Source organism: Leptodactylus fuscus, chromosome 3 (assembly GCF_031893055.1).
Source record: "Leptodactylus fuscus isolate aLepFus1 chromosome 3, aLepFus1.hap2, whole genome shotgun sequence".
Taxonomy (NCBI): domain Eukaryota; kingdom Metazoa; phylum Chordata; class Amphibia; order Anura; family Leptodactylidae; genus Leptodactylus; species Leptodactylus fuscus.
Window position 1 is genome coordinate 228714731 of NC_134267.1, and position 72089 is coordinate 228786819.

The window sequence follows — 72089 nt, forward strand, 5'->3', positions numbered from 1 at the left end:
TATGTAACCCTTGGTCTCCACCTTTATCTCAGTTACAGTGTAGCTACAGGAGGTTTATCAAACATTTGGAAAAGCCACGCTGAGGAAGTATGCCAGCGCCATGTAAACCTTCACACAGAGATACAGAGGACTCTAGAGACAGGTGAAAAGAACTTCAACTTTCAACTTTCAATAAATCTCTTAAATTTCAGATAAGACATGACACTATCAGGCTTACCTGTTGTTATGTCCGCACCTATTCGATCTTCTGCGCCATCTGCTTGCACACTATGGTGCAGGAGTTGTATGTAGTTTTGATGGTATTGCACTTACTGACCGTTGGCTTTTCTTGGAATTACTCTTACAGATTGCAATTTTGTACTGTTTTTCTCTCTGGTTTGACCTCGGCTTGCTGACTCTGTCCTTATTCAGAGAAGGGACTGTCACCCAGTTGCCCATTATCACCTAGGGTAGCCAAGGCAAATAGGCAGGGACAGGGGACGGGTCAAGTTTAGAACTCATTGTCTCTGTCATTCTATTCCTTCCTGGTTTCTGCTGCAACCACTAGGGAATTGCTCAACGGATAATTCCATAACACCTATTCAGGTTTACAAGAAATATTTAACTTACATTTACACAACAGAAGTACAAATCAAGAGGTGCCTATTTCCCTGGATGCCTTATATATTGCAGTGTATGGAGGGATCCATGAAAGCAAACAAAAATAGAGCATGACATATTGTTTGACAGTCCATGAAAACCATCAATCAAAACATCCCTTGTGTGAATAGTAAGTATTCTCAGACATTTAAAGTAATGTGGCCGTATAATGGGCGTTAAACAAAAAAACTTCTGTTGCATGGCCTTTTACGAAGTTTGCATGAATGCGTGACAATCAATGCATTCCTCAGCCAGAACATTGACTATTCCTAAGGTAAAGCATCCCCTTAACAACATTGGATGTACTATTACATCCTGATCGCTAGGTACTCCGCGCAACAGGGTGTAATAGTACACCCTGTCCATACGGAGCCTTTGTGTCTTGTGACACAGAGATTTTAAGAAGATCATGCTGTTTAAGACAGCAGACAATCTTCTTCCTCACAAACAGGGAGGTTTAACCAATTTCTTGCCACGTGGATAGCTGCAATTGGCCGATCGATTCAGATCAGACAATTGCAGCTTGCCAGCACATATCCAATGATCAAGTTTCTGGATAAGTGACAGTGATAGGTGCTACACATAGCACCAAACTCTGTCGAGTGTTTGGGGCGCATGCAGTGGTGCCACCTCCCCCTGGTAATGATGCTATTGGTCGGTCTGCACAGGTCTCTGCAGACCGACATATTGCAGATGCACATGGCAGCCTAAGCTAATGGTCACCACTCTGCTTGCTTCATTCCCTTGGGAATTGTGAGCAGAGAAATGTTTGTGTTGTCCTGTGTGCATTTTGGTTAGTTACCGCAGTGATTTTCTGTGGTCTTAATCTGTGTCTCTGTTAGGACTGTGCAGCAGGTGCTGCCAAGGGATCAGGGACGGAGCCTGTTCCACTGTTACTGCTCAGTCCAGCATGCATGGGGTTAATTCCATTGCAGCCGATTGGCGTGGTTGATCTTCTGACTGACAGTGGTGCTAACCTATGAGCACCTGGCGTGGGCACCTGGGCTTGGTGTTTAGACCCGCCTTCCCTCTATTTAAGGAGGCAGGTTTGTTTGCCCGGTTCCTTAGCCTTAACTCAGATTGGTGCACATCAGTGCAAACTTTAGTTAGCAGTAAGCTGCCTTAGCTAGGTAGGGTTTTAGTTTAGAATTGTTCCCCTAGATAGAATTATTCCCTTAGTGAGAATTGGGGGAATCTCCTACCATGTTATTCTGCTACCTGTAGTGCTGCAACAGCAGGTGGCTGTAGTAGGTGCGGCCCAGGAGGTTACTGGGAGCACATAGTCATAGTAGTTTGTTTGTCTAGCAGTGGAGTAACTGCTAAGACTTTAGAATTCATTTAGTGGCTGATTTGTACTGCAGTGGCAGCTTCTCTGTCAGGTAACAGGGAGCACACAGTTGGTGGTATAGCCCGGCAGTGAAGCTAACTGTCGGGCCTTGTTTACACCAGTGCACCCTGCAGTTCAGAGCCCAGTTGGGCTCTGCTGGCTTTGTTTGTTTTAGTTTTTTTAAGTAAGCCTGCCGACCATAACAGTCTCCTACAGTATTCTCCAGCACTTTCCAGCTTCTGCCAGCCTTCCACCCTCCTCTGATAGCTCTCCAACCTCCTCTGCCACCGTCTAAAATCTTCTGCCACCAAAGATTGGGACCTGTTTTTACATTAGTGTGAAATAGGCTTTCTTGAGAGGCAAAATCTTGTGGTAGATATAGGACAAAAGATAGGACTAATGGAGAACTTTGATGAATTTAATGGTCATATAGACTATCTGCATGTGCCATGTTTTACACACTCGCACACTTAATATTGAAAGGGGTACCCTAGAACCAAAAACTGAACAGAGACCACAGGGATTATAGCAACAACAATATCAAATTCTGGTTAAAAACTAAAAATAATAATCAGAAAAAACATACTTTGTCCAAGATCAAAAAGGGACCAAGATATTTGAGAAAAATGGCTATTCATCAAAGATCAAAAAAAAAAAATTGTAATAAACCCATGAGCGACATTGGCCCTGGTGCCCAGGGAAAAGGAAACACTGAGAACACTCCATCAAAATCACAATTAAATACAATTATAACTGTAATCTAATTAAAGACCAACCCCATTATTGACTTGAATCAAGACTCATCCACCAAAAACCAATTAGAATTATTGTTCCCCGGAGTTCACTCAACATCTTTCTTCCACCTACCTCCCACTAACTTTGGGAACTCCCCATGTGGAATCCTACCATCTGAAGCAGTTTGGCTCCTATAGACACGGTTCATGTATATTTACACAGACCTAAAAATAACAAGCAGAGAACATCTGAGCATCTACATCTGAACATCTGCCCTCTCTAACACAAATACAGAATCCCCTCACTACACCAGAATCTCACTCATACTTCAATAGTTCCATGTCTTAGGGCTCCCTCCCATATTAACCCCAGGCCACTCACTACATACCAAGGAGGCCACACTATATACAAAGACTTCAGACTTTTACAGTCCCCTAAGTCTATAGAGGCAAACCAGAGAAACACAACATCCAAACAGTCTCGAAAGGAAAGAGGGTGCAGAGGAGGGAAGAAATAAACATAAATACACAACAACCACAGAGCCCGAACTCCAAAAGAAACCGGATTTAGGGAAATGTATCTTTAATTTATCCCAATATGAACTATTACTGGCTGAGACTAACCTTCTGTCTAAGGGGCTCTCATTCTGGTCCAACCAGGACATGCAGTAGATGACCTACAGGTATATATTGACCTTAATCAGCTAACCCTGAAGCTAACCCTAAGTAGACATAATATAATAGTCAAAACTAAATCTGGGGAAGCTCTTCCTGACCATGGATTAAATACCACAGTAGAGATGAGCAAGTAGTGAAATATTCGATATTCGTTTTGAGTAGACCCTCAATATTCGACCGAATATCGAATCCCATTATAGTCTATGGTCTGCTCGTTTCAGGGGGAAACCTAAATTTGACTAAGGAGAGTCACCAAGTCCACAATGACACCCCAGGAAATTATGCCAACACCTCTGGAATGCAATTGGGACAGAAGGGGAAGCATGTCTGGGGGCATCTAACTGTTATGGTTGTGTGTGTATATATATATATATATATATATATATATATATATATATATATATATATATAATTTTTTTTTTTTTTTTTTTTTTTTTTTTTTTTGAACAACAGAACCTCTGGGTTGCAAGACACTGCAGCGAGGTCCACAGGCCCATATGGGAGGCTGTATGTCTGAACTAAATGTGTACAGGGTGCAACACACAATGGCCGAGGTGCGGCGCAGTACTCAGTGTGAAAAACTACAGTGACAGTGGTGTGGTGCGATACTCAATGTGAACAGGGTGCAACTAAACCCTGCCAGTTAAGCTCAAAGGCTAGGTACACCAATACTGCTGAAACAAACAAGGCTGCCAAGGGTTAAACATTCACCCCACGTCAGCAAACACACTTACCCCTGCACAGTTTGGGGTGCTCCTGCACACAGCTAGGAGTTACCAAGGGAGTTTGCATGCTTCTGCACACAGCTAGGAGTCATCAAACACACATGCCCCTGCAACAGCTAGGGGTGCTCGTTCACACAGCTACAAGCTCTTCTGCAACAGCTAGAAGCCACCACGGAAGTCTGAACATGCTCCTGCAAACAGCTAGGGGTTACCAATGAAGTTTGACAGTCTAAATAAGGCTATCTCAGAGACCAAACCTGATGCAACTCCTCAGGCTGGAACAGTCTCTACTGCTCCTAGCCCTGGTGAAGAGCTGACAGTTCAGGGCTTACAGGTCCTACCTAACAGCACCCAGATAGAAGCAGAGGAACCCCACACAGAGGCCTAGTCCGGCAACCTGCCTGAATACTGGAGCCTATCCCTGAGACTACTGTCATTAAACAAGCTACCATGGACTTTAGGAAAATTCAATGAAAGTGTGAGTCCCAGGAAGGCATCGACTCACACTATTTAAAGGGAGGTCCCCGCCCAATAGGGGCGGTGGTCATGACCTCACCGCTCATGCTCAATAGGGGAGAAAAGGCACTTAGCTTGTGAGCGGCTCCAAAAGTCTGAGCATGCTCAATAGGGCGAACTTAGGCTGGACTTAGCCTGACCCGCAGGTGGCGCTGTGCGCTGGGAGAGCAACCTGTGAGACCCAATCCTAACACTAACACGCCAAGTCCCAGTATTACCCTACTATCACAGACCATAAACTAGACACTTTCCAAACTCAATATAACCTCTATGAAAATAGGAAAAGTACCTGGAAACCTTCTTTTCTCTACATTAATATGGAGAGAAACACAAATTTAAAGCTAAAGAAACATTAGCATGCACTCATAAAAATCCCTGGCTTGATGGCAATGTTAAGTAGGTTGCAGGGTCCATTGCTGACGAGGACCGAGCACCAGGAACAGGTGTTACAATGGCTAGCGGATAATGCTTCCAGCTGCATTTCCACCAGCCATTCAGCCACTACCTCCAGTCTTGTTCATACCCAAGACTCTGCCCCTCCTTCCTCCCAACATGCCCAATCTTCCCAGCAGAGTCATCCCACCTTTGCCCCTTCCCAGGAGCTACCAGAATAATTTCTGTGTCCTGATGACCAAACACTGGAGCATCTGCCCAATATTCCTGTCCCATATGGGTGTGAAAAAAGGTGTATACTTTCCATCCGGTATATACTGTACTTCACATACGCTAAATAAATATACCGTCCATGTATCAGTGGGAGAGAGCAAATGCAGGACAATCATCATCCGGCATTGCCACCAATGACTCTTTAGCTGTGTCCCATAACCTCAGTCGGACCCTGAGTTCCCGCGCTTTGCTCTAAGATACACTTGACCAGCGCATGCGGTCAGGGACCTTGCATCTTTCTAACGACAGGCTGGGTGAATGTAGTGGAGGCTGCAACCAGGTCGCAAACTGGGTTAGCCTATCTCCTGTACCGGCCCAAGATTCCTGGCAGGGGTTGTCACAAACCCTCCTCCTCCGCCGTAACATCGACCCCAGCTGTGAGCTGGAAACGCTGCAACACTGACATGGGGAAAAATCAGCAGGTTGTGCTGAAGCTCATCAGCTTGTGCAACAGAAAACACACTGCCCCCGAGGTGAGGGATGCCATCCTAGAGGAGACGGCAATGTGGTTTTTGACGATGCACCTGAGCCCAGGCACGGTCATGTGTGATAATGGCTGGAACCTGGTAGCGGCTCTGGAACTTGCCAGACTCAAACACTTTCCATGCCTGGCCCAAGTTTATAACTTGGTGGTGCAAAGGTTTTTTAAAACTTACCCCAATGTGCCTGAGCTACTAATGAAAGTCTACAGTAGTCGCTGCTAGCCTGAAAACCTTCCAGCAATGCCTACATCTGCCTGAACACCGGGTGTTGTGTGACCAATACTGGATTTTTGCAATCCTCGACCCCCGGTCTAAATATAACATCTTGTCTTTTATTCCGGTAGAGGGAATTGAATGGGAATTGTTGAGTTTGGCGAGGAGGTGCCAGTACACCCACAAGTTAGCCTTTTTGGTGGGATAGAGTGTACACAAAGAACCACATCTGTCACTTGCTGAGCGACTCTTCTACTTGTAACATCATAATAGAACCTGCGCGTGTCCATGTTTTCTTTTCAGTTGTTTCTTATCTTGTCACAATTTTTGAAAAATGAAAACTGGTCAACGATTTCCTGTAGTTCTGTTTTCTCATAGGATGTTAGATTATCAATAGAATAGAAATAGATTAGTTAGAGTTAGAATATCAATAGATTTGTATTTGATTTATTGAGAGTTGCTGAAGAATGGCATGCCAAAAAAAAATTTTTACAGATAATTTTGGAATTTTTAAGGACTGGAGTTTTATAGTAAGTCTTCTCTTCTCAGAGCCCTTGACGTGAGTTGAGCCTTGCACCAGCAGAGTTTTAGTTTTTTTGCCCTTGGGGTGAGTTGAGCCTTGCACCAGCAGAGTTTTAGTTTTTGGCCCTTGGGGTAGTTGAGCCTTGCACCAGCAGAGTTTTAAAACCAAAATGAAAATTTAATCCAAACCCATCATAAAGGAAGTGCTGTGGAGACTTTTCACTTGTATCAGCAGACTTCAGGAGCCTCAAAAGTAGGAACCATACATCTGTCAAAAATCTTAGTAAAGAATATAGTAATATGTACCCGCAAAGGAGGAGGAATTGTGATCCAAGTTCGCACCTCCTACCTATAAGAAGCAATGAACATCTTGACTGACAAAAAATAATATTAATTACTACATAATGACCCCACACCTAAACACTTGTCATTTCAGTTGCTTTCACTTCAGGTATACTAACCAAAAAAGAAAGATAATTTCTTATGGTCCAACACCAGCATTGTTCTATAATCTTCCTATAAACCTCAAAAACCCTGCGGGCAGAACGAACATTTCTGGGATGAATGCCATAACTTGTAATCTTTCACAACACATAGATACACACCTTCAAAAATTTGTTGTACAATTGTCTTCTTATTCATGTGATTCCACCAACTTACTAATTGATCTGCTCCAACTGAAATGGGAACCTTCCTATATTTGGGATACCTTGGATGTCCCCTCTCTCTATACCAATATTCTGCATGACAAAGGCTTGTGGGCAATCTCCAAGAATGATTCGTGCGGGCAGTGCGCTGCATGCACATGAACACCATTATAGTCTATGGGGTCCATGCACTTTAACGGCGCAGCGCTTGCAGTTGTGCTGATATTCCATTCGGGGCGGTCTTCCTGCGGATTTCTTCCAGATGGGAGGCAAGCGCTAATGTGAACCGGCCCTTACTCGTCCTGCAGAACCAGCATTGATTGGCCGAATGCTATACACTGTATAGCATTTGGCCAATCAACACTGGTTCTGCAGCAGGCTTGTCTTTGCTAGTCAGGAGAGCTGGCAGCTTGCGGTTATGCAGGAGCTGACTTTTTCTCATAGGAATGCATTGACCAGCATTGATTGGCCGAATGCAATACAGTGTACAGCATTCGGCCAATCAACGCTGGTTCTGCTGGAGGCTCGTCTGTGATGAGGCGTAATCTAAGATCGGACCACAGCAGAATCGAATCTTTACTGCGAATAGCGAGTAGTATTTGTACGAGTACAAGTATTTCGAATACCGTAGTATTCTATCAAATACCTACTTGATCGAATACTACTTGCTCATCTCTAATATGTAACCAATGTAAGTTTGGACATCTTTTTACTATTTTTTACTCATTAGGGCTTCCAACTCCTCAGTATATGAATGCTATTGAAGTAAAAGGCTCCTTTCTTTTTTATCTCAGAGCAGTTTCTGTGCATGTGGCTCCAATTATATTGTATTTAATGGTCCACACGCCTTTGTTTGGCGTATGCCTTCTACTGCTCTGGGAGTGGGAATCTTTATACTGGACCTCCATAGTTTTTTAGGAGGTTGGGAGTATAAGCCCACCCAGTATAATTTGCAGATATCATTTGAAATATTTTTGCCTGGGCCTGGATTCACAATCTATTAAATCAGATATATATGTTGCATGAAAGGGTTGAATATCCCCTATTCCAATTTGATGGGGCTCCTAATCCGGTTCCTTGGTTTCCCCTAATAGTATAATTTTTTTATATTTTGGGTGGGGTTGAGCCGATCTTGAGATTTCAAGATCAATTTTAAAATCAGTTTTCTGATCATTTTCCAGCCAATCCCGATTGCTCAACCCTAATTTTATAATATATATACAGTAGGGTTGAGCCGATCTTACGATTTCAAAATCTGATTTTCGATCATTTTCCATACGATCCCTATCGTGAAATTTGCTCGATCACCGATCGGGATTCGATCTTTCCGGATTGCTGAACCCTAATTTTGGACCTGATGGTCCATGTTGGCTGCACGTCATCGTTTTTATTATTAGAGATGAGCGAACAGTAAAATGTTCGAGATTCGATATTCATTTCGAGTAGCCCCTCAATATTTGACTACTCGAATCGAATATCAAATCCTATTATAGTCTACGGGGGGGGGGGGGAATGCTCGTTTCAGGGGTAGGCAACATTCGATCAAATTATACTTACCAAGCCCACGAGTGAGGGTCGGGCTGGATCCTCCGTGCAGTATTCTCCGTGCAGCGTCCCCAGCGTCTGAATTCACTCTGCCAGGCATTGGGCCTGGGCAGAGCCGACTGCGCATGTCCGCACTACAAGCGATGCCTGGCAGAGAGAATTCAGAGCCAAAAGACGCCGCGGGGAAGCTGCAAGGAGAATACTTCTAATGGTAGGAGAACAACGAGCGTTGATTGGCCGACTGTATAGCATTCGGCCAATCAATGCTGGTTCTGCATCGAACTTTTCCATTTGCATAGCGAGTGGTACTCGATCGAATACTACTCGCACATCTCTAGTTATTATTAATAAAGTTTACGTTTTAGTTGTAGAGGTTTTTCAGTGATTTTTGTTTAAGTGTAATTCCTTCCCCCTTCTTTGATTTGTCCTGAAGTTCAGCCTACTCATGATGTGACCTGATGTTTTACTGTCAGCCACAGTTGGGAAAATGAATGACAATAGACTCCTGGAAAGGCAAAGTCCACTGCTAGTTGCTTCTTCGGGACAGTAACTTCAAAGCTGGCTAGAGAAGACATTTACCTACTTTATGTAAAGCCACTGCAAGGCTGATCTGATAGGGGTTGCAGTGGTCAATGTGGTGACCAGGCCCACAGATCACCCTCAAAATACTAGGGTGAATAAACTTCTGATTACCTTGGATGGCTGTTAGCCTGTGCATTGTAAATTTATCTCCCCTGCCCTCTGGTGTGCAGGAGGAATTTAATCCTTTAATGGTAAAAAAAACTAAAAAAAACCCCCTAAAACAAAACAGTTGATCAGCAGCATATTGTCAAGGAGAGATTCTATTGTGAATGCCATGACACACAAGGGGACACCAACAGGAGAAGGTAATGATGGGAAGCTTGTGTACTCGGACTTGCTGTGAATACATTTTCATGGAACCCTGGGTCCAGGTAGAGATGGAAAAGTAAATGGAGTGATTTTGGCTGATGGTCATGAGGATAAGTTGCACAAGCCGAGCTTTTGCACCATTAATAACACCGCTTCTCTAAGTAAAGTGTGATCAGTTTAACCACGACCTGTGAGTGTTGGTGCGGTTTCTTGACCTAACCATTGGAAGCTCTGTTGCAGTGGATAGGCTGCTGTAACTGGCTGCACAAAATGCATATAGGATAATTCTACTCATCTCGTGACACACATATGTGGACGAACCCAGGCAAGAGGAAATGTAAGTAAGGACACATCTGTATTACTGTATACCACATTTCATTGACCAATCCCTTACTGTATTTCTATACAGTAGCCCCTATAGACTTTGTGTCATACCCTCTATGAACTTTGTCTATGAATTCAGAATTACCAACTCTCCATTTAGGATATATAGTATGTATCATAACTCTGATAACTTGTGTAATACAAGGATATCAGACAAGTAGACAATTACAATAAAGTATATTAGGTTGTATAAATGTTACTGTAAGCTAAATATCGTGCAGTCATATATAAGATTCTTTATTCCAAACGTACAGTATATCATAAATACAGCGATACTGCAATATACTGCAGATTTATTTTAACAGCGGGGCACGGCACAAATCATCTGCGGCTTTGGTGCATTCGTTACTCCAAAAGCAGGGATCAGGTCCACATCAGTGACCCCCGGGGGTAAGGAAAAGGTGAATTTCTGCAGAAGGCTTGTGAAAAAGATGAAGAGCTCCATTCTAGCAAGTGTCTCTCCAGCACAGGCTCTACGACCTGGAAACGAAAAAACAGATGATTGCTGTAGTATAGAGAATAGAGATGAGCGAGTAGTATTCGATCGAGTAGGTATTCGATCGAATACTACAGTATTCGAAATACTCGTACTCGATCGAGTATCACTCGCTGTTCGAATGTAAAAGTTCGATGCAGAACCAGCATTGATTGGCCGAATGCTATACAGTCGGCCAATCAACGCTGGTTCTTCTCCTACCTTTAGAAGTCTTCTCCGTGCAGCTTCCCCGCATGCAAATCTGTCTTCCATGATGTAATTAGGAAGTCAGGTGCCTCAGTGTTGCAAACCCATAGAGGGCGCTCACTGGAATGTGCAAGCCTGTGTTCCCTGATGTAATTAGGAAGACAGAATCTCAGTGAAAACATTTGCATACGTAATGCTTGGAGGGAATATTTTCAATTTAACAAATCTTTGGTGTGGAGATGTTTGGTGTGGAGGGTCCTGTTATGCTTTGTGGTCAGTCATATTACCTAGTTTGAAGTCTGTGGACATCAATACCCTAGATCAGGGGTCTCAAACTCAATTTACCCGGGGGCCGCTGGAGGTAGAGTCTGGGTGAGGCTGGTCCGCATCAGGTTTTCCACAAGAAAAGCTCTTACAAAAACATTCCAACGTTATCAATATCAGTAGATGTGTTTTAAGATTAGCAACCCGGAGATACCAAATTTATATGGTTTTGTTTACATTTTAACCCCTTAACAAAAATCCAACACACTGCCAATTTTTTTTTTTTTTTTTTATAAAAGTTGCCATATTCTGACACCCGTAACTTTTTTATACTTCCATGTACAGGGACGTATAGGGCGTCTTTTTTTGGAGGGCCGGGTGTACTTTTTAGTTCTACCATTTTGGGGACTGTTTATTGCTTTGATCATTTTATATTCAAATTTTTATCAGAGGCAAAACAGTGTAAAAATGGCAGTTTGGCACTTTTGACTTTTTTTCCTGCTACGGCGTTTACCGTACAGGAAACATATTTTCATAGATTTGTAGAGCGGGCGATTTCAGACACAGGGATACCTAACATGTATATGTTTAACAGTATTTAACTACGTTTATATGTGTTCTAGGGAAAGGGGAGTGATTTGAATTTTTAATACTTTTTAATTTTTTAATTTAATTTAATTTTTTTAACTTTTTTTATTTATTTATTTTTATTGTTTTGCGTTAATTAGACCCCTAGGAGTCTTGAACCCCAGGGGGTCTGATCACTAATGCAATGCATTACAATGCTAATAAATTGCAATGCGTAGAGCAGTCTGCAAAAGAAATTCACTGCAGACAGGCGGGAAACCTGGTTATCATGCCAATGTGACGTCGGCCCTGGAGCATGCTCCGGGCGCCGGTGATCACCAGCAAAATGGCAGCTCCCATGCACCCAAAGTGGACCGAGGTGCCGGAGGGGTTAATGCCTCAGATCGGTGCGGGCATTAGCACTGGGTATCCACTGTGTAAAACAGTAGACACTCGGCAGATATGGTGGCCACCCGACTCCTGTGTTTCGAGGGCCGCAGTTGGCAGCGGGCCGCGAGTTTGAGACCCCTGCCCTATATATAATCCAGTATACTTACCTGCAGAAAACGGCATGAAGGCTTCTCTCTTCATAAAATTTCCCTTGGCGTCAAGAAAATGTTTTGGATAAAACTCTTCAGGCTTCTCAAACTGTGTCCCATCTTTCAATACTGAGGTCAATAATGGGATTATAAAGGTCCCCTGTGGGGTAAACAATATATAAAATAGAATATTGAAAAGAGTCCTATGTTTTCACATCACATAGAACATATGCACGTAAATTCATATATCAAGTAGCCAAGTTTAACTAAGACTAAGCAGTCATACACACAACAGAGTCCTGATTGGGGAAAATGGTCCATGTGTGGGCTGTATTTCCCAGACTGAAGTTGGCCAAATACATAGATCTCACTGTGTAATAGTCATTTATGGCATATCACAAAAAATAAGCCCTTGCATGTCTTAAGTCTTTTGGAAGGTGGAGAAGATGCAACTATGGAAATGATTACTGTAGAAAGTTTAATAAATTTGCAACAGAAATTCTCATAAATTTACTTACTTTTGGAATAAAATATCCTTTAAAGGTGACATCTTTAGTTGTTTCACGACCCAAATTCAATGGTGCAATGTCACCGAATCTCTGGATTTCATGTATTACTGCATTTGTAAATGGCATCTGTCCTCGGTGGCTGTACAAGGGCTGGGCAGATCCAACAACTCTGGAAATCTCCTCCTGGACCTTTTCTAAACAAGATAAGAATGTAACTCAAAAAAATTCCTAAAATTCCTGTTTGTTTGTTTTTTTTACCACATTTTAATAGTTTAAATAACGTTGATAGAGAGAGAGAGATCCACAAATGGCTAAAAAGTCTCAAATTTTTGCATAAAATAGAATTTTGACAAAATTTAGCAAGTTTTTTAGCAAGTGACATGCCCCCCTGAGGTTGTTACATCAATATCATGTCCTCACCGCAATTTGCCCTCACAGTATCATGTCCTCCCACCCTCCAGTTTTCCTAATAGTGTCATGTCGAGACCCCCTTCCCCCATATCATATCTTCACTCCAGGTTGCCCCCACAGTATCATGTTACACCCAGTATTTCATGTTGCCCCCCTCCACCCCAGGTTGCTTCCGGAGTATCCACTTTATGGATAAAAAAACCCAAAAACTTAATATTCACTTTCCCTTGTTTCCCCGTTCACTACTCTCTCTCGTTCTGGAGTCTTTAAGAAGTAACAGCCGTGATATAAGTGACATCACTACATCATGCCTTCCGCTCCCAGGTCACCTGGAGCAAAGACAGTGGCCGGGTGGTGAAGCAGACAACTCCTTACTTCATCACTGTCTTCACCTCATCGGCGTCAATGCTGGTGATTTGGGGTAGTTCGGACTCACTGCCCTGGACAGTGGGACAGCAAATGTAGGACCGTTCTGCTTTCCAAAGTGGACCCCCTCTACCACAAGGCTGGGTGCAAGAACACCGTTGGCCCTATGGTTAAAGCAGCCCTACTTGCAGGGAGGGGGAGTTGGATGCTGGCATGTTATTGATTGGTACCATGGGGGAGATTATTTATAATCCTGTATTGTAAGGTTAATAACCACAGATTTTGTGGCCCATCGACAGTGGGGTTCAGGCTTTTGGCTGTCTGAGGGGGGTGGAGTTAAAAATTTGATATGGGGTCTAGGCTTTCCCCCATAAAGTTTTAATATAATGTACGCTGGCATCAGATGAGATGATTAATTCCCCTATTGAGTCTGTACAGTTGGTTGATGATTGGACAGACCTGGCCAATAATGATAACCATCGGCCTTTATGAATGAATGGTTATGGGATTTTGATAGTTGATCTTTGGCTAAAATGGACGAAATTAACCATCTGAATGAGCAATAAAATCTAAATGTTCAGACCAGATTTCGGCAGAGAGACCAAAGTGTTGTCATGGGGTATAGGTACTGAAGGTTTAAGGCTTCAAGAGCATACGTGTATTGTAGTAAGGTTAATGAAAGTCCTCAGTTAAACCAACATTTCACCCAGGAAATTTGCATGTTCTCACCTATAGACATAACATACGGTAACATATTGTGCTATGACCAAGATCAAAGCCAAATGTCAAACTCATCTCTGCTCCGCCTGTACCTTGGATTTTTGGATATTTCATCATCAGAAGAAGTCCCCAGCGCAGTGTGGTGGACGTTGTCTCCATTCCTGCAGCAAACAAGCTTCTTACAAGTCTTGTTAGATTCTCATTGTGGTAATAGGATTGGGGGTCTCCGGCTTCCTGAAAAAGTCAAGTATATACAGTGTGGAAATAGCAGCTTATATCACTTGTAATATGTTGTGCTCATGAGGACAACCCTTCCCATATGCGCTATTGGGGTACATGGAGGACATTGGCTTGGCATGCTATAAACCAGAATGGAATGTTCCACATAAGGACATTTGTTGAAAATATTTTCCACTTTAAGGCCTCATGCACATTGTATTGGGTTTGGCTCTAAAAAGTTCAACTAAATTTGCAACAAAAAAGCTGTGTTTCCACAATATGGGGCCAAAGTGTGTCAACAACTATGTTGACAGAAAGGTGTTGGCTTATATCCATTAAGAGCATACAGACTGGCTAACTTCCCAATCCTTCTCTACCTCGAAGAAACAGGACACTACCATAGACCTTAGATAGTTGGATTGGTCAACATTCATCTAATAACACATCTGTATGGCCCTGTCGTTTTAAAGAAAACATACATTTTAGGTTGGCCACCATTTAGAGCACCCAAAAACTTACTGCACCTCTTTTTGTCTGACAAGAAACACATCTATGAGACTTCTTTGATCATTCTCATCCAAGTTCCTCAGACTTTCAACAAAAGTTTGTCTAATAAAGTCACAAAGTTCTTCAACATTTTTCAAAATGGTTTTGTGGCTTCCGGGAAACATCTCCAGGAACGGGAAGATATTAATGAGCTGGTGAAATAATCAAAACAGATTGTGATAAGTAACATGTATTCTTATCCTTCACTTCCTGGTCAGAACTAGCCAACTCGTTCTTAATAAAAGATGATACTGTATATAACCCATGTATTGTATGTAGCAGCACTGCCTCCTGGATCCATGCCCTTGGGTAGTGTGACCCAGAAATAAATAAATTCTATAAACATCTGATATTAAACTTGTCAGAAAAGTCACACGTTCTTACTTCAAAAGTCAAATCTTGGCCAATGCCACAGTTTAAAAAGGAGTCTGGTTGATTTGGGGCAGGGGTACTTGTGCACTGGGGGTTAGCTGTTCCAAATAGCCCTGTTATAAAACTGTCTGTGCTTCTATTGTATTTCTGACCTCTGATCTTTGGCTTCCCTTGTGACTATTCTTTTTGATCACGATTTTGTACTGCTTTGTCTATCTAGTTTGGACCCTTGGCTTGGCTGTGTTGGTTTTTTCCTGTATTTTTCTATGACACTTATTGCTAGGAAGTGTTTCACCGCCCAGTTGTTGTCCGTCGCCTAGGACAGTTCAGGCAAGTAAGCAGAGACAGGGATTGGGTTGAGTTAGGGATCACTGTCTCAATCGCACAACAAGCAATTTCCTTATAGTCTGTCTGTCTCTGACACCTTGAGAGATGTCGGGACCATCTGACACACAGATGAACAAGAATGAACTAAGATGGAACTGCAAGAGATTCTGCTTAAAGAAACCTAACTATGAGCTTCTCCCATGATGTAAGCTAGTTAGACATTGACTGATATTTCTGTTTATTCAGATTTTTTCCTTATCTATTTTTCCATGAAGACTTTAATAAATGTCAATGTTTTTATACGATATCATTACCGAAACCATTGGAGTTCCCAAAAGTCTAATATTCTCATTAGTCAGGTATAACAGTCTCCTAAATTGAGGATCATCATAGTCCATTCGCTGCCCAAGTAAAATGGCCACAATTATATTGGCCACAGCGGCATTTAGAATTATAGCGTTGTCAAATGGCTTCCCTAAAGGGACAGAAATGGATGAGAATTAGTACAATGAGGTAATTGTATCCTAGATAATATGCATCAGATTAAAACTCCTGAACCCTAATGCAAAATCTGCAGTATGGTGCCCACCTACCATGTACCATTTATAATACTATGCTTCTTACAGTCAAATATGTGCCAGAGGGAATCCATAGGTCCCAGAGCCCGGGTGTAACCGCTTCCATCAGATGATGGTCAAAAATATACAGAAACATTTAATTTTCATCTGTTGCACTTATCCTAAATAAAGTTATTGTTGATTGAAAAAAAATTTCATTCATGTTTCATCCGGGATGGAAAAAATGGCCTCTTGCTGATGCACAGCCTGCACCCCCATTCGCCCCTCTTGCTCACACATTGCAGCTTGCGTACTATCCTGTACAATCCAGAATGCTCCACCTATACAAAAGTCTGATGATATCCTAGTGAGCTAGAGGACCTTTGATGACATCATGAGCAGATGCTCAGCCCAGTACAGGTGAGTATAAGTATTTTTTTTATTTTTTTTTATACACCTCCCTTGGGCTGGCATTTAATTGGAAAGAGGTCCAGTGAAGCCCTTTTCCATTAACAATATGTAAAGTGGTCGGGGAACAAGGCTTTCCTCGACCTATGTGGCCTGGGAGTTGGCTATTTCCAGCTGGCTGCATGCCCCAAACAACCCTCCAGGCTCAGTTGCAGTCGCATTACCTGCGACCACGAATGTTACGCCACTGATTAGCGTATTAATTAAGATAAGATAATCCTTTAATAGTCCCACAGTGGGGAAATTTCAGTATGTTACAGCAGCATAGTAATACAGATACAGGATAATACACAGTAATATATTACAGACGTAGACATACATATGCTGAGAAGAGAAGATATACTAGGAGTCCATAGCAGCTAAGGTAAAACGGAAGGGAAAGAGGAAGACTTCATAGTCATCATCATAATCATTAGTTCTCTGTGCGGAGTGATCTTCGCTTGGTCTGATGTAGATTATACAGCCTGGTCGCGGTTGGAAGGAAGGACCTGCGATAGCGCTCCTTCTCACACTTGGGGTGAAGCAGACGGTCACTTACAGTGCTGCCAAGTCCCATCAGGGTCCCATACATGGGGTGGGATTTGTTCTCCCACATGGAGGTCACCACAGACAGTATCCTTCTGTCACCCACCACCTGTACTGGGTCCAAGGGGCTCCCCAGGACAGAGCTGGCCCTTCTGATCAGCCTGTCAGGTCTATTTTTGTCCCTGGTTGATATACTGCTCCCCCAGCAGGCCACACCGAAAAAGATGGCTGAAGCAACTACAGAGTTGAAGAAGGCCCTAAGAAGTGACCTTGGACTCCGAAGGCCCTCAGCCTCCCGAGCAGGTAGAGTCTGCTGTGGCTCTTTCTGTGCAGCGCTTCCAGGTGATCAGCCCAGTCTAGTTTATTATTGAGCATCACACCCAGGTACTTATAGGTCCTGACTATCTCAATACATTTTCCTTGGATCTCCACCGGGGTTGGGGCACTTCTCCGTTTACTAAAGTCCACCACCATCTCCTTGGTCTTCCCAGCATTACTATTACTAATTACTATTGACAATGGCATTGAAGTGGTTAAACAGCCGTGATCAGTGTTATCACCACCCATGGACATTGCAGAAGGTTGGTGTCCTCTGTATGCAACACATCATACATCATTGGGTTCATGTCCATTGGCTGAGACTGGCACTGCCAATCAGTTTAATTCAATTGAATGGGAATGAACTCCAATACCATACACAACTTGTAGACATGTATGGCATTGTTTTCTAACAGACAACAGCCCCGTTCTTCTAATCCTGGACTATCCCTTTAAACATAAATTGTTATGAAGTTCAGTTTCTAATAGAGATATCATTAGGATCAGTGTACTGTACTGTACCTTTAAAGGATGTAAAATAATGAGATAAGTGGGCACATTCTTCTGCTATTTTCTCTTCTATGGTACTTTTTCCCATGCCAAAGTCCCGTAATGTGGTTATTGTAAATCTTCTCATGACCTTCCAATTTTCTCCTTGTGAAGAGGAAATGCCTAGAACATTAAAAAACCTTATTATGAATAGTGATAAAAACATCCTGGTAGTGCCCATTCCTCGTTCCCCGAGTTCTGTATGATAGCTCTTATGTGGACCATCTTCACCCTTAATCCCTTTGTGGAAGTATGGGCAGAGATTTCTCTCAGTATGCTTTCTCCTAAATATTTTCCAATAGCAAAACCTAATTTAACTTGCAAAAAACAAGTCAGGACTGGTAGATCATTAAATGCAAACAAAGAAGCAGATCACAGATAGCTAGGAACCTTGTAACTTAGACAAGTGCATGGTTACCTGGTCTAGAAGATATAGCCACAACTAAGCGTGCACATTAGATGTCCGGTGGCATTGAGGTCCTGTTATGTATGTTTTGTTCTCCATGATATATATATACACTACTGCTACATGAGAACTCACCCATTCCATGATCCATATTCTTAAATATTTTAAGTATTCCTCTCTCTCCAAACTCTTCCGCATTGTTGACAAGAGCTTCTTTCACGGCCTCATAGCCAGTCAAGACCACCATTGTTTTCATACCCATCTGGACACTAAACACTGGGCCATATTTCTTTGCAAGCTTTAAATAAATCATCAGGATATACAGTAAATGACTATGAATATATGATAGCACATCTCCTCCATACCATGCTCTAATTCTTGTCTCTGATTTTGGACTATCAATATGTTCTTGTAGAATAAGAATGGCCATCATTGTTGCTGTTGACTATTAGCTCTAGGGTGATGTACAGTGAAGCTTATCTTCTCTTTCTCCTTGTGAGATATTGGTACTGTACATTGTTTCAATTTGTTGGTGCTATTGGATGGGTTCCATCAGTCCTGTATACTCTCTGTATCGTAGCCTTTGAAAAGGGTTTTCCTAGCTGGAGCCATTTTTACTACTAATGATGGCCTATCCTCAAGATTGGTGTCCTTAGGATAGGGTATTGGTATCAGATCCATTGAAGATCTGACACTCAGACTCCACACTGATCAGCTTTCCAGTCACCTTCTACCACTAAAACCTTTCAGTGAACAAGAATCAGGAGGCTCCATTCACTGCATGGTGGCTAGGAAATTTCAACTGGTAGCCATATACCATTTTTTATAGTACATCACATTTATTGCATACAAGTCAATATAGTAGATATGAATAAACTGGTGCGTAAGGTATTGAGTTTGTTACAATTTTTCCCGAAATCTCAGGTTTGTCCTGATCCAAAATTTATGGAGTTATTGAGTCATGTGACATTAACCAGGTGCCAAAAGAGGTCAGAACAGGACTACAATGAAGCACCGGATGTCACCGGTAAGGGTGGGTGACTGTCTGTAGTTATGTTTCCTCCAAAGAGACCCCAGAGTATAGCAGAAGGACTTGTGACTTAAGATCTCTATTAACACTTCCGTCTCCCCAGCTTACGGTAAGTTTCTTTCACTAGCCACTTCTTTTGGTGTTTCACAACTTTCTTCTTCCATACACAAAGATGACAATACGATTGATATGGTCTTCTTCCTTTCAGTTTCTAAATTTACTAACTCTTATCTCCCACGTTCTGACTGTAAGCTTCTGTGTTCAGTAATTTCTCTCCTTCTCAGAACAAACCAATTATAAATACATGAATCTACATGCCATTACCACCCAGCACGCCCAGTATCCAGTATGTCTCAGACACTTCATAGTCACCGCTGTCCCACAATCAGCGCCGCACCTCCCATGAGGCGACCTGAAGCGATCGCTTCAGGCGGCACTATGCCAGGGCCCTGGGGAGGGCGGCATTTTTGCTTACCTAAGCCAGTCCAGGACAAGCTGTCCTGGACTGGCTTAGCGTCACCGAGCGGTGGATTGGGGAGGCCACCGGAGCAATGCTCACGCTCAGGTCCTCTCTGTGCCTGCTCTCTGCCTGCTAACGCCACTCTGCCACACCCCCTTCACTGCGTTCCGCCCCCTCCGCTCCGCCCTCTCCTCCCAGGGGGCGGCTTTCTGTCGTCTGCCATGGGCGACGAAAAAGGCAGGTTCACTCCTGCTCACAATGCCTCATTGTCCAGTCCCAACCTGGCTTAAAAGTGCACAGAATGATGTAGCTCCCTCCTTTATCCAAACCTTTACATGCAAAGGACAACAAACCTGAAACACCACGTACATTTTTTTCTTCAGTAGTGCTCTAGGTGTGCTGAACATCTGTAGAGAAAATTTCATTCTCACGTAGACTTTCTCCACTTATTGTATGTGATCAAATTCTATAACTTTTCTACTTAACTGGCCAAACAAGCCTAGTCCCCCACACTCATTTCTCTCTCTCAATGTCTTAAAATGACTCTTTGAAACTTTTCGCTCCTTGCTTACTCCCAAGGTGTTGGCACCTATTACAGACTGCTGAGGATCTGCCATCAGGAAATGATAACCTAATCCCCAGTCAGTGTCAATCCTCTGACGTACCTCACTTCATCCTGTTCACTCTCATCCTTTGATCTATCCCAGCTCTTCTCTATTCTCACCCTACTATCTGCGCTAGTCACCCTTTACCTTTCTAAAATATTTCTCTTTCTCTCTTCTGGAATTTTTCCTAGCTATTTCAAACATGTTGTAATAAATTCACTTCTGAACAAACCCTCCCTTCCATTTCAGCTTGCAGTATTACCACGGAGGCAGCACACTGTTATGGTTCTGTGTATATATTTAAAAATAATAATTTTTAAACGACAGACCCGCTAGTCTGCAAGACACTGCAGCGAGGTCCACAGGCCCAGATGGGCGGCTGTAAGGTCTGAACAGTGTGCTACCAGTTAAACTGCACTGGCACTCATGTGGCGTGGTACACAATGTGAACAAGCTGCAACAACACCCAGCCAGTTAACCTCACTGGACAGGTGCACAGTACAGCTAAAACATCAAGGCTGCCAAGGGTTAACCTTCACCCCAGGTCAGCAACAAAACATGCTCCTGCAACAGCTAGGAGCTAAAAAGTGAGTAGACAGTTAAATGGGCTACTGATTCCCACTGGCAGAGTCAAGGAATCCTACCTAGATCCCTAGAGACTGCTCCTACCATTAACTGGAACCTGGACCTAACCTCCTGTCTTAAGGTACTTAGTCAAAGTGTGAGCACCAGGCAAGTGTCGGCTCACACCATATAAATGCTAGTCCCCGCCCAACAGATCGCCGGGAACGGCGACGGGAAACGGGACTTAGCCTCTGAGCGGCTCCAAAATGTCTGAGCATGCTCAGTAGGCTGAAAGCTGGACTTACACTCCAGACACCTCAATACCCGAGGTCGAGGGCAAGAGTTAGATTGACCCACAGGTGGTGCTGTGCGCTGAGATAGAACCCTGCAGGACCCAATCCTAACATATACTCACTGCCTTGGGGTTATGTTTGACTCAAACCTTTCCTTTACCTCCATATCCAATCACTTGCACGATCATATCACCTGCACCTCAAAAACATCTCAATGCCTCCGGTCTGTGTCAGTCACTACATTTGCTGCCTATTCAGTACAGAATACATTATACACTTATCCTCATACACAAGGCTCTCCATGATGCCGCACCTCCCTACATGTCCTCCCCATGTCTACTACAGTCTACCACCTTATTCATGCTTTCTGTTCAGTCAATGACCTAAGGCCAACATCTTCTATTATCAGAACCTCCCACTCCTAACTCCAATATTTCTCCTGATCTGTACCACTTCTCTGGAATGCTTTACCCTGGACAGTCAGATTATTCCCCAACTACTACAGCTACAAGCACAACTTAAAGGCACATCTCTTGAGGTCTATCACTTTTTCTAATCTAACACTTCTACAGTTACACTCCCTAAAGGCCCCCCAGGACATGATGTCTTCATTCGAGTGTAACCCTGTATATAAAGGGAAATCAGATGGTGACACCTCACACAGATGTATTTGTGTAATTAAAGGGGTTGTCTGGGGATTGTACAATTATTTACCTGTCCCAGGTTATTGCAGCTGATGGACTTCAGGGTCCAGTCATGTCACGACACCAGTGCCGCACCTCCCATGAGGCAACCTGAAGCGACCGCTTCAGGCAGCACTATGCCAGGGCCCCGGGGAGGGCGGCATTTTTGCTTACCTAAGCCAGTCCTGGACTGGCTTAGCGTCACCGAGCGGTGGATTGGGGAGGCCGCTGGAGCAGCGCTGCTCCAGCGGCCTCCCCTCACTCTCAGGCAGAGAGCAGGTCCTCTCCCTGCCTGCTAACGCCGCTCTGCCCCGCCACCCTTTGCTCCACTCTGCCCCCTCCGCTCCACGGGGGGCGGATTTCTGTCGTCCGCCTCGGGCGGCGACAAAGGTAGGGTCACCCCTGCACGACACCACATCATGTGATTTGAAACAGCCTTCAGCCTCTGAGGTGGCTTTGCCTCCTCCACCAGTGATTTACATAATCACCTGTAAGTATTGCGGAGAAGGGGGAAGATTGACAAAGAAGATTGTGAGCCCCATATAGGGATCACAAGGTACAATTTTTTTCTCCTATCAGTATGTCTTTGTAGAATGGGAGGAAATCCACACAAACACAGAAAGAACATACATCCTTGCAGATGTTGTTCCTGGTGAGATTCGAATCCAAGACTCCAGAGCTGCAAGGCTGCAGTGCTAACCACTGAGCCACCATGTTGCCCCCTGAAAGCTGCTTCTTATCACATGATCTGGGAGTTGTGACATGGTGGTAAAAAAAATTAATAGACCCCCTACTACCCCTTTAAAGTAATGTTTTACATAAAAATGGTTGGTCCGCTGTATAAGCACTTCTACCTCTTGTGTCACCCCCTTCTACCTAATAGACTGTACGCCCTTGTGAGCAGATCCCTCGCTTTTATTGTGTGAATTGATTTTGTATTTTGTTTGCACATGAACCCTGCAGAATATGTTCTATATATTACTATTAAATACCATTTTTTTTTTTTTTTTTGTAGATTGTGAGCCCCACACAATGTACATTTTTCCCTATCAGTATGTCTTTTTCATATGGGATGGAAATCCATGCAAACACGAAGAGAACATACAAACTCCTTGCAGATGGTTTTTTGCCCTTGGTGGGATTTGAACACCAGGACTCCAGCGCTGCAATGCTGCAGTGCTAACCACTGAGCCACCATGTGGCCCCTATATTTTTATATAGCATTCGTGAGTCTACTAGACAATATGAGGAAGTTGTTAGAAAATGTGTTGTCTGCTGCTGATCCATTAAATAAACTGAACAGAGATTAGATAACTCATTAACCCCTTCTCTAGCCACTGCTGAGCAGTATATTATATTACAAAGTGATGATCTCGGGATTTATACAATAGATAAACAGTACCAAACTGGAAACATCCTCCTTACCTCTAGATAAGTGAGCTGAGGTCTCTTTAAATTCATGAGATACAAATTCCCGACCAGCGGCAAACTTCGGGGTCCAGGAGGGAAATTCTCGATATTTTTTTTATTCCAACTTTTTAAGACATTTAAGACATATAAAAGAGTCAAAACCAGCACAAAATAAGAAGCCAAAGAGAACCCGAAATCCATAGCTGTGACCTGAGCTGATCCCAGAGCTGAAATCAGTCAGCAGACGAGAGGTGCAGGTCTTATGTAACCCTCGGTCTCCACCTTTGTCTCAGTTACATTGTAGGTACGGGAGGTTCAACAAATATTTGGAAAAGTTACAAAGTGGAATTATGCCAGTGCCACGTAGACCTTCACACAGAGAAACAAAGGTCTAGACACGGGTGAAAGGAACTTCAACTTTAATAAATCTCTAACAACATGACACTATCCTATCAGGACTTAACCATCCATCTCAGGTTTCCAACAAACCCTTACCCTACAGTCACATGATAGAAGTGCAAAACGAGACGTGATTATCTTCCCGGATCCCTTATACATTGCAGTGTATGGAGGGATCCGTGAATAACCTATAGATTGACGTAGATTGACTACCTCTCGGGTGAAGCAGCTACATAGTTATTTATACGTTACAATAAATAGATAAAAACTACAAGAATAACAATAAAAACTGCAATACTTATTACTAATATGAACAGCATGAGAAAAAAACAATCAAAAAACAATTAAAAAATCTGTCTATGTTTCAACAGTGCAGGAAAAAACATCTTGTCTCGTATTTAATCCATGAGTGACACGTGTGTCTAGGAAAATATCCAGTAATTTTGATGGCTCATTAGCTTCCTGGAATGAGATTCACCTTGTGCAAGGCAGTGAACCTTTGTATACTGTACATTGTACTTTAAATGAAGACACGTTGCCAATGATACATTTCTGATTTGGCATGGGGAACAGCAGACACCTGTCTTCATGCTTGAGCTGTTAAACTATTTATAGTGCAGCCAAAATATTGCAAATGGAAGGTGGTACAAAGGGGTTTTCTCATCACACTTCTCACCTGTTTGCCTGCTTTCTCTTCTTCTCACTTCCCATATTCTTCAACAAGCTGGTGTGTGGTTTTGATTGTTTCATGGACAGGACAGTATGAAGTACCTCAGTAGAGATGGACATTGCCTTTACCATGAAGAAGTATTTATTATGATTACTAGAAATCTGTATTAATGAAGACCAAATAATATGCACAGTGAATGTATATTACATTACACTGGTTTGGAGACAAAAAAAAAAACTTACATGCTGCTAGGACAGACAAATGACTTGCAGTACATTCAATATTAGATATTTTTATATAGATTGTGAGCCCATATAGGGATCACAATGTACATATTTTTTTCTTCCTTTCAGTATATCTTTGTAGTATGGGAAGAAATCCACGCAAAAAATGGGGAGAACATACAAACTACTTGCAGATGTTGCTCCTGGCAGGACCCCAGCGCTGCAAGGCTTCAGTGCTAACCACTGAGCCACCATGTTGCCCCATGCAGTATTATCTTTGTGTTTACATAGAGAGATAACAGACACTCTCTGAGCCTTTATCAGCAAATTGTAATTAGCTGACCTGATTGCCCAGGCAGCAGAGCAGGAGATAAGAGCTGTTGGGGTGCATTCACACAGATGTGGAATCCACGTCAGATTCAGTGCTGAAAAAACAGCTTCTGATTGACTTAAATAGGTTCCTTTTACTTCTTACAATATTGTATAAGCGGCCATTTTCTTGTGGCCAGTTGGCATGCACAGTTAGCTTTGCCCTAGGCCTGAGGCCTAGAAGTTTGAAGCCAACCCCCGGAAGAAGACGAGTGAAGATCCCTTTCCTGAAGAAGATAGAGGCGGTACTGGAGAGTTGTCTCACAGCATTGGAGACGCGCCCAGTGCTGTTTGAGCACTGGGGCCCGCCCCTAGTGCTGCGAGAGAACTCATTTGCATACCGCCGAAAAATGGGATTTTAACCGAATGGCGGCCCGGAGAAGACATCTAAACATAGGAGAAGAATAGTCTTTCTTAAGGCTATTCCGACGTGTTAGTAAGAAAAAATTGAGTTTAAATGATAGGATCCCTTTACAGGTAGCCTGGGCCCAGGAAGAGATGGAATAGGAAATGCATGGGATGTGGCTGGTCATACCCTCTATGAGCTTTGTCCTTGAGATCAGAGATATCATATCTCCATTTAGGATATATAGAATGTATCATAACCCTGATAACTTGTGCAATACAAGGATTTCGGACACATAGACCTTTACAATAAAGTATAAAAAGTTATATTGCAGATGTAGGGATACTTGTTTTGCCCGCTATTTTAAAGGGTCGGGTACGGCTTTAAAGAAGGCAACTCCGAATTCTTTATTAATTTTATTATATGAAGAATGAGTGATTACATAAAAATAAAAGAAGATAGTGTGATATTGTGTACACTTTTGTATAATATAAGTTACAAAGGTTAAGTACTAGAGATGAGCGAGTAGTACTCGATCGAGTACCACTCGCTATTCAAATGTAAAAGTTTGATGCAAAACCAGCGTTGATTGGCCGAATGCTATACAGTCGGCCAATCAACGCTGGTTCTTCTCCTACCTTTAGAAGTCTTCTCCGTGCAGCTTCCCTGCGGCGTCTTCCGGCTCTGAATTCACTCTGCCAGGCATCGGGCCTGGGCAGAGCCGACGGCGCATGTCTGCTTGTAGTGCTGGCATGCGCCGTCGGCTCTGCCCAGGCCTGATGCCTGGCAGAGTGAATTCAGAGCCGGAAGATGCCGCGGGGACGCTGCAAGGAGAAGACTTCTTGGAGGATCCAGCCCGACCCTCACTCGTGGACTTGGTAAGTATAATTTGATCAAACGTTGCCTACCCGTGAAACGAGCATTTCCCCCCCCATAGACTATAATAGGGTTCGATATTCGATTCGAGTAGTCGAATATTGAGGGGCTACTCGAAACGAATATTGAACCTCCAACATTTTACTGTTTGCTCATCTCTATTAAGTACTTACATTACACTTCTATACAGGTCAAAGCTTCACCAGAAATTATAAGCATCATCTATCCGGCATCAGCTGGGAGAAGCGGGCCAGCGAAGATAGAGAGTTCCTGGGATCCACGGGTTCCATGGGCGTCCCCTATAGCACGCAGGTCCAGAGACTTCTAACTTCTCAGCTTATATCTTATTTAAAAACAAACCCCTGTGTATCCAAGTGCTACCCAAACTAACAGATCAGTATTTGTCCAGTATATGGCCTCCCCCTCCGAATGGCTCTTCTGAGGTTAACCTGACGATGGAAAAACCCGTCATCGGATGTTGAATGCTCCTGGTACTAAGCACACCTGCATTTCCATCAACCAGCGTTATATGGTACAGCATTGTCATATTATGTGAGACACATTGATAAGAGAGCTATGCGTAAACATGCAACGTCTCCCATTAAATATTACCAAGTATTAGGAACCTACAGGCTAACTGTTACCAACTAATATTCTTAAAGGGATACTGTCAATATGGATTCCGGATGGTCAATTAATACCTTAGCATTACAATACCATGACATACTGTAGATTTATTTTAAAACCGGGGCACGGCACAAATCATCTGCGGCTTTGGCGAGTTTGTTACTCCAAAAGCAGGGATCAGGTCCACGTCAGTGACCCCCGGGGGTAAGGAAAAGGTGAATTTCTGCAGAAGGCTTGTGAAAAAGATGAAGAGTTCCATTCTAGCAAGTGTCTCTCCGGCACAGGCTCTACGACCTGGAAACGAAAAAAAAAAAACAGATGATTGCTGTAGTATAGAGAAGATTTGTGAAGATCTGAAGTTCCACCAACTGGACTGAACACCTGCACAGATATACAGTCTCAGGGGCTTCAAGAAGAGACCTGTGATGTCACCGGCAGTGATATCTCAGACCCTTTGATGAGGCCACTGATTGCCAGGAAAACCCCTTTAAGGCTGAGGCCCCACTGGGTGGAAACGCAGCGTTTTTTGTTGCAGATTTTGTAGCGGTTTTTTGAGCCAAAGCCAGGAGTGGATTGAGCAAATGGCAGAAGTATAAGAACTTACTATTAGAGATGAGCGAGTAGTGAAATATTCAAGATTCGAGATTCGTTTCGAGTAGAGCCTCAATATTCAACTACTCATTCAAATATCGAATCCCATTATAGTCTATGGGAAAAAATGCTCGTTTCAGGGGGAAATTACTATTCGACTAAAGGAGAGTCACCAAGTCCACAAATAGCAGGAGGACAGTGTTTAGAAGGAGCGCTGTGCAGTTAAAGCGCACGGACCCCATAGACTATAACGGGTTTATGTGCTTGCAGCGCACTGCCCGCACAAATGATTCATGTGGGCAGTGCGCGGGAAGCACACGGACCCCATTATAGTCTATGGGGTCCGTGCGCCTTAACTGTACAGCACTTGCAGATGCACTGATATTCCATTTGGGGGGTCCTCCTGCGGACTCCTTCCAGACGGGAGGCAAGCGCTAATATGAACCGGCCCTTACTTGTCCTGCAGAACCAGTGTTGATTGGCCGAATGCTATACACTGTATAGCATTTGGCAAATCAACGCTGACACTGCAGCAGGCTCGTCTTTGCTAGTCGGGAGAGCTGGCAGCTTGCAGTTATGCGGGAGCTGACTTTTTCTCATAGGAATGCATTGACCAGTGTTTATTGGCCGAATGCTATACAGTGTACAGCATTCTGCCAATCAACGCTGGTTCTGCCGGAGGCTCGTCTGTGAGGAGGACAAGTCTAAGATCAGACCACAGCAGTCTCCTCCGGCAGAACCAGCGTTGATTGGCCGAATGCTGTACACTGTATAGCAGGCATGTCAAACTCAGGGTACCCCGAGGGCCACATGAGTAACAAGAGGTTGTTGCGAGGGCCGCACACAGCAGCTAATGTCACACACGTATTTTAACAGCAGTCATGAAAACAAGATATGAAGTAGTAATATGTAACAGCAACATATATTTAACAAAAATACAGCAATTAAAAACTAAACATTTATTTGCTATAATTTTTTTCAATCTTTTTTTAGATTATAAGTGATCAGTCAGCCTTGTTCTCTGAGAAGATTTTGTTAGTTTCATAAAAGAAAATTATCTATTTACATATACACCCTTCATCTGCCCCCAGATTCATGTCCCCCCATATCTGCCCCCAGATTCATGTCCCCCCATATCTGCCCCCAGATTCATGTCCCCCCATCTCTGCCCCAGATTCATGTCCCCCATCTCTGCCCCAGATTCATGTCCTCTCCATCTCTGCCCCCAGATTCATGTCCCCCCATCTCTGCCCCAGATTCATGTCCCCTCCATCTCTGCCCCCAGATTCATGTCCCCTCCATCTCTGCCCCCAGATTCATGTCCCCATCTCTGCCCCCAGATTCATGTCCCCCCATCTCTGCCCCCAGACTCATGTCTCCACATCTCTGCCCCCAGACTCATGTCCCTCCATCTCTGCCCCCAGATTCATGTCCCTCCATCTCTGCCCCCAGATTCATGTCCCCACATCTCTGCCCCCAGATTCATGTCCCCCATATCTGCCCCCAGATTCATGTCCCCCCATATCTGCCCCCAGATTCATGTCCCCCCATATCTGCCCCCAGATTCATGTCCCCCATATCTGCCCCCAGATTCATGTCCCCCCATATCTGCCCCCAGATTCATGTCCTCTCCATCTCTGCCCCAGATTCATGTCCCCCCATCTCTGCCCCAGATTCATGTCCTCTCCATCTCTGCCTCCAGATTCATGTCCCCCCCATCTCTGCCCCCAGATTCATGTCCCCCATCTCTTCCCCCAGATTCATGTCTCCACATCTCTGCCCCCAGTGTCATGTCCCCTCCATCTCTGCCCCCAGTGTCATGTCCCCCATCTCTGTCGCCAGATTCATGTCCCCATCTCTGTCCCCAGTGTCATGTCCCCATCTCTGTCCCCAGTGTCATGTCCCCCATCTCTTCCCCCAGATTCATGTCCCCCATCTCTGTCCCCAGATTCATGTCCCCCATCTCTGTCCCCAGATTCATGTCTCCCATCTCTTCCCCCAGATTCATGTCCCCCATCTCTGTCCCCAGATTCATGTCCCCCCTCCATCTCTGCCCCCAGTGTCATGTCCCCCATCTCTGCCCCAGATTCATGTCCCTCCATCTCTGCCTCCAGATTCATGTCCCCCATCTCTGCCCCCAGATTCATGTCCCCCATCTCTGCCCCAGATTCATGTCCCTCCATCTCTGCCCCCAGATTCATGTCCCCCATCTCTGCCCCAGATTCATGTCCCTCCATCTCTTCCCCCAGATTCATGTCCCCTATCTCTGCCCTCAGATTCATGTCCCCCATCTCTGTCGCCAGATTCATGTCCCCCCATCTCTGCCCCCAGTGTCATGCCGTCCCCTCCTTCATCTGCCCTGTTTCACGTTCCACCTCTATGCATACATACACACATTAAACTTACCTTCTCCGACGACTCCGAGTCCTCGCTCCCCCGCCGCACTCTCTCTCTCTCCCGCCTGCCGCGACCATCGCGATCGCGGCTTTCCCCTCCGCTGTCGGCTCAAATGAATGAGCCGACATAGGAGGGAGCTGCCGGGGGCGGAAGCCGCGCGGCTCAACCCGCGCGGCTTCCTTCTGAAGATTTAGACGCGATGTGACGTCATCACGTCACATCACGTCTACACAGCAGCGAATAGCCGCGTGAGTATTGCACCTCTGCGGCCCGCACAAAAGTCTCAAACTTTGTCTCTTAGAGACAAAGTTTGAGACTTTTGTGCGGGCCGCAGATATGCCTGTAAAGGGCCGCATGCGGCCCGCGGGCCGCATGTTTGACATGCCTGCTGTATAGCATTCGGTCAATCAACGCTGGTCAATGCATTCCTATGAGAAAAAGTCAGCTCCTGCATAACCGCAAGCTGCCAGCTCTCCCGACTAGCAAAGATGAGCCTGCTGCAGAACCAGCGTTGAATTGCCGAATGCTATGCTGAATTGAATCTTTACTGCAAATAGCGAGTAGTATTCGAACGAGTATGAGTATTTTGAATACCGTAGTATTCTATCAAATACCTACTCGATCAAATGCTACTCGCTCATCTCTACTTACTATATCTTTCCCATTCCTTTTGTAGCCATTCTTGGCTTTGGCTCAAAAAGCTGCAACAAAATCTGCAACAAAAAAAGCTGCATTTCCGCAATGTGGGGCCTTAGCCTAAGTGTGGACATCAATACCCATGATACAATCCAGTATACTTACCTGCAGAAAACGGCATGAAGGCTTCTTTCTTCATAAAATTTCCCTTGGAATCAAGAAAATGCTTTGGATAAAACTCTTTAGGCTTCTCAAACTGTGTCTCATCTTTTAATACTGAGGTCAATAATGGGATTATGTAGGTTCCCTGGGGTCAAACAAAAATAATTTACAAAATAGAATATTGCAAAGAGTCCTCCTCTGTTTTAACATCACACAACACATTGTATTTGTCTTCTATATATAACAGACACTTATACACAGTGCACACAAAACACACGCGCATATACATATACAAAGTAGCAAAGTTTAACTAAGACAGAGGGGTCCTGCACACGACAGGGCCCCTCTGGATAAAACAGACAAGTTTGGGCTGTATTTTCCAGACTGAAATTGGTCAAGTACATAGATCTCACTGTATAATAGTCAGTTATGACATAGTGTGCTCCAAAATAGCCCGATCTGAGGGTGTAGCAGAGCTCAGCGTGTGCTCAACGTTGCTACATCTCAGGTGTAGCAGGGTTCAGCACACAGTCAGCTCTGCTACATCTGAGGGTGTAGCAGGGCTCAGCTTACACTCAACGCTGCTACAGCTCAGGTGTAGCAGGGTTCAGCACACAGTCAGTTTTGCTGCATCTGGGGGTATAGCAGAGCTCAGTGTGCGCTCAACGCTGCTACATCTCAGGTGTAGCAGAGCTGTGCGCTCAACACTGTTACATCTGAGATTGGACCACAATGGAGACTGCTGAACACAAGCCACCGAAAGAACAGAAGATCAAGGCGTGGAAGAGCAAGGACAGGAGGACGTCACTGGAAGAAGAAAGAAGAGGAATGTGTGACAGCAAGATGATGTCGGACCGTGGAGGACCGCCCACCATGCATGATAGGTATGATTTACAAATATGTTTTTATGGTTTTATTTTAAAACAGGGGGCGGGGGAGGTTTAAAATAACAGTTGTGGTGCCTGAGTAGCTTTTTTAAAGGCTATTCACACATATGTGGGGCTCTTACAGCATCATTTTGCTGATAGAGCCCCTTTAATAAACAGTGACAGTGCACCTCCTCCTCGGCTGAGAGAGGAACTAGCACCAACACTGTGTGTCTGGTGTCATTTCCTTACTGCTAGCACTTAGCCTTATTAATTAGGACGACAACAGTCACCCAGGATTATTGGTAAACTGGTTATCAACATGGCCTCTGACCTTATCACTTGTATGTCTTAAGTCTTTTGGAAAGTGGAGAGTAAAAAGAGAAATTGCAACAATGAAAATGGTGGCTGCAGAAAGTTTAATAAATCTGCCATGTCTGCATCTAAAATTCTCCTACATTTACTTACTTTTGGAATAAAATATCCTTTAAAAGTGACATCTTTAGTTGTTTCATGACCCAAATTCAAAGGCACAATGTCAGCAAACCTCTGGATTTCATGTATTACTGCATTTGTAAAGGGCATTTGTCCTCGGTGGCTGTACATGGGCTGTGCAGATCCAACAACTCTGGAAATCTCCTCCTGGACCTTTTCTAAACCAGATAAGAATTCAGCAATAATGAAACTCAAAATATTCCTATCATTAGAATCCCTTTTTTTACTAACTAACATGTAGGAATAGCCTTAAGAAATGCTATTCTTCTCCTACCTTTAGATGTCTTCTCGGCGCCGCCATTCAGTAGATATTCCGTTTTACGTCTTTATGCAATTGAGTTCTCTCGCAGCACTGGGGGCGGGCCCCAGCTCTCAAACAGCACTGGGGGCGTCCCCAGTGCTGTGAGAGAACTCTCCAGCGCCGTCTCCATCTTCTTCAGGAACCAGCCTCTACGTGTCGTCTTCCGGCCTGGCTTTCAATCTTCTATGCATGCGCAATCTTGTAGTCAGCAGCCGCAAAAAATGGCTGTGGCCAGGTTCAGTCGACTCTGCCCGAGGCCCACTGGCAGAGCCGACTGCACATGCGTAGAAGATTTAAAGCCAGGCTGGAAGACGACACATAGAGGCCAATTCCTGAAGAAAATGGAGGCGGCGCTGGAGACTTCTCTTGCAGCACTGGGAATGCCCCCAGTGCTGTTTGAGCGCTGGGGCCTGCCTCCAGTGCTGCAAGAGAACTCATTTGCATAAAGACGGAAAACAAAATATCTACTGGACGGCCGCGTGGAGAAGACATCTAAAGATAGGAGAAGAATAGCCTTTCTTAAAGCTATTCCTACGTGTTAGTTAGAAAAAAAAGAGATTCTAATTATAGGATTCCTTTAAACCAACATTTCATCCAGGAAATTTGCATCTTCTCACATAGACACACAACATATCAAAGCCAAATGTCAAACTCATCTCTGCTCCGCCTGTACCTTGGATTTTTGGATATTTCATCATCAGAAGAAGTCCCCAGCGCAGTGTGGTGGACGTTGTCTCCATTCCTGCAGCAAACAAGCTTCTTACAAGTCTTGTTAGATTCTTATTGTGGTAATAGGATTGGGGGTGTCCGGCTTCCTGAAAAAGTCAAGTATATACAGTGTGTAAATAGCAGCTTATATCACTTGTACTATGTTGTGCTCATGAAGACAACCCTTCCCATGTGCGCTATTGGCAGCGCCGCACCTCCCATGAGGCGACCTGAAGCGACCGCTTCAGGCGGCGCTATGCCAGGGCCTCAGGGAGGGCGGCATTTTTGATTACCTAAGCCAGACCAGGACAAGCTGTCCTGGACTGGCTTAGCACCGAGCGGTGGTTTGGGGACGCCCCTGGAGCAGCGCTGCTCCAGCAGCCTCCCCTCACGCTCAGGCAGAGAGCAGGTCGTCTCTGTGCCTGCTCTCTGCCGGCGAACGGCGCTAAGCCCCGCCCCCTGCACTTGGGGGGGGGGGGCGGCTTTCTGTAGTTCGCCCCTGGCTATTGGGGTACATGGACATTATGCGAGCAGGACTTTGGCTTGGAATACTACAAACCAGAATGGAAAGTTCCACATAAGGACATTTGTAGCAAGAATGTGAAGCCTTGTGCACAATTGCGTAAAAAAGTACAGACCCATACATGTGTATGCGTGTCCAGGCCGAGTTGAAGAGCCACAATTTACTTGTCTGAATTTGCAGTTTTGTCAATTCATTTTCAATGTATTGGTCATTGAATATCAAGGATGACACATGACCTATCCGCGTGTCATCTGTGCTATTTTTACTGACCTGTAGTCTGTACATGATCATGTGCATGTAGCCTGAATGGGGCTCAAATCCAACGTAAATGAGCAACAATTGAACAAGAAAACTATAGGTATGCACACGTGTGCATGGAACTGATTTTGCCATGTGCATGACTCAGATATCATTTGTATTGCAAAAAGCAACAATGAGAAAAAAGCAGAATTTCTTGCTGCAGATTTGGAAATCTACAGGATTCCCTGAATTGTACTAAAAATGTTTCTACTATAGGTTGATGGGGTTTGTAAACCCCATTTCCATGTACTGACCATTGTCAGAGATTTCTGTTGTAGAATCTACACCAAAAATTGACAACAAATCTGCAGTGTGTGAATTCACCCCAAAATTCCCAAATATTGGGTTAAAGGTGAAAAACGTTCCCAATGATTTGCCTGCAGCTAAACTTTGATTTGGGGCTTCTACTGAGGGTATTGTTTGTGAGCCCCTCATTTTGACCCTTCAACTCCTTATGGGGATCTCATTTTTGGTGTAGAGACTTGCCAGGTCCCTACCTCTATCAGAAGTCTCAGTTTAGTGATGGTTGACTGTTAGGACTGTGCAGCAGGTACGGCCCTGATAACAGGGTTGCAGCCTGTTCCACTGTCACTGCTCAGTCCAGCAGGCATGGGGTTAATTCCCTTGCAGCCGATGGGCATGGTCGGTCTGCTGACTGACAGTGGTGTCAGCCTATCGGCAACTGGCTTGGGCACTTGGGCTGGCTGATCAGGCCCGCCTTCCCTCCATTTAAGGACGCAGGTTTGGGCCGCCTGGTGCTCTAGCCTCAAATACCAAATGCCATATGGTGTTGTGGGTCTGTGTGTGGCCCAGCAGTGTTATATGTTCTTGTCTGTGTCTTATATATTTGTGGAAGTAGGTCTCCTTTCTGAAATACAGGTTCCTCTTAGCCCTATCATTTATATGGATAGGCCAGGGGTAGGGGAGACAACCATCATTTTTAGGACCTAGTGCACACATTGTGTCAACTTCCTGGCTGTGCTGCAACAGCAGGTGGCTGAAGTTGGTGCGGCCCAGTAAAGTAAATGGGAGCACACGGTAGGCAGGCTGCTACCTGTGGTGCTCTACAGCAGGTGGTTGTGGTGGGTGCGGCCCAGTAAGCTACTGGGAGCACACGGTCATACTTTAGGTTTGTCTTTCAGTGCAGTAACTGCAAGACTTTATAATTATAATTCATTAGCGGCTGCTCTGTACTGCAAGAGGCAGCATCTCTGTGAGGTAACAGGGAGCAATCAGTTGGTGGTGTAGCATGGCATGGGCCTTGTTCACACCAGTGCGCCCTGCAGTCCAAAGTCCAGTTGGGCTCCACTGACTTTTGTTTTTTATTTTTTTTAAAGTAAGCCTGCAAATCATAACACAGACCCACATGAGATATAACCATGCATGGCACTGAAGAGAATAGCAAGAGATGTGGTCAGTGGACAAGCCGAGGTCAGGACAGCCAGCACAAATTCAATGCAGTAAATCAGCTGGGCTCAATCCAGGTGAAACTACTGGAACAGATTTATTAACTTGATCACCATTCATAATACCCAAAATCTCACTGTACCTCTTTTTGTCTGACGAGAAACACATCTATTAAACTTCTTTGATCATTCTCATCCAAGTTCCTCAGACTTTCAACAAAAGTTTGTCTAATAAAGTCACAAAGTTCTTCAACATTTTTCAAAATGGTTTTGTGGCTTCCGGGGAAAATCTCCAGGAACGGGAAGATATTAATGAGCTGGTGAAATAATCAAAGCAAATTGTGATAAGTAACATGTATTCTTATTAGAGATGAGTGAACAGTAAAATGTCCGAGGTCCAATATTCGTTTCGAGTAGCCGCTCAATATTCGACTACTCAAATTGAATATCGAACCCCATTATAGTCTATGGGGGGAAAATGCTCGTTTCAGGGGTAGGCAACATTCGATCAAATTACACTTGCCAAGTCCAGAAGTGAGGGTCGGGCTGGATCCTCCGAGCAGTCTTCTCCGTGCAGCGTCCCCACGGCGTCTTCTGGCTCTGAATTCACTCTGCCAGGCATCGGGCCTGGGCAGAGCCAACTGCGCATGTCTGTACTACAAGCGGGCATGCGCAGTCGGCTCTGCCCTGGCCCAATGGCTGGCAGAGTGAATTCAGAGCCGGAAGATGCTGTGGGGAAGCTGCAAGGAGAAGACTGCTCGGAGGATCCAGCCCGACCCTCACTCGTGGACTTGGTACACGGAGAAGACTTCTAAATGTAGGAGAAGAACCAGCGTTGATTGGCCGACTGTATAGCTGTAATGCTGGTTCTGCATCGAACTTTTACATTCGAATAGCGAGTGGTACTCGATCGAGTATGAGTATTTCGAATACCGTAGCATTCGATCGAATACCTACTCGATCGAGTACTACTCGCTCATCTCTAGACATAACTTGGTCTTAATAGAAGATAATACTGTATATAATTGTATTTAGTAGTACCGCCTCTCGTATCCAAGCCCTTGAGCAAGGGTAGCAGGACACAGAAATAAATGAATTCTATAAACATATGATACTGAACTTCTCAGAACTGTCACACGTCCTTACATCAAAAGTCAAATCTTGGCAGATGCCAAAGTTTAAGAGGGAGTCTGGTCGATTCGGGACATGGTTACTCATGCACTGGGGGTTGTTCCAAATAGCCCTGTATGCGCCCGTGTTAAAAACAAAAAAAAACTTAATAGTGTCTGTGATCAGTCTGCTATTCTCTGTGTAGGAGAGCAGGGAGATGAGGCATCAGCACAGCAGCCTATCGGCTCTCATACAATAGAGAATAGCAGAGAGGGTGCACAATAAGACTTCCGTAGAGAAGGCTAATTAGCATATAGATAAAAACGGACTTATTCAAAAACTACTGAGGCAATTTACATACAAAAGGTATGTGTGGAATAGTCTTTCTAAAGCCTATGCATGCATGATAGAGCCCCAATGATCGAGCCCCTTTAACCATATAGCTGCTAAAACAGCTCATCATCCACATCTTAATCTTGAATAAATATACAAAATATGATATCATTACCGAAACCATTGGAGTTCCCAAAAGTCTAATATTCTCATTTGTCAGGTATAACAGTCTCCTAAATTGAGGATCGTCATAGTCCATTCGATGCCCAAGTAAAATGGCCACAATTATATTTGCCACAGCGGCATTTAGAATTATAGCGTTGTCAAATGGCTTCCCTAAAGGGACAGAAATGGATGAGAATTAGTACAATGAAGTAATTGTATCCTGGTAGACATTATGTATCAGATTGAAACTCCTGAGCCCTAATACAAAATCTGCAAGATGGTGCCCACCTACCATGTGCCATGTATAATACTGTGTATCTTACAGTACAATATGTGCCAGAGAGAACCCATAGGCTCCAAAGAATGGGTGTAACTGCTGCCATCAGAGGATGGTCAAAAATATACAGAAACATTTAATTTTTCATCTCTCGCACTTGTCCTAAATAAGGTTATTGTTGATTGAAAAAACATTTAGATAATGTTTCATGCGGGATGGATAAAATGGCAATTTCACTTCTGTTTTTTCACGTTCAAAATTTTGCACAGTGCATTTTTATTCTGTGGAGCACCATGATTATGGGGGTACCAAATTATATTGTTATTTTTTATATTGTCCAGCTACATAATACCTACACAATAGTACGGTGTGACTTATTTTCCAAAAATCATTTTTGTTTATGTCTCCATATTCTGAGAGCCGCCCTAACTTTTTTATTTTTTTCATTGATGGCATGAACTTGGATTTTAATCTCACACTTTTAAGTTATATGCATGTTTTTTGATCACTTTCTATTACATTTTCTAGGAGACAGTGTCACCCAAAAAATATTTTTCTCTGTTTTAGTTTTTTCTGTTTAGGGCACTTAAAATGTGCATTATATAGTATCAGCTGTAAGGCCTAGTCCACACGGGGATTCCGCGTGTCATATTCCGTCGTGGCTGCCGCCATGGGATGCCGGTGCAGTGCACGGCATCCCATCGCGGCTTTCCTTTCTGGATTAGGCCCAAATGAATGGGCCTAATCCAGGTGCTATCGTGAGGCGGACACCATGGCTGATTCAGCAGTGGTCAGTGTTATCACAACTCATGTGTATTGCAGCAGGGTGTCATCTGTATGCTACAAATCCTGATGCAATAGTAGATCCAGAGTTGGCATGCAGATGGTAAAGCTGTTGCCTAAGGCAAGACAATATGGCTACTTTCTCCTAGAAGTATCTATAGGTTGTGTCTGGCACTGCCAGTCAGTTTCTTTGAATTGAATGAACTCCAATACCATACACAACGTGTGGACATGTATGGCTTTGTTTTAAAAAGACAACAGCCCCGTTCTTCTAATCCTGGACTATTCCTTTAAGTATACAGTGTTATGAAGTTCAGTTTCTAATAGAGATAGCATTAGGATCAGTGTACTGTACTGTACCTTTAAAGGATGTAAAATAATGAGATAAGTGGGCACATTCTTCTGCTATTTTCTCTTCTATGGTACTTTTTCCCATGCCAAAGTCCCGTAATGTGGTTATTGTAAATCTTCTCATGACCTTCCAATTTTCTCCTTGTGAAGAGGTAAGGCCTGAAACATTAAAAAAAAATAGTATTGATAAAAACATCCTGATATTGCCCACCCCTCGTTCCCTAGCTGTTGTGTGGACCATCTTCACCCTTAATCCCTTCATGGACGTATAGGCAGGGATTTAACTCAGCATATTTTTTCAGAAATATTTTGCAATAGCAAAACCTAATTTAACTTGCAAAAAACAAGTCAGGACTGGTAGATCATTAAATGCAAACAAAGAAGCAGATCACAGATAGCTAGGAATCTTGTAGCTTAGACAAGTGCATGGTTACCTGATCTAGAAGATATAGCCACAACTAAGCGTGCACATTAGATGTCTGGTGGCATTGAGGTCTTGTCATGCATGTTTTGTTCTCTATGATATGTATATACACTACTACTAGAGATGAGCGAGTAGTATTCGATTGAGTAGGTATTCGATCAAATACTATGGTATTCGAAATACTCGTACTCGATCGAATACTACTAGCTATGTGCAGTAAATATTCGATTCAGAGCCAGCCTTGATTGGCCGAATGCTATACAGTGTATAATCAGCACTGGTTCTGCAGCAGGCTCATCCTTGCTAGGAGCAGGCAGCTTGCTGTTATGAGGGAGCTTACTTTTTCTCATAGGAATGAATTGACCAGCGTTGATTGGTCAGTGTACAGCATTCGGCCAATCAACGCTGGTCCTGCCTCATCTTTGAGGAGGCGGAGTCTAAGATCAGACCACAGCAGTCTCCATTGTGGTCCTATTTTAGACTCCACCTCCTCACAGACGAGCCTCCAGCAGGACCAGCGTTCATTGGCCAAATGCTGTACACTGGCCAATCAACGCTGGATAATTCATTCCTATGAAAAAAAGTAAGCTCCCTCATAACAGCAAGCTGCCAGCTCTCCTGAGTAGCAAGGACGAGCCTACAGCAAATCAACGCTGGTTCTGCAGCAGGCTCATCCTTGCTAGTCAGGAGAACTGGTAGCTTGCTGTTACGAGGGCGCTTACTTTTTATCAGCACAACTGCAAGCGCTGTGCAGTTAAAGCGCACAGACCCCATAGACTATAATGGGGTCCGTGCGCTTTAACTGCACAGCGCTCCTCCTAAACACTCTCCTCCTGCTATTCGTGGACTTGGTGACTCTCCTTTAGTCGAATAGTGGGTTCCCCTGAAACGAGCATTTTTTCCCATAGACTATAAAGGGATTCGATATTCGATCGAGTAGTCAAATATTGAGGCTCTACTCGAAACAAATCTCGAATATTTCACTACTCACTCATCTCTAACTACCACCACATGCTACATGAGAACTCACCCATTCCATGATCCATATTCTTAAATATTTGCAGTAATCCTCTTTCTCCAAACTCTTCTGCATTGTTGACAAGAGCTTCTTTCACGGCCTCATAGCCAGTCAAGACCACCATTGTTTTCATACCCATCTGGACACTAAACACTGGGCCATATTTCTTTGCAAGCTTTAAAACATCATCAGAATATACAGTAAATGACTATGGACATATGATAGCACGTCTCCTCCATACCATGCTCTAATTCTTGTCTCTGATTTTGGACTATCAATATGTTCTAGCAGAATGAGAGTGACCCTGACAGCTGCTCTTGCCTTTTAGCACTAGGGTGATGCACAGTGAATCTTATCTTATCTTTCTCCTTGTGTTACTGTACATATAAATACATTTGTACAAGCACTTGTAGCCACCCAAACGACTTACAATCGTCATGGGAAAAAGAACTTGATATTTCTCTCACAGATGAGGAGGTCAACACTGTCCTTAGCCACTCCCATGGCTTTTTTTCCTTGTGTCAAACTGCAGGAAACCCACTTTAACATCCTGTCCAGGTGGCACAGGACTCCCACTTGGCTCTCTTCTAGGGGTTTAGACTCCTCAGATATATGCTGGAGATGGAAAAAGGCACCTTGGCACATATTTGGTGGTCATGTAACATGATAGTACCCTTCTGGACACAGGTCCAACAAACCCTCCGAACGATAACCTCAAAACCTTTGACACTGTCGCCATTGTTTGTGCTGCTGTCGCTACCCCAACAGGAGTTTACCCCTAAGAAAACCGACCTTACCACTTTGCTAGTTGAAACAGCGAAAGCTGTAATTCCCTATTATTGGCTTCAACCCATCACACCCTCTATTGACCACTGGATTGAAAAAACCCATCAGATAGCACGTTTTGAAGAACTACTAAGTTGGTCAAAAGGCACACACGACAAATTTCTAAAGACCTGGTCGCCTTGGATGTCACACCATGGTACTGCATTAAACTCTGACACATGATCTAGGAAAGATGCTACCCTAAGCCCCACTCTTTGCCCTCAGTTTTTTGAATGGACACCCATTGACTAATCCGTCTAAATAATATGTAGTATTGAAAAGTGATGATCTCGGGATTTGTACAATAGATTGTATTCATAAACAGAATCAAACTGGAAACATCCTCCTTACCTCTAGATAAGTGAGCTGAGGTCTCTTGAAATTCATGAGATACAAATTCCCCACCAGCGGCAAACTTCTGGGTCCAGGAGGGAAATTCTTGACATTTTTTTTATTCCAACTTTTTAAGACATTTAAGACATATAAAAGAGTCAAAACCAGCACAAAATAAGAAGCCAAAGAGAACCCGAAATCCATAGCTGCGACCTGAGCTGATCCCAGAGCTGAAATCAGTCAGCAAGCGAGAAGTGCAGGTCTTATGTAACCCTTGGTCTCCACCTTTGTCTCAGTTACATTGTAGGTACGGGAGGTTCAACAAAAATTTAGAAAAGTTACAAAGTGGAATTATGCCAGTGCCAAGTAAACCTTCAGACAGAGATACAAAGGGCTCTGGCCACGGGGGAAGGGAACTTCATCTTCAGTAAATCGTCAGTAAGTCATGACTTGATAATCCATTTCAGGTTTACAACAAACTCTTACCCTACATTCACATTATAGAAATGTAAAATGAGCAGTGGTTATTTTCCCGGATCCCTTATACATTGCAGTGTATGGAGGGATCCATGAAAAAAGGACAAAAAATAGAGCATGACTTATAGCTTTGTGCCAACAAACCATCAAAATATCAGTCATATAAGTGGCCCCCATTCACAGACTTTGAAAGTACAGGGTGGGGCAAAAGGCATGAACCGGTTTTAAAGGGATATAAAACAAAAACAACTCAACGTACAGAAATGATGTTTATATTGCTTAATTTAGTTCAGAATCTAGTTTTTTTATATTAAGTTTTAAAGATGATATCAGGAAGATGGCGGTCGTCAGCAGCGATACACTCTTGAAGGTGAATTCTGAAGTTTTCAACAGCTCTTCTGCACATTTGGATGGGTATTGCCGTAACTTCCTCCCTGATTCTGTCCTTAAGTTCTTCCAGGGTATGTGGACGATTTTTAAAAACCTTTTCCTTTAGGTACCCCCAAAGGAAAAAGTCACAAATGCTCAAATCTGGTGAGCGTGCAGGCCACTCCACATCACCCCTCACAGAGACGAGGTGCTGGGGGAACATTTGCCTCAATCTTGCCATTGAAATCCTAGTAGTGTGGGATGTAGCCCTGTCCTGTTGGGAGACATTTCAATAGCATTTCTTACCAGGATGACATTTTGAGGTCTTCTTACTGTTCTGGGTCTTCCAATTGCTGAAGGAGTTGCTGTTTTACCAGTTTTTTCCAATGTCCTAGCCCAATGTCTAATTGCATTACCCCCAGGGACGTTACCCCCAACAGGGATATTGAAGTGTAGTTGGAAGGCCCTCTGCGTGGTGATAAAGTGCAAAGTGCAGAACTTAGGGCCCGCCTGATGTTGCGTGACACATGCTGGTGCAAGGCGGGGAGGGCACAACGGGAGAAGTAGTGACAGCAGCTAGGGATGCCGCACTTGCTATCAGGTCATGGAAGGCCTGAGTTTCCACAAGCTGAAACGGCAACATCTCCTGGGCCAGGAGTTTGGAGATGTGTGCATTTAAGGTTTGTGCATGGGGGTGGGTAGCGCTGTATTTTTGCCTGTGCTCAAACGTCTGGGAGATGGTGGTTGCTGGGAGGAGGCGCATGATGGTGCAGGAGGAGCTGAGGCAGGAAAAGGAGAGGATGAGGGAGAAGTCTCCAAAGTGCTAGAGGCAGATGTGGAGGTGTCCTGGCTACTGGTCTGGACTGCAGCGCCAGCACTGGCAACAGTGGGAGAGGCAGTGGCGGCAATGCCGGACGACGATTTTCCTGTGTTTGCTCTCTCCCACTGAGCCCAGTGCTTGCTTTTCAAATGACCGCGCATAGCAGTGGTCCTGAGGTTACTCTTTTCAGAGCCCCTACTCAGTTTCGAGGTGCAGAGTGTGCAAACCGCACTATATTTGTCCTTTGCACATACATTAAAAAATTTCCACACCACCGAAGACCGTGGCCTCGATGTGGGAGTTTTTCTAGGCTGGCTAGAATAGGGAACATTTTGGGCCCTGCTGGCTGTGGCCTGGCTTCGGTAAAGCAGCTGTCCTCTGCCTCTACACATGCCTCTGCCTCTAGCCACCCGCTTTGGTGCTGCACTTCCCTCCACATCTACAATGCTTTTCCCCCCATGTCCAGGTCGGGTCACTGTCCTCATCGTCCACCATCTCCTCTTCCAAATCCTCTCTCAGCTCCTCCTCCTCCTGCACACCGACCATGGCAACAGGTTGCCCTGATGGCAACTGTGTCTTGTCATCACTGTCACTGAGGGCCGATTGCTGGTCAACAACAACAACAGGAGATGGCGGATGCTCCAGTGTTTGGGCATCAGGACACAGAAACTCATCTGGTGCCTCCTGTGATTTGGGACGTGGTGGGACAGAGAGAGGGACAGTGTATGGACCCGAAAACAGATCCTTGGAGGTGGGAAAGGTGGGATTACTTTGCAGGGAAGATTGGACATGTTGTGAGGAAGGAGAACCAGACTGTTGGGTAGGAGGAGAACTTGAGGTTGAGGCTGACTGGCTGGTGGAGAATGTGCTGGAAACATTGTCCGCCAGCCATTGTAAAAACTCTTCCTGGTGCTCGGGCCTGGTTAGGGTTGTACCCTGCACCCTACTTAATGTGGCCATCAAGCCGGAGACTGTGGGGAAGCGCAATGCTTGCTGTGGCAGAGCAGTAGGCACGGGAGACGCTGTTGGTTGACCACAACCTTGCTCCCCAGCTATATTTCCATGCCCTCGTCCCCGTCCCTGTCCTCGCCCCTTTGCGCTAGCCTTGCACATTTTCAGATGTATAGTAATGCCCTTTATATGGTCTATACACCAAGGAAAGCCGGTTTGAGCGTATATAGCCGGACTGAATTGCTCTGTATCCCTGTCATGGTGGGACACCGCCTGCAAAGCTGGGCTGAGCGTATTTATCTGGACTAAATTGCTCTGTATCCCTGTTTTGGGGGGACACTGCCTGCACCTCAGAGTATAATAAGTAGAGGACCAGGGGAGGTGATTAAAAATAAAGAATTATACTCCCCTTGTCTCACCTCTCACGAGCATCCTCGCTCCATCTGGTCTTCTTCTGTCCTTTTCTGCCTGAAACTGTAATTATATGCCCTGACCATCACTGCTGGGGTCTGTTATTGGGCCGCAGCCCCAGCCTGCCAGTGTCCAGAGATAACTCTCAGCCTGCACTGTGAACGAGCAGACAGCAAGGTTTCCTGGGCGGCCACAGAACGCCGCTGTCTCCTGCTCTCACGCTCCGCCTGGCCCCGCCCACATGCTCGCTCCGCCCACAGACACGCCCCACCCACATAACATCCCGTCCGCCCACAGGAGCGCCCCGGCCCCACCCACAAGAAGTGGGTAATAGATCTTTGGACTTGTCATGTTATAAAGTAGCTCACATGCTGAAAAAGTGTGAGCACCCCTGCTGTAGACTGTCAGAAGCCCATGAGAGGTGAGTATAAGTATTTTTTTTTTTTTTTAGTTACCTCCTCTGGGCTGGCACTGGCACCTATTGGAAAGGTTGCAGGGCTCTATTCCATTAACAATATGTATAGAGGTTGGCTTTCCCCAATAGTTGTTATGGTGTTCCAGGGCTCCGACCATCTCCAGCTGGACGTGGACCCCATACCCCTCTGGCACCCACTGTGACCATGATCGTTACACCCCTGCTTACAGTCATACGTAAAATTCTTTATTTTGTACTGCATATAAAAAATACAGGGATCCCATGACATACTGCAAATGTATTTTAACAGCGAGGCTTGGCGCAGATCATATGTGGTTTTGGAGCATTTGTGAATCCAAGGGTAGGGATCAGGTCCACATCAGTGACCCCCGGGGGTAAGGAAAAGGTAAATTTCTGCAGAAGGGTTGTAAAAAAGATGAAGAGCTCCATTCTAGCAAGTGTCTCTCCAGCACACATTCTCCGACCTGAAATGGAAAAAAAGATGATCGTTGTAATATAGAGAAGACATTTATACCTAAGTACTCATAAGTACATAAACGTAGACACTTCAGACTGCCGTATACACATTATACAGAACATACCTCAAATGACATACAAAACTCCAACAATAACTAGACTACCTGAATAAATATTACAGATAAGATAATCCTTTAATAGTCCCACCATGGGGAAATTCAGTGTGCTACAGCAGCATAGATAATATAATAATAGTACCAGAAAACACATGCAAAGCTAAGGATAGAAGAAAAAAAGACACTAAGAAGAAAGATGTCAGGATCATTTAGTTCTCTGTACGGAGTGATCTCCGCTTAGCCTGATGTTGATTATACAGCCTGACTGTGGTAGGGAGGAAGAATCTCCGATAGCTCCTTCTCACACTTGGGGTGAAACAGTTGGTCACTGACAGTACAGCCCAGTGCTATCACAGTCTCATACATGGGGTGGGAGTTGTTTGTCTTCAGTCACCCACCACCTGTACTGGGCCCAGGGGACACCCCAGGACAAAGCTGGCCCTTCTAATCAGCCTGTCTAGTCTAATACTGTGCTTGGCTGGTATGCTGCTCCCCCAGCAGGCCACTCCAAAGAAGATGGATGATGCTACTACAGAGATGAAAAAGGCCCTAAGAAGTGCCCCCTGGAATCCAAACGCCTTAGCCTCCTGAGCAGTTAGAGTCTGTTGTGACCCTTTCTGTGTAGTGTATCCCATGATCCACCTAGTCCATTATTGAGGAGCACATTCAGGTACTTATAGGTCTTGACTATTTCAATGCCTGACCCCTGGATGTGCACTGGATTTGGAGCATGTCTCCACTTACTAAAGTCAACCACCATCTCCTTGGTCTTCTCAGCAATAATTCTGAGTTGGCTCCACTGATACCATTCCACAAAATATCAGTTTAAGTCTCTGTACTCCATGTAATATCCATCTTTGATGGGGTCTACTACAGCAGAGTCATCGGAGTACTTCTGTAAGTAACAGCAAGATGAGTTGCACCTAAAGTCAGCAGTGTACAGTGTGAAGAGCGAAGGGGTAAGAACTGTACATTGTGGTGCCCCCGTACTACAGATCACAGTGTCAGGCACACAGTCACTCGGTCCCTGGCACTTACATACTGAGATTGGTTTGTGAGGTAGTCTAGGATCCAGTTGGAGAAGTGGTGGTCCACTCCAATAAGGTCCATCTTGTCCCTCAGTAGCCCTGGCTGAATGGAGTTAAAAGCACAGTAGAAATCAAAGAACATTATTCTCAGAGCATTCCCTGGTTTCTCTAGGTGAGAAAGAGTTCTGTGAAGAAGGTGGATGATGGCATCACCACCCCAATGCCCGGCCCAATAAGCAATATGGAGATGGTCCATAGCAGAACTTACTAGAGGTCTGAGATGTGTCAGAACCAGTCTCTCTAGAACCTTCATCAAGTAGAGTGTCAGTGTTACAGGTCTGTAGCCATTGAGGTATCTTTAGAACTGGTACCACACAAGAAGTTTTCCACAGTTGTGGTACCACTCCCAGCTTCAGACTCATATTATACATACGTGTAATAAAACCACATAGCAGGTCTTCGCACACTTTAAGAACTCTTACGCTTATCCCATTGGGTCCTACGTCCTTGTCAGCTTTAATCCTTCTGATTTCCCTACACACTTGAGACTCTGAGAAGATCAGATTGTAGCCAGATAGTAGTTGAATGTTAGATAAAGTGGTTTGGTTTGAGCTGTGTGTGGGGGTGTTGAATGACATGCTGGAGTGGGAGAAGTTGATGTGTGATCAAATCTGTTGAACAATACATTTAGTTCATTGATCCACTTTGTGTCTCCTTCTACTTGGGAGACAGGCTGTGTGTGTCTGGATATTTCCTTAAGACTATTCCACACTTCCATTACCGTCAGAAGGGCGATTCTGTAAGTCAGTCAGGAATACCCTTCCTCACAGTATCGTTTATTGCGCTGTACTGGGAGAGCTGGGCGGTAAGGAACTGAAGGAACTAACTGACTGTCAGAAACGCCCTTCTGACAGTGAAGAGCTATGGTACCGGCACCGATAGCTCTTCACTGGGGCACAGAAAGGGCAAGCCTATAGTGCGCTGAATTCAGTGCACTGTTGGCTTTCTAGCGGTGTATTAAACCGCATGTGCCCCAAATGGTGAAAGGTCCTCTTTAAATGGCAAAATTAGGAAGCAAAATTTGTCCTGCACAGAATAAGCCCTCCTATGGCTCTGTGAACAAAAAATAAAAAGTAATGGATTTTAGGAGACTAGGGTTGAGAGATCGCATTCGGAAAAGATCAGATTTCGATCGGCAATCGAGAAAATTTCACGATTGCGATCGGAATTCCGAACACGATCTTTTTAGGTGGGATCGAGATCGGTGATTATTTCCCACAATGCTATGCTACTGGCCAAGCATTGTGGGAAAAGCTAACAATATTAGCCTTCACACTGAGCAGAGTGTATACTCAGTGTGAAGGCTCCGCTGCAGTTCCAGCACACAGCCTTAACCCCCTGCGCACCGGCTGCATCCATTCATTCTAATGGGAGACTAGCTAACATCTCTAGTAGCTACTTACCTGCAGAGAAGGCAGGGCTTGTGGCTTAGGAGAGTGTGGGTGGGTACAGGGCGGGAAGACGTGACAGTACCCGCCCACACTCTCCTAACCTGGCAGGGGACAGCGAGGTGAAGAAGAACAAGAACACCGGGCACTGGACCAGCCATCTCTGCAAGTAAGTGGACACCAAGGGGGACTAAGTAGCCAGAGGATTAAAAAAAAAATCCTCTGGCTACTTAGTGATTAAAAAAAATCACTACACAGCGTGGATTCTAACAATTAAAGCGTTCAATGGTTAGATTCCATGCCGTGTAGTGAATAGGATTGTTTTTGAAATCTGATCTCCTATTAGTAAAAAAAAATCCCATTGACTTGCATTGGGATCAGAATTGGGATTGAGATCGGGTTCGAATGAAAAATGATCGGAAATTGGACTTCAAAATCGATCCTGAAAAGTCAAGATCGGCTCAACCCCATAGGAGACGCATTAAGGCCACACTAACATGGCCAAGGTGTAAAATTGGCATGAAAAATTTCCATTTTTCACCTCTGTTTTGCACCCGATTTCACAGACCACTCATAGATTTGACTCTATCAAGGGATCTATACATGTACAAATAGGACGTGCTTTATTATAGAATAGAATAGAATAGAATAGAATAGAATAGAATAGAATAGAATAGAATAGAATAGAACAGAATGGAACGGAATGGAATGGAATGGAATGGAATTGTTGGTCCATGAAAAGTGACCATCAAAAAAATGTACTTGGGAACATCCACATTCACAAGCACTGTATTTAATGCAGACATGTGAATAAAAAAACATCAATCACATGGCCAATATTCATACATATGGTGATATATATTATATATCTCATATGTCATTTTTAGAGTTTCTAAAACTCAGTATACTTACCTGCAGAAAACGGCATGAAGGCATCTTTCTTCATAAAATTTCCCTTGGAGTCAAGAAAATGCTCTGGATAAAACTCTTCTGGTTTCTCAAACTGTGTCTCATCTCTCAATACTGAGGTCAATAAAGGGATTATGTAGGTCCCCTGGGGACAAAAAATATATTTTATAAAATAAAATATTGCAAAGAGTGTCCTCTGTCCTTCTACACATTACAAGCCCATATACACAGTGAGCTGTGAGTTCAATACAGCCGCCATTAGGTCAACCCATTATGTATTTTTTTAGCTACCCGGTACCTTGTACAGAATATTACATGCTACCATTATAAATTACTAGAGATGAGCGAGTAGTATTCGATCGAGTAGGTATTCGATCGAATACGACGGTATTCGAAATACTCGTACTCGATTGAGTACCACTCGCTATTCGAATGGAAAAGTTCGATGCAGAACCAGCATTGATTGGCCGAATGCTATACAGTCGGCCAATCAACGTTGGTTCTTCTCCTACCTCTAGAAGTCTTCTCCGTGCAGCGTCCCTGCGGCGTCTTCCGGCTCTGAATTCACTCTGCCAGGTATGGGGCCTGGGCAGAGCCGACAACGCATCCCCGCTTGTAGTGCAGACATGTGCAGTCGGCTCTGCCCAGGCCCGATGCCTGGCAGAGTGAATGCAGAGTCGGAAGACACCGCGGGGACGCTGCACGGAGAAGACTTCTTGGAGGATCCAGCCCGACCCTCACTCGTGGACTTGGTAAGTGTAATTTGATCGAACGTTGCCTACCTCTGAAACGAGCATTCCCCCCCCCATAGACTATAATAGGGTTCGATATTCGATTCGAGTAGTTGAATATTATGGGGCTACTCGAAGCGAATATCGAACCTCGAACATTTTACTGTTCGCTCATCTCTATAAATTATAAAAAAAATATACAATTTTTCCTGCAAAATGGCTCTCATATGGCTCTGGGAATGGAAAAACAAGCCAGATATTTATTTTAGAAGCTAGGGCGTAAAAATCAAAAAAGTAAAACCAAAAATTGGCTACGATGGGAAGGGGATAATAAATCTGCAACATTTTCATTAAAAATTCTCATATGTTTTACTTACTTTTGGAAGAAAATATCCTTTAAAGGTGACATCTTTAGTTGTTTCATGACCCAAATTCAGAGGGACGATGTCAGCGAATCTCTGGATTTCATGTATTACTGCGTTTGTAAAGGGCATTTGGGCTCGGTGACTGTACATGGGCTGTGCAGATCCAACAATTCTAGAAATCTCCTCCTGGACCTTTTCTGAGTATGATAAGAAGAATTTAACATCAGTCTAGACGCTACAGCGATGTCTCTGGTCTGTGCCAGTCACTACATTGGCTGCCTATTCATTACAGAATACAATATAAAGTTATCCCTCTCATCCACAAGGCTCTCCATAATGCCGCACCTCCCTACATCTCCTCCCTCATCTCTGTCTACCGCCCAACCCGTGTTCTCCGCTCACTCAATGACCTAACACTTACATCCTCTATTATCAGAACCTCCCACGCTCGTATCCAAGACTTCTCCCGAGCTGCACCACTTCTCTGGAATGCTCTACCCCGGACAATCAGATTAACTCCCAATTTCTACAGCTTCAAGCGCAAACTAAAGACATTTATTTTTTTCTCCAAATTTGAATTTTTATTGAGAAAAAATTCTGAGAATAGGAAAAGGAGAAAAAAGGAGCGAGAACAATCAAGTACCAACATTATACAGTTAAATGATGTAGCTACAAAGTGCAATAGTGGGTACATCCCGTACTGTAACATACATAAGTGTTAATACATGCTGTAGATGAAAGGGGTGAATACGCAATCAGTGGCGTAACTACCGTGGTAGCAGTGGTAGCAGCTGCCACAGGGCCCGGGACATTAGGGGGCCCGGCGACAGCCGCTACCCCTGCATTTTTTCTTTTTAAATAGGCCATTACTGGCTGGAGTTATGCCAGCCGGTAACGGGCCCTATTTACTTACCGATCCTGGCAGGGGTCGGGAGCAGTAAATGACGGCGCAGGCCCCACAAGCACTATTATACTTGGGGGCTTTTCGGACCCCCGAGTATAATGATCGGAGGCCCGGGAGAGGAAAGATAACATAAAAAACTGTGTTACTTACCTCTTCAGGCTTCGGCCTACTTGCCGTCATATGACATGCGACGCAGGGCCCCGGTCACATGACGTCCTGGAAGATGGCTGACAGCGACAGAGAATGTAGGGGAGTTGGGAGATAGGTAAGTAACAGTAGTTTGTTATGTTTGTATCCCTCTGGGTCTCCGATTATTATACTCTGGGGTCTGAAAAGACCCCAGAGTATAATAATTGTTCATGTGTGTCCACAGTGGGACATAATACTGTGTACTGGGGCCAGTATGGGAACATAATATTGTGTACTGGGGCCAGTATGGGGACATAATACTGTGTACTGGGGCCAGTATGGGGACATAATACTGTGTACTGGGGCCAGTATGGGGACATAATACTGTGTACTGGGGACACTATGGGGACATACTACTGTGTACTGAGCCCATTATGGGACATAATACTGTGTGCAGGGGCCAATATGTGGCATGATAGTGTGCAAAGAAATGTGCGTGGGATGGGGCGGATGCGGCGGCAGTAGGGGTCAGTTGGGCGAGGTCTTCACCGTCGGTTGGGGAAGGCCCATGTCAAAAGTTCGCCATGGGGCCCCGCCATTCCTAGCTACGTCACTGTATGCAATACATTATGCCCCCAAAAAGAGCAGACAGAGTTAGTACAACAAAAAAAGGAGGAAGAAGAACAGGGGGAAATACCAACAACTAAACAAGGCACAGCTCAGTAAAGTGAACATAAGAGAGGTTGAACGTTATACCCTAGCATGCGTCAATGACCGCAGGTACTACATGGGTGAGAGGGGACAGGTCTACTACATGGCAGACCTCCAATGCGGTCAACAGTAGAGAGAAAAAAGCATGTTTGTGTTTTTCTGCTGCCTTTTGGGTTTTTTTGCACTTTGTTTTTCAGAAGACACAAGTCACAGCTTCTGTTGATCTTAATGTTAATTGGAATTCAATTTAATTGAAGTCAAGGAATGGGATTGGTTTTAGACAGGTAGTAAGTATTTTAAGGTGTGAGTTGACTTTTTGTGGTATGCTATGACTAAGGAACAACGTGTTCCAAAACGCGTCAGCCTCAGGATGTGCTCCTTCAAGTGAGGTCATACCACTTTATTATTTTTGTATTTGTTTGCGTGAGAACAATAAAAGTTATGTTTTAATTCCACTTGGATACTCCTGGATTGCTGGATTTTCCTTTGCCTTTTTTTTTTCTCTACTTATTATAGTCTTGGGGTCTGAGGAATCCCAAGAGCATAATAATAATTTGTGTGTGGCAAAACCCAAAATTTTCAAGTTCTGGAACTTCTGGTTGAAACCAAAATATTTGGACTATTCTGGTGGAGTCATGTGCTATTTGAATTGGTTCACTCCTTCCTAGTTAAAATTAAGGTCTCAATTTTTTTTGCACAATTACGCATTTTTTTTTTTTTTTTAATGCCATAAAGCTGTCTTAAAAGCCTTCATGAACTTCCCCGTTACGTTGAACAAATCATCATTTTAATATTTACTTCCTGGCCATGGCTTATAGTTAGGGTTGAGCCGATCCTGACTTTTCAGGATCGATTTTAAAATCCGATTTCCAATAATTTTTCATTCGAACCCGATCTCGATCCCAGTTCCGATCCCAATGCAAGTCAATGGGATTTTTTTTTATTAATCGGAGATCGGATTTTAAAAGCAATCCTATTCACTATACAGCATGGAATCTAACAATTGTTAGAATCCACGCTGTGTAGTGAATCACTAAAGTAGCCAGAGGATTTTTGTTTAATCCTCTGGCTACTGGTGTCCACTTACCTGCAGAGATGGCTGCTCTGCTGCTGTTCGCCTCGCTGCCACTCCAGCTGCAGTCGTCTTCTCCCTTCGCTGCCCAATCCCTGCCAGGTTAGGAGAATGTGGGTGGGTTAGGAGAGTGTGGGCGGGTACTGGAAAGGGGAGACGTGACGTCTCCCCGCCCTGTACCTGCCCACACTCTCCTAACCTGGCAGGGAGGGGGCAGCGAGGCGAAGAAGACTGCAGCTGGAGCGGCAGCGAGGCGAACAGCAGCGGAGCAGCCATCTCTGGAGGTAAGTAACTATGAGACATGTTAGTTTAGTCTCCCATTAGAATGAATGGAGGCAGCCGGCGCGCAGGGGGTTAAGGCTGTGTCGGCTGCTTCCATTCATTCCTATGGAACCGCAGCGGAGCCTTCACACTGAGTATACACTATATACTTAGTGTGAAGGCATTGTGGGAAATACTACCGATCCCGATCCCACCTAAAAAGATCGTGTTCGGAATTCCGATCGCGATCGTAAAATTTTCTCGATCGCCGATCGGAATCCGATTTTTTCCGAACACTAGAGATGAGCGAACAGTGTTCTATTGAACTCATGTTCGATCGGATATTAGACTGTTCGGCATGTTCGAATCGAATACCGCGTGATAAAGTGCGCCATTACTCGATTCCCCTCCCACCTTCCCTGGCGCCTTTTTTGCTCCAATAACAGCGCAGGGTAGGTGGGACAGGAACTACGACACCGGTGACGTTGAAAAAAGTAGGAAAAACCCATTGGCTGCCGAAAACATGTGACCTCTAATTTAAAAGAACTGCGCCGCCCAGGTTCGCGTCATTCTGAGCTTGCAATTCACCGAGGACGGAGGTTTCCGTCCAGCTAGCTAGGGCTTAGATTCTGGGTAGGCAGGGACAGGCTAGGATAGGAAGGAGAAGACAACCAACAGCTCTTGTAAGAGCTAAATTCCAGGGAGAAGCTTGTCAGTGTAACGTGGCACTGACGGGCTCAATCGCCGCAACCCAGCTTTCCCAGGATCCTGAATGGAATACACTGACAGTGTATTCCCGTATACCCTATATATACCCCCGATCCCCGTTCCAACGGTGTGCCCCCCCACCTTCACCCCAGAAATACACTGCAAGTCCCCTAGCAATAGAATTGGGGCTATATACACCCACTATGTTTGCTACTGCCATATAGTGCCAGTTTCTGACTGGGAATTCAAAGAATATATTGGGGTTACAAATACCTTCAAGTCCTGCCACTGCCATATAGTGCCATTGTCTGACTGGGAATTCAAAGAATATATTGGGGTTACAAATACCCTCATTTCTTGCTACTGACATATAGTGCCAGTTTCTCACTGGGAATTCAAAGAATATATTGGGGTTACAAATACCCTCATTTCTTGCTACTGACATATAGTGCCAGTTTCTCACTGGGAATTCAAAGAATATATTGGGGTTACAAATACCTTCAAGTCCTGCCACTGCCATATAGTGCCAGTTTCTGAGTGGAAATTCCCCAAATAATTTGGGGATTCATTCACCCTACAGCTCAGGCTCTTGCCATATTCACCCAGGTTGTCAGTGCTGCACCAGCTCGTTCCCAGACAGCTCGGCCCGAAAAACACATTACCTATATAGAGGATTTGGACAATGAAGACATGTTCTAAATCTAATGTCTGCACCTTCTCCAGAATTAAAATGAAGGCAGCGTTTAACTTTCAAATAGCACTGCACAAAGGAAGATCTTATCAGCTTGTCTCATGACATGCTACTAAAAAGTGTCATTTGTGTATCTTAATGTAAATATAGTTGTATAAGCTTTTTGGGTTTTAGGCACTGCCAAGTTATTTATTACCACCCGCTCCCTAATAATGATGATGACGCCAAAGTCACTGTGGGTGTTCAGAGCTCACAGCTTTGGGTGACATTTGTCTTGCTCTCTGTCGGTACAGCTGTCTTTTTGGATACCGTAAAGTTATGTTGACTTTATTAACAGCTATAGAAGCTTTAGCCAGGTTGTGACGGTGTGTAACCCTAACAACACTAAGTGGGATACACATTAATAGTCAGTCTATGTACGCTAAACGTATCACTGAAGTAATTTTTTTTTCCCTCTCCCCTAATATAAGAAAGGAACAGACATTAGACCTAGACTGGGGTTCGAGGCTTGTAAAAATCCAGTATTATTTGTTCTCCATTATGTGAAATATGTGTTAGATTCTTGAAAAGCAACCCAAGATGAAGTCAGCCATGTGTGCCAGTGTGTTACTTGGCATGCCTTTGCTGGCCCCAACTGTAAGGGTCACTCTCCATTTCCTCCATTTTCCACTCCCCTTCACATCATTTGTGGTGAAGCAATGGGATGCACTGAAGTGCACCCTCTAGCCTCGTGTGGGACAGGGACATCAGATGCCACTCCAACCCCCTCGTCTTCCTCCGCCAGCCAACGGTGCGAAAATGAGAGAAGTGTGCTCTGAATGTTTTCTGCCTAGCAGAGGCTAGTTCTCACTTACGAAAATGGCCCCACTTTGACCTGTATATCAGGCACCATGGTGTAGGTTTCAAAGAAACATGGCACCAACAAGTTGAAAACGTGGGCCATGCGTGGACTGTGTTTGAGTCTGGCAAGCTCCAGATCTGCTACCAGGTTCCAGCCATTATCACAGGCGCAAAAATGCCAGGCCCCAGGTGTAGCAGGGGGAAAAAAATGCCATCTCAGCCAGGATGGCATCCCTGACCTCGGAGGCACTGTGCTGTCTGTCCCCCAAGCTGATGAGCTTCAGCACCACCTGCTGACGTCTCCCCACACCAGTGTTTTAGCGTTTGCCGCTAGTAGCTGGGGTGGAGGTTGCAGTGTCGTAGGGTTTCAGTCTACTCCTGCCATGAATTTTGGCCTGGGAGAGGAGATAGGCCACCTCAGTTTGCACCCGGGGACCAGACTCCACCACATTCACCCTGCCTGTCATTAAAGATAAGCACTGCAGCATCCCTGACCACAGGTGCTTGTCCATGTGTCGGTGGTCAAGTGGACCTTGCAGCAAAGCGCAGAGCTCTGGGCCCGACTGATGTTATGGGACACATGCAGGCGCAAGGCAGGGACAGCACACCAAGAGAAGTAGTAACGGCTAGGCCCAGCATAGGGAGGTGCCCCATCTGCTGACGGAAGGCCTGGGTATCCAGAAGCATAAACAAACACCAACATCTCCAGGGCCAGCAGTTTATCGATGAGGCTGTTAAAGGCTTGGGCATGGGGGTGGGTTGTGTTGTACTTCTGCCTGCAATGAAAAGCTTGGGAGATGTGGAGTGGCTGGGAAGAGGCGCATGATGGTGCAGGCTAAAAGGGCGCATGAGGGTGAACTCCCCAATGTGTCAGAGATAGGTGTATAGGTGTCCTTGCATCATATACTTGCACCATACTTGGCTTTGGAAGTTAATTTTGTGCCAAAAAGTGGTTAAGACAGCAATACCTCAGCTACTCCCGTTACACTGTCTATTGACAACTCCAGCACTGAAATTACCACCTTTGGAAGTGGACCACCACTTCTAAGATCCCAAAGGAAGTAGGCAAGAGATGTGCAGTGCAGAAAAAAAGATGAAAAAATAAGTGTAGGCAGTAGAGCACAGAGGGATCGGAGAGGACAGAGCTGGTGTCGGCCAGGTATTCCCACAACATGCGCCTATACTTGTCCCTCCTGGTGACACTAGGCCCCTGAGTGGCAGTAATTTGTCCAGGGGGGGCCATTAACGTGTTCCAGACCTAGGAATAAGTCTTTCAACAGGGTAGAGTTTTGCATGCCTTTGCTTCTACCCACTGTTTTTGCTGCTTAGCTTCCCTCCACATCTACACTGCTTTCACCCCTAAACATCACCCCAGTTTATGCCTTTGCTTCTACCCTGTTTTTTTGTTGAATTAGCTTCCCTCCACATCTACACTGCTTTAGCCCCTAGACATCACCCCTGTCCATGTGGGGTCGGTGGCCTCGTCATCCACCAACTCCTCTTCCAATTGCGCACTGCCCCCTTACTGCAAACCGCACATGACCACAGCTTGCCCTGATGGCAACTGTGTCTCATGATCCCCACTGAGGTCCAGACAAGTCGGTGGCGGGTCCAAAACCCCAAAATTGGAAGGAAATGGCGGATGCTGCAGTATTTCTAACACCTGTTCCTGGTGCTCGGGCCTAGTCTGTGTTGTACCCTGCACCCTGCTTAACGCAGCTGCCATATCTGGAGTTGTGATGAGCGCATGCTAATGTTTTGTGTCCAGTTGCAGGCTGCCAAGCTACAGAGCCAATCCCAGGTTACGGCCATTATCACACATGACAACATGCCTGGGCCCAGGTGCAGTGGCAAAAACCACATTGCCGTCTCATCGAGGATGGCATGACTCACTTTGTAGGCAGTGTGCTGTCTGGCCCCCAAGCTGATGAGCTTCAGCACGGCCCGCTGACGTCTCCCCACACCAGTGTTGCAGCGTTTCCAGCTCGTAGCTGGGGTCAATCTAACAGCGGAGGAGGAGGAGGGTGGTGTTTCAGCCCTCCTCCCAGGAATGTTGTGTGGGGAGACAAGTCAGGAAAATTCTTGAAACAGGGGAGAGTTTTGCATCTTTGCCCTTGCTGCCTATGGACATCCCTTTGCCTCTAGCCACCATTTTCCCTGCTTTGCTTGCCTCCACATCCACACTGCTTTTGCCCCTAGACATCACCCCAGTCCATGCCTCTGCTTTTACCCCCAGTTTTGTATGCTTAGCTTCCCTCCACATCAACAATGCTTGCGCCCCTAAACATCACCCCAGTTTCTGCCTGTGCTTTTCTCCAGCTTTTATTTGTCGATTTAGCTTCCCTCCACATGCACACTGCTTTTGCCCCTAGACATCACCCCAGTCCATGCCTCTGCTTTTACCCCCAGTTTTTTATGCTTAGCTTGCCTCCACATCCACACTGCTTTTGCCCCTACACATTACCCCTATCCATGCCTGTGCCTCTAGCCATAACTCTTCCACCCATGGAAACTCATGATGCAGAAAGTGAGTGAGCTGACTCTGAGGAACCCTTGGGTTTTGTAGCTGGTACTCCATCAAAGGTCTCTGCTGCTCACACACCCTGCTCAACATACGGTATCTAGGGTTTGAGCGTGTGGTGACCTCGCACAACAGTAGGTGCTTCAGGCAGATGTAGGCCTTGCTGGAGTGTATTGCGGCTAGCTCCAGGTACTGTAGACTTGGGAAAGTGGGTGTCCAAGTGCCCCACTTTCACCCTTATCTCTGCTAATTTGGGGTATGTTTTTAAAAATCGTTGCACCACTACATTGAACACGTGGGCCAGGCATGGAACGTGTTGGAAGCTGGCAAGCTCCAGAGCCCTCCAACAAGACAAAAAAGCCTGGCCCCAGGGGCAGCGGGGATAAACAAATTGCCATCTCATCCAGGATGGCATCCCTGACCTCAGAGGCAGTGTGCTGTCCGTCCCCCAAGCTGATGAGCTTCAGCCCGGCCTGCTGACGTCTCCCCACACCAGTGTTGCAGCGTTTCCAGCTCGTAGCTGGGGTCAATCTAACAGCGGAGGAGGAGGGTGATGTTTCAGCCCTCCTCCCAGGAATGTTGTGTGGGGAGACAAGTCAGTCTACCACATTTTGCGACCCGGTCCATGCCTCAAGTACATTCAACCACTGTGCCAAGATTAAAAGTTAGCGTCCCTGTCCGCATGCACTTGTCTATTCATAGCTGGTCACGTGGAACTTTTGGGCAAAGCGCTGAACTTAGGGACCGCCTCATGTTTGGGGAAAAGTGCTGGTGTGGACAGCACAGTGAGGTGGCACAATAGCCAGCAGGCCCAAAAAGGGCAGAGTGTCCACAAGCCGGGACCCCAACATCTCCTGGGCCAGAATTTTTGAGATGAGGCCGTTGAAGCCTTGGGCATGTGGGTGGGTTGTGCTGTACTTTAGCCTGGAATGAAAGGCCTGGGAGATGGGGAGTTGCATTGCAAAGTGTGTAAACCACACTCAGTTTGTCCTCGACCTATACATTTAGAAATTATCTCCCCCAGCGAGGAACGTGGCCTCGATGGGGGAATTTTTCTAAGGAAGCTAGAAAAGAGGGCATCTTGGGCCTTGCTGGCTCAGGTCTAGCTTCTGTCATGCAGCTGTCTTCTGCCTCTGGATATCCCTTAGCCTCTAGCCACCTTTTTCCCTGCTTAGCTTGCCTCCACATCCACACTGCTTTTGCCCCTAGACATCACCCCAGTCCATGCCTTAGCTTGTACCCCCAGTTTTTGCTGCTTAGCTTGCCTCCACATCCACACTGCTTTTGCCCCTAGACATCACCCCAGTCCATGCCTTAGCTTGTACCCCCAGTTTTGGCTGCTTAGCTTGCCTCCACATCCACACTGCTTTTGCCCCTAGACATCATCCCTATCCATGCCTCTGCCCCTAGACATAACTCTGCCATCCCTGGAAACTCATGGTGCAGAAACTTTGGGAGCTGACTTTGAGGAACCCTTGGGTTTTGTAGATGGAACTCCATCAAAGGTCTGTGCAGCTCACACACCCTGCTCAAGATATGGTATTGTAGGGTTTCAGCGTGTGTGAATGACGGACAACAGCCTGTGTTTGGACAGATGTAGGCCTTGCTAGAGTGTTTTTAGGCTAGCAGCGACTCCTGTACACTTGCAAAAGTGGGCGCACAAGCGCCACATTTTCAACAGTAGCTTCGGTACATTTGGGTATGTTTTCAAAAAACGTTGCACCACTAAGTTAGATGTGGGCCAAACATGGAACGTGTTGGAGGCTGGCAAGCTCCAGAGCCGCGTATCACAGGCGTAAAAATGCCAGGCCCCAGGTGTAGCAGGGGAAAAAAAATGCCATCTCAGCCAGGATGGCATCCCTGACCTCGGAGGCACTGTGCTGTCTGTCCCCCAAGCTGATGAGCTTCAGCACCGCCTGCTGACGTCTCCCCACACCAGTGTTTTAGCGTTTGCCGCTAGTAGCTGGGGTGGAGGTTGCAGCGTCGTAGGGTTTCAGTCTACTCCTGCCATGAATTTTGGCCTGGGAGAGGAGATAGGGTACCTCAGTTTGCACCCCGGGACCAGACTCCACCACATTCACCCTGCCTGTCCTTAAAGATAAGCAGCATCCCTGACCACATGCGCTTGTCCAAGTGTCGGTGGTCAAGTGGACCTTGCAGCAAAGCACGGAACTAAGGGCCCACCTGATGTTGAGTGACACGTGCTGGTGCAAGGCGGGGACGCCACACCGGGAGAAGTTGTGACGGCTAGGGACGGCATAGTGAGGTGCCACAGTTGCCATCAGGTCCGGGAAGGCGGGAGTTTCAACAAGCCGGAACGCCAACATCTCCTGGGCCAGCAGTTTAGCGATGTTGGTGTTCTAGGCTTGCGTGGGTGGGTGGTTAGCGGTGTATTTCTGCCGGCGCTCCAATGTCTGAGAGATGGTGGGTTGTTGTAAAGAAGCGCCTGATGGTGCCTTTGATGGTGCAGGAGAAGGAGATAAGACAGAAACAGGGGAGGATGAGGGAGAAGTCAACAAAGTGGCGGAGGCAGATGAAGTGATGTCCTGGCTCGTCCTCTGGAGTGCATCGCCAGCACTGTGAGCAGAGGCAGTGGCATGAACGGCGGGCGACGTTTGTCCTGCCGTTGCTGCCTGCCACTGATTCCAGTGCTTGGATTCCAAATGACGGTGCATTGAAGTGGTGGACAGGTTGCTCTTCTCAGGGCCCCTACTCGATTTCGAGAGGCAAATTGTGTAGATGACACGATATCTGTCCTTGGCGCATTCCTTCAAAAAACTCTACACCTTCGAGAAACGTGCCCTCGATGGGGGAGTTTTTCTGGGCTGGGTACAAAAGGGAACATCTTCGGACATTCCGGGTCTGGCCTGGCTTCGGCAAAGCAGCTGACCTCTGCCTCTGGACATGTCTCTGCCTCTAGCTACCCCTTTTGGTGCTGCACCTGCCTCAACATCCACACTACTTTCCCAGCTTGACATCCGCCTTGTCCAGGTGGGGTCGGTGTCCTCGTCGTCCACCACCTCCTCTTCCAACTCCTGTCTCGCCTCCTCCTCCTGCACAATGCGCATGTCAACTGGCTGCCCTGACAGCAACTGCGTCTCATCGTCATCGATGAGGGTGGGTTGCTGGTCATCCGCCACCAAATCGACCGGAGATGGAGGAGACTCTAGTGTTTGAGCATCTGGACACAGATACTCGTCTGTTAGGTCCGTGGAATCGCGAAATGGAGGGGCAGGTTGCGGTACAGTCAAAGGAAGGGAGAACAGCTCTGGGGAGCAGGGACAGTTGGGGTTATTGTTCTGGGAAGATTGGGAATTTTGGGTGGAAGGAGGACAAGACTGTTGGGTAAGAGGAGGTAGAGGCTGACTGGCTGGTGGACAATGTGCTTTAAGCGTTATCCGACAGCCATTGCAAGACCTGTTCCTGGTTCTCGGGCCTACTAAGGTTTGTACCATTCAGCCTAGTTAATGTGGAACTTTTGTGCAAAGCGCAGAACTTAGGGCCCGCCTGATGTTAAGGGACACACGCTGGTACAAGGCTCAACTCACCCTAAGTGCCAAAAACACTGCTGGTGCAAGGCTCTACTCATGCCAAGGGCCTCAATCTCTGCTGGTAGCTCAGCTTAAGGTCCTATAACTTTGTTTTGAAGGGCTCATGTTAAGGGCTAGAAAAGTGAATTTTGGAAGGTCTTACCACATCTCACACACACACACACACACACACACACACACACACACACACACACACACACACACTCAAAATGACAGTTAAGGGTGAGGGCTTTTGGATTTCCCATTGTCTATTCCATCCGTGGTTGTCATGGGGAACGTGATTTAAAGGGGTGGTTGTTACTGTTTGTTGAGCTTAAATTGGGGTTTGTGTCCATCCATTTGGGGAGTAAAGGTTTCCAGGTATTTTCCCACTTTGATAGAGGTTTTTTTGAATGTGGAAAGTGTGTAGTTGTTAGGCTATGATGTTGGGGTAATAGAGGGTCTTTGGTGTGTTAGATGCCCCCAGACATGCTTCCCCTGCTGTCCCAGTGTCATTCCAGAGGTGTTGGCATCATTTCCTGGGTTGTCATAGTGGACTTGGTGACCCTACAGACACGGATTTGGGTTTCCCCCTTAACAAGTATATGTTCCCCATAGACTATAATGGAGTTCGAAACCCGTTCGAACACACGAACAGTGAGCGGCTGTTCGAATCGAATTTCGAACCTCGAACATTTTAGTGTTCGCTCATCTCTACCGAACACGATCGCTCAACCCTACTTATAATATTACGTGTGAGGGCATCATAGCAAACGGTGGTTTGGACTACTGGACACTGGCGAACAGAGAAGGATGTATGTAGATATGCATATTGTTCCAGATAGTGATTTGTATCCATGTTTTTGTATGTCTCTAAGGACTCTAAGGACTAGGAAAGAACAGCGAAGCATGTTCTCATGGTTATAGAAAAGCAGGCGTGTTGAGAGATTTCAGCATGTACAGTAACTTCACGTATATCTCTTTGTCTGTGCACAACTCCCTTTTTTTTGCACATATGTGGGGATATTGATGCGGATGATTATTATTTAGACTTCGGTCAAGGATAGGATCTTCACCCTAACAATCTCACCATCAACATTAAAAGCTAAAACAAAGCAAAGTAAGCCTGGAAAAGTTGACTGATGATCGATCAAAAGCAACAAGTCATGACAGCCATCCACCATTTACACTATTTCCAGCACCAATTGGTGGACAAAATGACATAAAAATGTACAATATCATGATTAGTGAAGAGAGAACCTCACAAGTATTATCTTGGGAATATTCACAAGTTTTCCTGTAAATTTTGGCTTGGACGGAACTTGTTCGATCTGAACCAAAAGTTCTATTATAGTTGGGCATCCAGTCTTCTTTCCCTGAGTGGTCTCCATCCATTGGGAACCTCTTCTAGCGTCTTCTCCGACTTTACACTCCCCAGCATCACCCAGGGTATTTTAGAGGCCTCAGTAGTGACTCTTAGACACATGACATAGGAGAGGATGGCGGAAAAGGCCACAAGACCCGAGTACGGTTGAGCGATCAGGATCGGAAAAGATCGAGTTGCAATCAGCAATCAAGCAAATTTCACAATCAAGATCAGCTGGAAAATGATCAGAACTCGGATTTTAAAATCTCAAGATCATCTCATCCCTACTGTATATATTATATACAATTAGGGTTGAGCGATCAGGATTGGGAAAGATCGGCTCCCGATCGGCGATTGAGCAAATTTCACGATTGCAATCAGGATCAGCAGGAAAATGATCGGAAATCGGATTTTAAAATCGATCCTGAAATCTCAAGATCGGCTCAACCCTACCTACGAGTGAAGACTGGACCTCCACTTATTATGAAGAGAATCCAGAGTATAATAACGATTCTTTTGTGGCAAACCCACAAAATTTTGGTTCAGCCAAAAAAAATTCTAACAAATTCAGTGTGTTACAAATCAGTTTTCACATCTCTAATTGTGATATGACCAAGATTAAAGCCAGGCAAACTCATCTCTGCTCCACCCGTACCTTGAATTTCTGGATATTTTGTCATCAGAAGAAGTCCCCATCGCAGTGTGGTGGACGTTGTCTCCATTCCTGCTGCAAAAAGGTTTCTTCCAAGTCTTGATAGATTCCCATTATGGAAATATGACTGAGGGTTTCCGGCTTCCTGAAAAAGTCAAGTATATAAGTAAATATAAGTAAATAGCAACTTATTTCACTTGTATTATTACTTGTATTATTTCACTTTCTATTATTTACTATTAGAGTATATGAACATTAGGGTTGAGCCGATCTTGAGTTTTCAGGATTGATTTTAAAATCTGATTTCTGATCATTTTCCATCCGATCCCAATTCCGATCCTAATGCAAGTCAATGTTTTTTTGGTTCATGCTGCCGACAACCTATCACATTATTGCATCATGTTAGCTTTGCCCACAATGATCGGTAGCCAAGAATTGTGGGAACAAACGTCAGACCTTGATCCCACCTAAAAAGATTGAGATCGGAATTCTGAACGCGATTGTGAAATTTGCTTGATCGACGATCATAATCCGATCTTTTCCAATTCCGATCACTCAACCCTAATGGACATCATAGGAGCAGAAGAACCTTGGTTACATAATCCCCTATGAGCCAGAATAGAGAATCCCATATGAAATTTAGCAAATATTTTCCACTGTGGATTTTGCCATGAATACACAGCAAATGAGAAATAAATTTACAACAAAACTACATGTACATGTACTATAAGTGTGCATGGGCACTGATTTTGCTGTGGATTTGACACAGATATAACCCTATGGATTGCAAAAATCGAAAGTAAAAGCATATATCATATTGTAAATTTTCCAAGATTTGGTTGCGGAATCCATACTGAAATTATGGGACAAATTTGTGATCTGCAAGTTTACTCTTAAAGTCCCAAATGTACAGTATAATCAAAGAGCAAACGGGATCCTAAAACTAGTTTACTACAGTCACTTCTAAAAACCAGGTGTTGACCCAATGTGACATTAAATTGGTTTCACTTGGCCCTACTCCTTGGAGAATTTTTTGTTATCTCCTCCTTTTCATACTTTACCCCCTCCCCTCAGATCTGGTCTTTGTTGCAGGGCGGCACTAGGTCGCAATCTCTAGAAGTGGTCTCAGTTTAGTGGCAACTAAACTAATTTGTAATGTGTTGGAGGGACAGATGAGATACATGGTTAGTGGACATGCTGAGGTCAGGGCAGGCAAAGTTAATACATCATAGTAAACTCAGTATCTCTGGTGGTAGATTATATCTCTCAAGATCAAAAAGACTGGTGATGTTGAAATTCAAATACCCATTCATTTTTTTCCTCGACAATTGGGGAAAGTTGGTCCAACCCCAAACACATTAGGTGGTTGGGTTAGTCCTGTAAAACTTAAAAAGGATTTGCCAACATTGATCTAATGTATATGGCTATGTCAGTCCTGAGTTACATGACCCACACTTGCGTAAATTGGCCACCATTTAGAGAACCCAAAAACTCACTGTACCTCTTTTTGTCTGACGAGAAACACATCTATGAAACTTCTTTGATCGTTTTCATCCAAGTTCTTCAGACTTTCAATAAATGTTTTTGTAATAAAGTCACAAAGTTCCTCGACATTTTTCACAATTGTTTTGTGGCTACCGGGGAACATCTCCAGGAACGGGAACATATTAACGAGCTGGTAAAATAATCAAAAACAGGTTGGGATAAGTAAAATGTATTCTTCTCCTTCCTTTCCTGTTTAGAACTTGTTGACTTGCTTTTAACTAAACTGGCTTCAACCCTTGGCTTGCTGACTCCTCTTCTGTGTTGTTTGTCTTATTCTGTGTACACGTATTTAGAGAAGGGATTGTCGCCCAGTTGCTCCTGTCATTAGGACAGTTGTGTCAATTAGGTAGGGACAAGGGTTGGGTCGAATTTGGGGCTCACTGTCTGTGTCTTTCCCTTCTTCTATTGTTCCCGCAGCAGCACTAGGGAATCGCATAACTAGCAATTCTCTTACACTTGGCTCTGAACCACCCAAACCTAAAACAAGTCGAATCTTGAGAGGTTCACCCACCTCTATTGATGACCCCTTTTTATCCCCTGTCTCCATTGTCCTCCTCCTCCTCCCCAAGAACAAGCAAAGTCACTGTCACGCTTGAGGCCAGCAGACATCTATTTACATCTGTAAATTACCCTGAGGCATGGCTCATCACCCTCATCTTTATTGTGACTATACAGAATCATGGGAAAAATATGCAAACCTGTTTCCTAAGATGAAAATAGGAAAACAGTGCCTCTGTTGGCTTCCCTCTAGGGGTAGCTCCCTTGAACATCATGCCTGACTTTCAACAAGCCTTTACTGCTATGATGGGGGATTTAGCCAAATCAATATCCCAGCTGTGGACAGCGCTGTTTGGTTCTGGTTGGATCTCTTCAGCACAGCGTAGGGAAAAATGATTTGGCAGAGATGAGAGACTTCTAGACCAGATTCTGGGGATAATATCACTCCCTAAGGAGTCTAGATAGCAATAAAGACTTGTTGAAAAAGTCGGACATGACATTCAAGGGATCAACCCCTAGAGGGCAGCAACAGAGGGACTTTTTTCCTATTTACATCTTGGGAAACAGATTTGCATATTTTTCCCATAATCGCCCCAGGGGAAAAAAAAGGCTTTTGTAAGACTCCATACACCTGAGAAGGTGATCTCTCCTTAGAGAGTGATATTATCCCCAGTATACAGAATCCGTGATATTACCGAAACCATTGGAGTTGCTAAAAGTCTAATATTCTCATTTGTTAGATGTAGCAGTCTCCTAAATTGAGGATCATCATAGTCCATCCGATGCCCAAGTAAGATGGCCACAATTATATTTGCCACAGCGGCATTTAGAATCATGCCATTGTCAAATGGCTTACCTAAGGAGACAGTAATAAGCAAGAATTAGTAAGATGAAACAGAAGGTAGATATTGCATCAGATTGAAGCTTCTGGGCCCCAATGCATAATCTGCAACAGGGTCCTCACCTATCATGTGTAATTTATAATAGTTCATACAGTTCTGTATGTGGCATAGGGAATCCATAGGCACCAGTGGCCGGGTGTAACTGCAGCCATCAGATAAAGGTCAAAAGAGAAGCTTAGAGTAAGAAACAGTTAATTCTTGTCTCTCAAGTCACTATTTTCGATCATTCAAAAAAACAGATCATAAGACCTTAGACTGAAGACAACATTTTTTTTCCCTTTCTGGATCAGTACCACCCATTCCCCCCATCCCTGCAAACATTGTTGGGGCCAGGCAGTGACACAATCTTACCTGGGTGGGGGAAACTGGCTGGTGGATGGTTGTTACGGTCAGCAGGATTTATTTAAAAAAAACTAAATAAACTAATATCCTGCAGAGCCCTCTGGACTCTGGCAGCCACTACAATAAACAAAACTGTCTGGCCAGAACTCCTGGTGTAGACAGAGACTGATTAAACCCAGTGTGCTACAGTTCCACCCAACCACCAAGGCAGTTTACTGCCAAACCCACTTTCAGTAACCCTGTGTTATGGTCAGCAGGGTTTATTAAAAAAATAAAACAAACTAAACCCTACGGAGCCCTCTGGGCCACTGACTACTAACCAACCTGGTGTGAACACAGTCTAACAGTTCCTGTCACTGCAGCTAAAGTAAATGACCAGGTGCGCTCTGTTAACAATTCACAGAGGCCTGTGCAGTCAGAGCAGCCACACAAATAAACAAACTGGCTAGCCTGAACTCCAGGACTAGCCAGAGACCATGTAAACCCTGTGTGTGGTAGTTCCACCCAACCATCCAGGCAACTACTGCCAAGCCCACTCCCAGTCACCCTGTCTGAGAAGTTATGCTAGCTAAACCTATTGAGTTACACCACACGCATACAAGCCAGAATGCTGCCTGACTAACAGTGGCATTGCTACCTCAGGGGAAATTTACTAGCTAGAGATGAGCGAGTACTGTTTGGATCAGCCGATCTGAACATCACTCTCGCATAGAAATGAATGGACGTAGTCGGCACGCGGGGGGTTAAGCGGCCGGCCGCCATCACAGCGGAAGTACCAGGTGCATCCATTCATTTCTATGGAGCGTGCTGTTCGGCTGATCCGAACAGTACTTGCTCATCTCTACAAATTATCTTTAAAGGGGCTCTATCACTGGATTTTTACTATTTTAGATAAACATATGCCTGAATAGCCTTTAAAAAGGCTATTCAGGTCCTGCTAACAGTTTGTTAAAAGACACCCCCCCCCCCCCCCCGTTTTAATGAATTGCCTTTTAAGCATATAAGTAAATGAGCCCTCTGTGCACCGTGGGCGTTCCCGTGCACCCCTCATGTCATACTCTGTTCACGCCCTCCTGTCTTGGTTCTTCTATGTAAGTCCCTCCTCCTGCTTTCAATTCACAGTCTCTAACTGTCTTTTCCCTGCTAGTGGCACAGGACCTGTGATGTCATTACTGCTCTGTGATTGGCTTGTCCCTGTGATGACGTCATTACAAGGTCCTTCTAAGTAGTGATCTATGCAAAGCAGGGACTGCATCTCCCTGTGTCTATCATAGATCTCCATGTGCACAGTAGATCTATGCTATTGTTAGGATCGGGTCTCGCATGGTTCCATCACGGCGCACAGCGCCACCTGCGGGTCAATCCGACTCTTGCCCTCGGCCTCATGCAGTGAGGCGACTGGAGTATAAATCCATTTTTTTCCCTTCTGAGCATGCTCAGACATTTTGGAGCAGCTCACAGACTAAGTGCCATTTCTCCCCAACTGAGCATGCTCGGATATTTTGGAGCCGTGCACAGACTAAGTCCCATTTTTGCCATACTGGGCATGACCGGTGATGTCATGGCCACCATGACTTCCTTTTATATAGTGTGAGTCGATGCCCGCCGGGTGCTCACACTTTGACAAAATTTGCTAATGACAGTAGTTGAGGGCTAGGCTCCAGCATTGAGGCAGGGTGTAGAATAGGCCTCTGTCTGTACTTAGATTAGAACCAGTAAATCCTGAACTGGCAGCCCTACACTAAGGCTAGTAGCCGTGGACTCTATTCCAGCCTGAGGTGCTGTCAGCAGGTGTGGTCCCCGGGGTAGCCCCTTTAACTGTCAATACCTCCTTTGTTTCTCCTAGCGGTAGCAGGAGCATGTTATGTTGCTGACCTGGGGTGACGGTTAACTCTAGGCAGCCTTGCTGTTTCAATTGTACAGGTGCACCTTACCAGTGAGGTTAACTGGTCGGGTCTTATCACAGCCTGTTCACATTTAGCACTGCACCACATCACTGCCAGTGCAGTTTAACTGGTAGTGTGCTGTTCTGACATACAGCCGCCCATCTGGGCCTGTGGACCTCGCTGCAGTCCCTGCAGACTAGCGGGTCTGTCGTTTAAAAATATTATTTTTAAATATCTACACAGAACCATAACAGCTATGATAGAAAAAGGGAGCTACAGACCCTGCATTGCATAGATCACTACTTAGAAGGTCCTTGTAGTGACGTCATCACAGGGACAAGCCAATCACAGAGCAGTAGTGACATCACAGGTCCTGTGCCACTAGCAGGGAAGAGACAGTTGTGAGGTTGTGAATCGAAAGAAGGAGGAGGGACTAACATAGAAGAACCAAGACAGGAGGGCGTGAACAGAGTATGACGTGAGGGGTGCACAGGAGCGTCCACGGTGCATGGAGGGCTCATTTACATATACGTTTAAAAGGTAATTCATTAAAACCGGGGAGTCTTTTAACAAACGATTAACCCTTTCCCGCCGATGGCATTTTTTGATTTTTGTTTTTCGTTTTTGACTCCCCTCGTTCTAAACCCCATAACTTTTTTATTTCTCCGCTCCGAGCCATATGAGGTCTTAATTTTTGCGGGACAAATTTTCCTTCATGATGCCACCATTAATTATTCTATATAATGTACTGGGAAGCAGGAAAAAAATCAGAATGGGGTGGATTTGAAGAAAAAATGCATTTCTGCAACTTTCTTATGGGCTTTGGTTTTACGGCGTTCACTGTGCAACCAAAATGACATGTCCCCTGTATTCTATGTTTCGGTACGGTTCTGGTGATACCAAATTTATATGGTTTTATTTACATTTTGACCCCTTAAAAAAAATCCAAAACTGTGATAAAAAAATTTTTTTCTAAAAGTCGCCATATTCCGACAGCCGTAACTTTTTTATACGTAAGTGTAAAGGGGATGCATAGGGCGTCGTTTTTTGCGGGGTTGGGTGTACTTTTTAGTTCTACCATTTTCGGGAAATGTTATTGCTTTGATCATTTTTTATTCAAATTTTTATCAGAATCAAAACAGTGAAAAAACAGCGGTTTGGCACTTCTGATTATTTTTCCCGCTACGGCGTTTACCGAACAGGAAAAATATTTTAATAGATTTGTAGAGCGGGCGATTTCGGACGCGGGGATACCTAACATGTTTGTGTTTCACAGTTTTTAAATACTTTTATATCTGTTCTAGGGAAAGGGGGGGGGGTGATTTGAATTTTTAATACTTTTTATTTTTTTTATATATTTTTTTTTTACTTTTTTTAAATTTTATTTTTTTTGCATTTATTAGACCCCCTAGGGGTGTTGAACCCCAGGGGGTCTGATCACTAATGCAATGCATTACAATGCTAATGCACTGCAATGCATTGCAAAAAATCATCCTTTCTTTTGCAGGCTGCATAGACCAGCCTGCAAAAGAGAGAATTTGCAGACAAGCCTGGGAGCCTTGTAAAGGCTCCCGGCTGTCATACCAACATGACGTCGGCCCTGGAGCATGCTCCAGGAGCCGGCGATCACCGGCAAAATGGCAGCGCCCATGCGCCGCCAGGAAAATGGCGCCTCCGGCGCCTTTGACCGTGGCGCCGGAGGGGTTAATGCCTCTGATCGGTCCGGGGACTGATTTGAGGCATTAAAGCCGGTTGTCTACTGCTTAAAGCAGTAGACACCCGGCGGCTATGATGGCCGCCCGGCTCCCAGGCAGTCGCCATAGTTACAGACCCGACATGCGCCGTACTATTACGGCGCATGTCGGGAAGGGGTTAACAGGACTTGAATGGCCTTTTTAAAGGCTACTCAGGCATATGTTTATCTAAAATATCGAAAATTCAGTGATAGAGCCCCTTTAAGGACGTGGCCTAATTTGTTACTTGAGGATTCACTTTTTTGTTTTTGCATCATTGTACATCTTAAAATCCTTAACAGACATTTTGAGGGCTTGTTTTTTGCAGCACGAGTTATGTTTCAATGACATATAGGAGGCACATAGCTTACTAATTGTAATTTATAACTATTTCTGAACAGGATTCTATATACTGCAATATATATAAAGAAATCTAGTTCTTCTAATCCTGGACAATTCCTTTAAGCACCAAGTGTTATGGGATACATATTCTAATAGGGTTAGAATTAGAAATAGCAGACCATACTGTACCCTTAAAGGATGCAAAATATTGAGATAAGTGGGCACATTCTTCTATAATCTTCTCTTCTATGGTACTTTTCCCCATGCCAAAGTCGCGTAATGTGGATATTGTAAATCGTCTCATAACCTTCCAATTTTCGCCTTGTGAAGAGATAACGCCTGAAACATTAAAAGTATTAGTATTTTTTAACTCAATGGAAACAAGTCCAGAATGTGCCTAGCCCTTTGTTCCCTGGATTTAGTTTGGGCTCAGTCCAGATAAGGCCAAGTGCCATGAGTCTCAGAGCCACACAGCATGTACAAGCAAACAGACAGAGTGGTGCTAGAACATTAAATACCCAAAAACATCAGATTATAAATAGCTAGGAACCCTACAAACCCGAGGTCACAGATTTCCAGACACAGCGTTTTTGGTTGTTGCAGAAATATAGGGGGGGGGGGGCATATAAAAAAAACTCTGATTACAACAAAGTGAGTTAAGTTTTATTTCATCTCATCACCACATTATAGAAAACACAATGTACATTTTTGAAAAACGCATCAAGTGTTTGGGGGATTTTGTTTTCCACTGTGTCTTCACTTTTTCATTATGCTTTTTTTTTTTTTTTTAGGAACGTTTCACTACATGTGGTCTTATCCTGATTCAGACAACTTCATGGTCAAGTGATCTAGAAAATATAGTCAAAACTGAGTGTCTGATATGTTAGACCAGTTGTCACACCCCAATAAATACCCAAACCATCAGGGGAGGCTGACACATTTTTGAGTTTGCCATGCCAAATCCTTCATTCCCACAGTAGTTACGACTTTCTTATGAGCATTTAGTCAACAACTACTTAAGGTGTATGGCCACCTTTATCCTATCTCATCCCATTCTCCGAGTCAAGATAAAGTCGATGCCAATATATTAAAAAAGTCAAAAGTGACCCAACTTTTGACACACCTTGTACATCAACTAGAGTACACTGCTTTACGTATTAATATCATTTTTGGAGTATATTTGACACTAGCTATAACCCGTGACTTCATCCGCTGTCCCCTCACCCTTGCGCAATCCACCTGGAGTGCGGGCCGTGGCCCTCCACGTCTCTTTCCTTGTGGCCAGCACGGTCACCTCCCACTGCGTCGCGGGCCGGGTCCCCATGGCCCCACTGCTGCACCTCCAGTCCTCCCCTTTCCCTCCACTCGCGCCCCCGGCTCTCCACTTACCCCCCACCCGCGTCCCCGGCCCCCTTTTCCCCTTTAGAGTTCTAGTCACCTCCTACATCTACCCCTTCCCCCAGCACCACCCACCCGTGACCTCGGTTACCCTCCCCCCCTTTCCACATGTGCAATCTGGCCCCCCTCCCCGCTACTTGCCTTCTGCCCTCTGCTGTGAAACCCGACACCCCCCCCCCCCCCGGCCCCCTCTGTAACCCCTACCACCAGCACCTCTCCCAAACCAGCAACCCCTCCCCCTGGCCCCTGTGTGTGCACCCGTGCCCCCAACCCCTCTCCCCCTTAAGCAAGCCGGTGATCCCTATTCCCGCAGCACTCACCATGTAGATGCTGGGGAGCTGTGTGTCCTTTCCGTGTGTGCGGTCCTTTCCGTGCTTTGTGTGTTCCCGGTCGCACAGTTCAAGGGTAGGTGTGGCTGGGCTTGTTCGGGCCGGGTGCGCTGCTGCATGCTACACCTGCCTGAGGCAATGTGTGGCTGGGCGGCACGTCAGCGGCGTTCAGAAGCAGCTGCCAAGTTCAGCGAGGAGTCCCCCGTGCTGGCCACGCCCACAATTCGGCGACAACCTATGGGCCGCTGTGCTAGCTCCCTATCCCGCCATGCACCAATAGGAGTGGCATCTAACTACCTGTGCTGACGTCATGCCTGGGCCAACAGTGGACCAGGCGA

General features: G+C 45.0%; 3 protein-coding genes across 3 annotated transcripts in view; all 3 read right to left on the bottom strand.

Annotated features, from left to right (window-relative positions):
• Positions 1-10267: 10267 nt before the first annotated feature.
• On the bottom strand, positions 10268-23560 carry LOC142198317 (cytochrome P450 2K1-like). The gene is made up of 9 exons (XM_075269288.1): positions 23375-23560; positions 18450-18612; positions 17882-18031; positions 15806-15966; positions 14771-14944; positions 14120-14261; positions 12540-12724; positions 12040-12181; positions 10268-10449 (listed from the first exon to the last, which is right to left on the bottom strand). Exons 1-9 carry the CDS (start codon positions 23558-23560, stop codon positions 10268-10270), a joined length of 1485 nt encoding a protein of 494 aa, XP_075125389.1.
• A 3422-nt stretch (positions 23561-26982) lies between these two features.
• On the bottom strand, positions 26983-41078 carry LOC142198313 (cytochrome P450 2K1-like). Its single transcript, XM_075269285.1, has 9 exons — positions 40893-41078; positions 39729-39891; positions 38284-38433; positions 36874-37034; positions 35399-35572; positions 32992-33133; positions 31991-32175; positions 30660-30801; positions 26983-27164 (listed from the first exon to the last, which is right to left on the bottom strand). Exons 1-9 carry the CDS (start codon positions 41076-41078, stop codon positions 26983-26985), a joined length of 1485 nt encoding a protein of 494 aa, XP_075125386.1.
• Positions 41079-44606: 3528 nt separating this feature from the next.
• Positions 44607-72089, bottom strand: part of LOC142198309 (cytochrome P450 2K1-like) — a 29796-nt gene continuing 2313 nt past the window's right edge. Inside the window, exons 3-9 of the mRNA XM_075269281.1 lie at positions 70214-70363; positions 65515-65675; positions 64278-64451; positions 62780-62921; positions 49404-49588; positions 48299-48440; positions 44607-44802 (exon numbers count right to left, since the gene is read on the bottom strand). Of these exons, the coding sequence (XP_075125382.1) occupies positions 44621-44802; positions 48299-48440; positions 49404-49588; positions 62780-62921; positions 64278-64451; positions 65515-65675; positions 70214-70363 (1136 nt within the window). The 3' untranslated portion in view covers positions 44607-44620. The remainder of the gene's footprint in view (positions 44803-48298; positions 48441-49403; positions 49589-62779; positions 62922-64277; positions 64452-65514; positions 65676-70213; positions 70364-72089) is intronic.

Bases quoted from the DNA above. Each gene is read 5' to 3' on its own strand.
- LOC142198317 (XM_075269288.1), bottom strand. From the start codon at position 23,560: ATGGATTTCGGGTTCTCTTTGGCTTCTTATTTTGTGCTGGTTTTGACT. The intron at 12,182-12,539 runs GTAAGTAAATTT...TTTACCCCACAG, and splicing joins AAGGATATTTTATTCCAAAA to GGGACCTTTATAATCCCATT. The intron at 10,450-12,039 runs GTAAGTATACTG...TTTCGTTTCCAG, and splicing joins CTTCATGCCGTTTTCTGCAG to GTCGTAGAGCCTGTGCTGGA.
- LOC142198313 (XM_075269285.1), bottom strand. From the start codon at position 41,078: ATGGATTTCGGGTTCTCTTTGGCTTCTTATTTTGTGCTGGTTTTGACT. The intron at 38,434-39,728 runs GTGAGTTCTCAT...TTAATGTTTCAG, and splicing joins GAATATGGATCATGGAATGG to GCCTTACCTCTTCACAAGGA. The intron at 33,134-35,398 runs GTACAGTGAGAT...TGACTTTTTCAG, and splicing joins TTCTCGTCAGACAAAAAGAG to GAAGCCGGACACCCCCAATC.